General features: G+C 38.5%; 4 protein-coding genes across 4 annotated transcripts; 1 reads left to right on the forward strand and 3 right to left on the reverse strand.

Moving 5' to 3' along the window:
- The first annotated feature begins 25,851 nt into the window (after positions 1–25,851).
- LOC113299138 (leucine-rich repeat extensin-like protein 4) lies at positions 25,852–28,640 on the forward strand. Its single transcript, XM_026548100.1, has one exon. It carries the CDS (start codon positions 25,901–25,903, stop codon positions 28,115–28,117), a length of 2,217 nt encoding a protein of 738 aa, XP_026403885.1. The 5' UTR covers positions 25,852–25,900; the 3' UTR covers positions 28,118–28,640.
- An 881-nt stretch (positions 28,641–29,521) lies between these two features.
- LOC113299139 (probable protein phosphatase 2C 44) lies at positions 29,522–31,913 on the reverse strand. Its single transcript, XM_026548101.1, has 5 exons — positions 31,684–31,913; positions 31,205–31,462; positions 30,527–30,803; positions 30,260–30,414; positions 29,522–30,127 (listed from the first exon to the last, which is right to left on the reverse strand). Exons 1-5 carry the CDS (start codon positions 31,768–31,770, stop codon positions 29,987–29,989), a joined length of 918 nt encoding a protein of 305 aa, XP_026403886.1. The 5' UTR covers positions 31,771–31,913; the 3' UTR covers positions 29,522–29,986.
- Positions 31,914–39,196: 7,283 nt separating this feature from the next.
- LOC113299140 lies at positions 39,197–43,439 on the reverse strand. Its single transcript, XM_026548102.1, has 13 exons — positions 42,604–43,439; positions 42,223–42,435; positions 41,933–42,137; positions 41,768–41,843; positions 41,504–41,639; positions 41,297–41,401; positions 41,050–41,130; positions 40,527–40,616; positions 40,332–40,397; positions 40,056–40,112; positions 39,867–39,944; positions 39,742–39,789; positions 39,197–39,578 (listed from the first exon to the last, which is right to left on the reverse strand). The coding sequence occupies exons 1-13, from the start codon at positions 43,204–43,206 to the stop codon at positions 39,507–39,509; spliced, it is 1,830 nt and encodes a 609-aa protein (XP_026403887.1). The 5' UTR covers positions 43,207–43,439; the 3' UTR covers positions 39,197–39,506.
- An 18,647-nt stretch (positions 43,440–62,086) lies between these two features.
- Positions 62,087–63,242, reverse strand: LOC113295648 (QWRF motif-containing protein 7-like). The gene is made up of 2 exons (XM_026543980.1): positions 62,667–63,242; positions 62,087–62,555 (listed from the first exon to the last, which is right to left on the reverse strand). The coding sequence occupies exons 1-2, from the start codon at positions 63,240–63,242 to the stop codon at positions 62,277–62,279; spliced, it is 855 nt and encodes a 284-aa protein (XP_026399765.1). The 3' UTR covers positions 62,087–62,276.
- Positions 63,243–72,089: the final 8,847 nt, after the last annotated feature.

The following is a 72,089-nucleotide window of genomic DNA, read 5'->3' on the forward strand; positions in this document are numbered from 1 at the left end:
TTCAAAGGCTTTAGCCTAACATTCACACATCTAAGAATGACATGAACAACATGAGAACATTACAAGACAGAACAGAACATACACATTAAACAGGACAGGAACAGTAAGAACAGAACAGAATATGTTTTGAACAATAACAGAACTAAAACAGAACACACATGATAACAATGCTAACAGAATGGATGGAGAAACAGTGAACATACATAAATTCAGAACAAAAATTAACAGAACACAGTTCTGGACGCTGGCTATTCCAGCATATTCTCTCACACACACCCTCCAGTTCTATTTATACCCAAAACATCAAATTAGGGTTATCACCCATTTTCCCAAAATCCCAAAATAAAACAGTACAATTAGGTTTACTGTTTTTCTAATGTCATGGGTCTAATTGAGCCCATTTTCCTACTCTAATCCTCTCCTGGTACGGTCCCAACATGAATTAGGGTTTCTAGAGAAACCCCCAAATTACAGAGAAATTAGGGTTAGTGATACTCACCCAAATCGAGGAAATTTCTTCCATGTAGTCTCGACCCATGCTTCCTCTGACCTTCCTGCTCTTCTCGGCTGCTTCAATTTCTGTCTCTAACCTCACCTATTTCATCAACTTCTAAACTAGGGTTTTCGGGTTGAGAAGTTGATGTAATAGATGGCTAGAGAAGAAGGGGACGTGATGGTGGTATCTGCTACGGTCGGGGAAGAAGTGATGGTGGTGGAGAAGTCGAGGTAGTGACAGTTTGCAGAGACAGGGCATGGAGGTGGTGGTGGTTCTGCAACTGATTTTGGGAGAAGGGGAAGAAGCTCGACTGTTTTGGGAGAAAGGAAGTGTTTGTTTGGGTATAGGGTATCGGGTTCTACGGTGTGAAGCGGGGATAGCGCGGTTTGATGATCTGCGACAAGGAGCGATGGATGGGAAGATGGTAAGTGGATCCAACGGCGATACGGAGGTAAGCGTGGAGCGACCATAGGATGAATGGATGTAGCAAAACGGACGACCCAAGATGGATATGGGCGTTGCGATGTAAAGCGGGGGCTTCGTAGTTTGATGTGCGATGATGGAGCGACCGTAGGATGCTGAGATGCTTCGATCTGACGGCTGAAATCCGAGACGGGCTTGGATAGTGGAAATGTGTTTGAGTAAGGGTTTTGGGCCTTGGGTATGCCAAGCCCATATCTTCTTTAAGGACAATTCTTCTTCTTCAAGCCCACTTCTAGCCTTTTGGTCTTGTGCACAACATTCTTCGCGGCTTCCTTGTGTAATTCCTCCCGGCTTTTCACTACTCTTCAACTCTTTTCCGCTCCGCAAGTTATCCAGACTTTATTTATTACCTAAAAATACAAAATTAAGTAAGAAAAATATTTATTCTTGAAAACAATGAAAATACAGAATATGGGATAAAATGTAGAATTACTGCACAAAAGATGAGTTAAATGCCAACAAAAAGGGATAAATATATACAATATTTGGCACTCATCAAATACCCCCAAACCTGAATTTTACTTGTCCTCAAGTAAAACAAAACTAAGGAAATCCTAACTATACCACTGTCGCTGGTCTCTCGAATGCATTTAGCGTATGCACTAAGCCTTTTAAACCACTAAGTGTCCCTAGTGGACGAGTTGAAGTCGCGTGAAGGTTTGCTTAGAACGTACCTACAAAGTTCTAGGTCAAAATATAAGCTCAGATTCCATCAAATGTGACATGTGCAAAATAGTTTAAGCTCACAGCAAAATGGAGATGTCAATCTAGCTATCGAAGGCACAATCCTAGCACTGATAACAAAAAAAGACATGTGATAAGAGTGTAAAGTGTATCTACACATGTGTAAAGAAAGATCTGAAGTTATGACTACTAATCACCAAGAGATAGTTTCTCAGGCTAAGAACCAAGGTCGAAATCTAGCTAGCTGTCCGGACTTTACGAGAATTGTGAATGAGTTGGAGGTATTTCACAATTACTCGCGTTGTACATCAATGGCATACACCCTCCTTGCTTATTACAATGAAACAACAAAATGACTATTTACATGACTCTTATTTACATTGACTATTCTCTTTTTATTTTTGGAACAAGAGATGATGGAATTGATAAATACTTGATTTTTTTTTTGTATTTTTCTGATATATTTTTTTTCTCTTTTTTTTTTTTTGCAAAAGAAAACACTTTTGATACAAATACAAAAGGAAACAAAAGATTACATGACACTTTGCAAGAGGTAGCCCTTTTTGATGCACCCAGTTAAATTCGATGGTTGTCTTTCTTAATGTAACCTCCACCTTCTATCCCAACCAACCAAAGAACAAGCTAGTCAAGTTTCGTTCAGTATTCTAAAGTGATTGGCAATCGTAACTTCCTATCAAACACCTTGAAGATCGAGGCCATACATGTATTGGTAGATCGTGCGCGTGCAAATTTCTTATCACTATGTGAATTGTGCTAGAATCAGGGTGCCTAAATATCTAGACTAAGACTCCTAATAATTACATATTTGCACAAGAGTCAACATTTCAAGGTAAATGAGCTCCATTTTTTTATGATTTTTTAATTTTTTTAATTTTTTTATTTTGATTTTTCATTTTTTTCAAAAAGAAGGAGGAGTTCTTGTTTTCAATTATGGCATATTATCAAAGTATCTACTTTTCACCCCCAAACCTAAACTAAACATTGTCCTCAATGTTTCAAAATATGAACAAAATTATAATACAACATATGAAGAGGATCATGTTGAGTAGAGAAAAAGGAAAGAGAATACCCGATTTCGGCGAAAGTAATATTAGAACTCCGTTATTCAAGGCAAAAATCCATCATATGTCAGCCGAGATCATATTGGATTAGCAAAATATATACAAAAGGAACAAAAAGGGTTTTTTAAGAAATTTTATCTACTGGATTATATACAAAAAATTCACCATACACTAACAATCTAAAGAGTTGAGGATCAACCCAAAAGACAAAGTGTAGAGGTTTCAACAGCTTCACACAATAATAATATGGTAGGCATGCAAGTGAAGCTGTGAAACAAAATGAGCTACCCCCAAACCTGGATTTTACAGAAGATATAATTTTGAAAACAAAATCGCGCAGTTTCGGGGGTTCATCATGCACAAGGTCTAACTCAAAGTGAACTGTGCTAGGGACGGGCAAACATGCTAATTCCAACTGTGGTTCCTCAAATGTATTATACTTAGAAGCAAAATAGTCCAAGAGGACTTGGGAAGCACACATTTCCAAACCTAGATTAGGGACTCTCAGAAAAGTCGGTTTGACAATATGGGTACAAACCAAATCTAGGTTGGGTGGAGGGCCATCAGATTGTGACTTATGTAGAAGAATAGGCACATCATTATCAATCAAATCAAAATCTCCTAAATCATCTAACATGTCACATCATCAATCACATTAGCAAGATCACAATCAGAGTCATCAACATAATTAACAGATTTATCCTCGTGTATCGGCTCATCAGGGGAAACATCACATGGAATACTAGAAGACATATCATGCATTAAGGTCGGGGCAGAGACGCCTAATGTATTTGAACCCAAAGGTTCCATAACATTTTCAGTATAAACATGTTCTTCTAACATAACATCATAGTCATCATCATCATCATGATAGGGATTTTGCAATCTAGGATAATTTTCAATCCTAAGGTCGGAGCTATTACAAGAATAAAACTCTAATTCATGGGGGTGACTCATATCATGTGGTGTTGTTCCTATTTCCCTAACGGATTCCCATTGATGGGTTTTCTCTGCAATCTCGGCTAAAAAATTCCATGCATCATCCACAGATTTATCAATAAACTCACCATTACACATTGAATCAACCATGGTTTGAGATTTAAAGTCTAGTACCTCATAGAGGATGACGACAAGTCTCCACTTCTCAAATCCATGGTGCGGACATTCACTCAACAATTCATTAAAACGTTCAAAATAGTGAAAAACAGTTTCCTCATCCAACTGGACAAAACAATTGATACTTTGACGAATAACGATGGTCCTATGATGTGGAAAGAATTTTCTGAAAAATAGATATGTGAGTTGGTCCCAAGTGTTGATTGATTGTGGTCTCAAACCGTAAAACCATGTTTTGGCCCTTTCCTTTAGAGAAAATGTAAACAAACGCAATTTCAGAGAGTCTTCGGACATATGATCAGGTTGCATAGTCCGACAAATTTGTTCAAACTCTCTTACATGAGTATAGGGGTTCTCAGAATCGAACCCTCGAAATATAGGAAGTATTTGTATCATGCTTGCATTTATTTCAAAAAGGTCATTGGTTTGAGGTAAGACAATACATGATGATGGAATTTTTATTGTGGGATACATGTATTCATGGAGAGCACGAGGTTGGCCCATATTGAAAAGACACAAAGCCCACTATTTGGTTTTAAAGGGTTTTCAAAATTTGGTTTTTTATGGGAAAATTTTGGTTTTGATGGGAATGAAAAACATTTGGTTTTTAATGGGATAAGGAGAAAGAAGAAAAATTTGGTTGTTAATGTGGGAGCAAAATAAAATTTGGTTTTAGAATTTGGGAGCAAGTATTTTTTTTTTTTTTTTTTTTTTTTTAAAAGAAAATAAAATTTGGTTTTTTTGAATGGGAGCAAGCCCACTGTTTGTTTTGTGTTAGCTTTGGCGCCAAAAACTTGGTAGGCCTCAAAGATATTATATTTAAATGCAAAACAATCCCCGGCAGCGGCGCCAAAAACTTGGTGGGCCCGGGAAAGCGTATAAAATTGAGCGAAATGAAAACGGGCCTACAGTAATACCGCAAGTGCACGGTCGTCGGTTGTAGCTCGTGCAAGTACGGGTCGATCCACAGAGACTGGGTGTGTTTTGTAGTGTTTAGCTATTTTGGGCTTTAATTTGCTATTGGGCTTTGGTAACTTCTAGGCACAGTGGGCTTGGCTTTGGTTTTGGAATGGTCTTGGATTCAGTTGGCTTTGATGAATTTCTTTGGGTCAGCTGGTTTGAAAACGTTTGGTGAAACTGAGTCCAAAATCTCGGCCTAGAATTTGGGTACTCGGCCCACTAACGAGTTAATCTAGCGTGATCGGTTACAAGCTCAGCTGGGTTTAAAAACCCAGAATACAAAATACAAGTCCAAATTAAACAAGCTCACAAAAATTAAATACAAGCCCACAAATTAAACAAACAAGCCCACATAAATTAATTACAAACCCAACAGAAAATAAAAAGCCCAAAAATTTGCTTTAATATTACAAGCCCACAATTAAAAATTGGAAGCCCACAATTCGGGTTCTCTTAAATGGGTTACCTTTTAAGCACAGCCCAGCTGCTCTGATATTGTTGCAAAAACCCAGTTGGGCTTTGGTTCTTTTCCTTGGTGGCGTCCCAGCAGAGGAAAAACAGGTTCAGAACAGCAGGTCCAACAACAAATGAAGTGAAGCAGATGCAGATGCAAATGGTATGCAGTGAAATGCAAAAATAGCTAAGAAAAACACAGCACCAATCCCCGGCAACGGCGCCAAAAACTTGGTGGGCCCGGGAAAGCGTATAAAATTGAGCGAAATGAAAACGGGCCTACAGTAATACCGCAAGTGCACGGTCGTCGGTTGTAGCTCGTGCAAGTACGGGTCGATCCACAGAGACTGGGTGTGTTTTGTAGTGTTTAGCTATTTTGGGCTTTAATTTGCTATTGGGCTTTGGTAACTTCTAGGCACAGTGGGCTTGGCTTTGGTTTTGGAATGGTCTTGGATTCAGTTGGCTTTGATGAATTGCTTTGGGCCTTTGAGTTCTTTGGGAATGAACTGGGCCTTTGGCTTTTGAACCTTAAGAGTGAACTGGGTTTAGTTGGCTGGGCCTTAGGCTTGAACAGAAGAACAGTGGGCTTTTGTAATGACTGGACTGGGCTTGTGCTGTGGGCTTAGTGGGTTTTTGTAACAATGAAATGGGCCTTAGACCTTAACCTGAACTGTGGCTGGGCCTTGAACCTGGGATTTTATTAAGTCCACGGTGGGCTTTTGTTATGAATCTGGGCTTCAGCAGTAGCAGAAGCAGTGCACAGCAGCAGATGCTCAGCAGGGAAAGGGAGAGCAGCAGCAGTGCAAAGGGAAGGAAAGCAGCAGCAGCAGCAGGGTTGCAGGGCAGTGGCCAAGGCAGCTGAGTAGCAAGGCAAGGAGAAAAGAAGAGATGGCAGTGAAGTAATGGTGGCACTAAGCCAAGAACAGTGAAAATTGATATAGGAAAAATGGACAGTGGAAAATGAAGAAAAACAGTGGCCAATGGCCAAAGGCAGTGATGGTGTGGCAGTGACAGTGACAAAAAAAAAAAAGCAAAGCCAAGGCAATGGATTTAGGCATTCATCTAGAGTGGTAAGAGAACCAGCTTGCTCACAGTCACTAGTGAGCACTAGTTTCTCCCCACTGCTCAATCAACTCAATGCTCTAAGGCTCTAACCTAGCATTGACACACAACAGTAAACTAATCCTAACATTTGAGAAGCTAACAGTTGACAAAACAAGAGATTCAAAACAGTGACAAAACAGGAGAGCCTAGGCATACAACTAGAGTGGGAAGAGAACCAGTTTGCTCACAGTCACTAGTGAGCACTAGTTTCTCCCCACTGCTCAATCAATCCAATGCTTCAAAGGCTTTAGCCTAACATTCACACATCTAAGAATGACATGAACAACATGAGAACATTACAAGACAGAACAGAACATACACATTAAACAGGACAGGAACAGTAAGAACAGAACAGAATATGTTTTGAACAATAACAGAACTAAAACAGAACACACATGATAACAATGCTAACAGAATGGATGGAGAAACAGTGAACATACATAAATTCAGAACAAAAATTAACAGAACACAGTTCTGGACGCTGGCTATTCCAGCATATTCTCTCACACACACCCTCCAGTTCTATTTATACCCAAAACATCAAATTAGGGTTATCACCCATTTTCCCAAAATCCCAAAATAAAACAGTACAATTAGGTTTACTGTTTTTCTAATGTCATGGGTCTAATTGAGCCCATTTCCCTACTCTAATCCTCTCCTGGTACGGTCCCAACATGAATTAGGGTTTCTAGAGAAACCCCCAAATTACAGAGAAATTAGGGTTAGTGATACTCACCCAAATCGAGGAAATTTCTTCCATGTAGTCTCGACCCATGCTTCCTCTGACCTTCCTGCTCTTCTCGGCTGCTTCAATTTCTGTCTCTAACCTCACCTATTTCATCAACTTCTAAACTAGGGTTTTCGGGTTGAGAAGTTGATGTAATAGATGGCTAGAGAAGAAGGGGACGTGATGGTGGTATCTGCTACGGTCGGGGAAGAAGTGATGGTGGTGGAGAAGTCGAGGTAGTGACAGTTTGCAGAGACAGGGCATGGAGGTGGTGGTGGTTCTGCAACTGATTTTGGGAGAAGGGGAAGAAGCTCGACTGTTTTGGGAGAAAGGAAGTGTTTGTTTGGGTATAGGGTATCGGGTTCTACGGTGTGAAGCGGGGATAGCGCGGTTTGATGATCTGCGACAAGGAGCGATGGATGGGAAGATGGTAAGTGGATCCAACGGCGATACGGAGGTAAGCGTGGAGCGACCGTCGGATGAATGGATGCAGCAAAACGGACGACCCAAGATGGAGATGGGCGTTGCGATGTAAAGCGGGGGCTTCGGAGTTTGATGTGCGATGATGGAGCGACCGTAGGATGCTGAGATGCTTCGATCTGACGGCTGAAATCCGAGACGGGCTTGGATAGTGGAAATGTGTTTGAGTAAGGGTTTTGGGCCTTGGGTATGCCAAGCCCATATCTTCTTTAAGGACAATTCTTCTTCTTCAAGCCCACTTCTAGCCTTTTGGTCTTGTGCACAACATTCTTCGCGGCTTCCTTGTGTAATTCCTCCCGGCTTTTCACTATTTTTCTGCTCTTTTCCGCTCTGCTATTCATCCAAACTTTATTTATTACCTAAAAATGCAAAATTAAGTAAGAAAAATATTTATTCTTGAAAACAATGAAAATACAGAATATGGGATAAAATGTAGAATTACTGCACAAAAGATGAGTTAAATGCCAACAAAAAGGGATAAATATATACAATATTTGGCACTCATCATCTGTTTCCTCGAGTTTTGCGTGCATCTTCACCCCTGGCTGGTCTGGCACTTTCTAACAGCGCTGGTGCGGTTGTAGCCGACCGCTTAGTAGATTCATGGAGTTCAGAGAACGTCTGGAAATGCAGGTTTTCCAGTAAAGCACGATAGATAAGAACCATACCGTTGATGCATGACTCCACCAAATGCTGCTCGGTCACATTTGGGTCGTGACAATCTAAAGCTTGAATTCTGAATCTCTTGACCTAATGATTTGGATGCTCGTTGTGTCGTTGAAACATTCTTCCTAAGTTTGAGAAAATGATTTTCTCAGATACGAAGAAATATTTCTTATAGAAAGCGGTGACCATCTCACACCAGTTGGATATGCTGTTTGGTGCAATGTTGTTGTACCAAGTATACGCCCTTCCGGTAAGAGACTTTGAAAACTCTTTCAAGCGAAGGACATGATTGTATTCGTGTTCTCCCAAGTATTCCAAAAAACGAGAGATGTGTTCGCGAGCGTTACCAGTACCATCATAGAGAGAAAATTGAGGAGAGGAGTATCCTCTCGGGAGTGGAACTTTTTGAACGTCAGGAGGATACGGAGGTTGGTGCTGGTGCAGGTCCATTGGGTTTTCTTTGCCTCGATTTTGGAGAAGACGCTCCATATCCTCACGTGTGATGAAGTTGGACGGCTGATTCCTTTCTCGTGGGAAGCGTTCAGGGGCCACACGAACTTTTTCATCTATGAAGGCATACCCTGTTGAAGCACTCGTGCCAGGAGTGTTAAAAGTACCCCTTATTGGCTCCATGGGTTGACGCGGCTCTTGTGGTAGTTGCTCCATTAGCGTCTTGAGGAAAGTGAGTACCTCTTTCTGAGTTGTAACCATGTCTGTCTGAGCCTTAGCGAGAACTTCTTGTCTCTCCATTAAATCGACAATGGTAATATGGGGTTGGCCTCCTCTGTCTCCTCCAGTCTCTCGTCCTGATGGGGGAGTGGCAGTAGCTCTAGTAACGACCGGGGGCATTACGCTCGAAGAAACGTTGGTGGTGGTGGCAGCGACTCTGGCTCTGGTGATTGGAGGTGTCACGCCTAAGGTAATGTTTCATGCGCCGCTGGTATTGGTGGTTGAGGATGTAGTACCACGAGATGCGTTGATTATGCTGGTAGGCGGTACATTGGTGTCACCGGCAGGAACGTTGACACCAGGGGTGTTGTCAGCGCCAGTAGCATCGAGATTTGTCGTTGATCCAGACTTAAGATCCACCATCTTGAATTTGATAAAATTGAAATGAAATTGAAAATTGATCTTGCAACCGAGAGATTAATCTCCCACTGTGGTCGCCAGTTGTTTTGGGGTAAAAACTGATCTGTTGTTTTTGGTAAATTTGGGTGTGTTGATGAGAAACGAATTCAAACCCTAAACAAATGCACTGCACGAGAGTACTTTTAGATTCGAGAAATCAATATGTAAGACTCTGGCCTAAACCAAGAAATGGTCGTTCCAGATTCAATTCGGTCACAAAGTGAAGGAGAAGGGTTGATCTTAGGGAGGGAAGTGAATAAGTTGTTTGAGATCATAATGTTGGATTATGAAGGTGTGGATGTTTTATGACTTGTATCAGAATATGGTTTCTGGATACCTGTGTTGATAACACTTTTGCTTTCAAAGATAGGTTGAGAACATATTTATACAATTCGTTGAGCGCACCCCTGATATCGTAGAAAGTGGAGGCGATTAAGTAGTGGAGAAGTAGAGTTGTGAAAAAAGTGGTGATCACCACGTTACCATTACGTAGGAAGGCCGGTCACACTTTCACCCACTACTCTCATTACCGTTAACCGTCTGTGCTTTCCTGACACTTTATCGTAATGGGCGCGTTGCACGCCGCACGCTGTAAACCGCCAGACCAACACCCCAATGAGCATCCCCCAGTATGTGACATGTTTGATGTCTCGAGTAAATGGGTCAAGTCGTGAGACTTGCCGCTAAAAGCAGCATATAGTGCTTCTTAGGTTAAATAACTAAATTATTTGTGAAGCCAATATTCATAAAATATCATATGTATTTAATGCACGTAAAACATCGCTTTTAAGCAAGCAGCTCAAAATAATCGATGTGCATGGCGCATCGTTGTTTTAGAGCCTGTCTAAATTAGTCGCGAGTTGATCGTGTTAAAAAGAAGAGTGTGGCCAGATACTTTTGGGGGATCGTTTGTTAGTTCTAGGGACGAGCTATTGCTTTGTCGATCGCTCCACGTAGACGAGTGACGGATGGTAGTCATTCTAAAGTCCTACCAGTTGATCTAAATTAGACCTGGATCGCTCAAATCGGCTAGACAAGTTGAGTGACCGAGACGATTTGCGGCAGTTAATGACTGTTGTTGAAGCAGCGCGAAGGACTATCTTTGGGCGATCGTTTGAGGATCACATGGGCTAGCTGTAGCTCGGTCGATTGCTCCTCATGGAAGGGGGTGGCCGTTGATCACAACGTCGCCCTATCGATTATCTAATATATGATCTAAACCGTCCATCCAAGCTAGCGAAGTTGGATGGACGAGATGGTTTGCAGCAGATATTTGCTGGTGTTGATCCAAATTAGGGTTTGGAAGCCGTGTGGCCAACCCTAGTTTGGCTGATCGAATGAAAGCGCTGGGCGCTAGTTTGAGAAGGTTGATCGGCAACGTGCAAAAATGGGTCGCTGGTGTGCACGTTGACATCTCTTGGGCCATCTAAAAGTAGACCTAAGCTACTTGATTTAGCTGGCGAAGATGGGCGGTCATGACCGATTTGCGACAGTAACATATTGTCGCAAATACAAATTAGGGTTTCAAAGCAGCCGCGTCCTCCCTAGTTCGATCGAATGGTTTGATGCGTCATTGACTTTCCATAAGCAATTCGATCGACTGGGAAGAAAATTGGGCCGCCAGTGAACAAATTGGCACCTCTTTGATCGTTCGAGATGCGATCTAAACCGTCCAACTACGGATAAGTTGGACGGATGCGATGGGTTTTGAGACCGTTTTTCCCGATCTTAGCTCGTTTGAGCTTGTTTTCCAATAGCGTGATCACCCACATTAGGGTTAATCATTCAAAGCGCTGCGGATGTACTAGGTGGGATCCGCTCGGTCGGGATGTTAGTGGGCCCGCCGGCGGTCATCGTGATGATTGCCTAATTCTGCCAGGGGTAGGCTTGTTGAATGGTGTGGCCAAATTGTGTGGCCGTGATCATTTTTGAGACTGATATGGACAGTCTAGATTTTCCTTAAGGAATTTAAACGCGTTCGATCGCGCTATCTTTTAATTAAAAAGTGTGTAAACACGTTGATCTCTTTATCAGTGGGTGGTGTAGCCTATGTGAATGTTTTCATGCAGGTCTCAACACTGACACTTCAAGAGATTCATGTTACTCTGCTGCGAGTGAACATTAATCGTCATGTCGTGCCAATATTGAGAGTTCAGCTGAGAACATAGCATAGGAAAATACTAGGCAGGCCGCGCATTAGTGAATAATACGGTATGTTAAAATTTACAAAATATCTGGGATTGTTGCTTCACGCACCATTCTGGATAAATTTTGTAAATATGTTGAATTGCTCACTACATATGTGAGTGAAAAGGTTTATGCACTCATCACTTTCAAATGGCTTTTGTTTCTTGCAGGATGACAGCGTATTAAAATACAGGGTTTCACGATTTCAGCCCTAAACCGAAAACCACCATCAACAATTTTCATATTTCATATTTGATGGTGAATGGAATGGATGGCTGGGTGCCTGTATTCAGGTGCAGAAAATGAATGTGCAAGTGCAGGGAATTTTGATTTTGGGATTCCCAATTGAAAAACTAGGTTTTTTTTTTTTAAAAAAAGGTAATTTAATTTTGAGACGAACATAAATGTAGTGAACGAGGAGACGAATGTGTTGCATATAAAATAAGATACATATTATAGGCATCTCTTAATTAATTTATCCGTCATTTTAATTAACCGTCGCTAATTAATTTAAGAGACGCTTAAAGTGTGTCGCTTTAATTAACTAAGAGACACTTATAAGTGTCTCTTTATACGTCTCAAAGGATTCCAGATGCACGATTCGAGACACTTATGTGTGTCTCTTAAATTCATAGAAACAAATATAAATGTCTCAAAATGGTTGATTTGGTGTAGTGTGTGTTATTTCTTTTTCCGCATTATATTGTTTATCTTTATAATTGAAATATCACAGGTTGTGCGTTGATCAATCAAAGTAGATATATCCGACCTAGTTTGTTGGATACGACTTGATTGATCCTTGGACATTGGTCTTTGGCACCGTCAAAGAACTCTCTTTGTGATTAGGTTCACGGATTCAATTTTGTAAACGTTCTAATCACAAGAGAGATAGAGATATAACTCTAGATACTTTTCTTGATTGAGTTTTAACTCTCAGAGTTGTGTTGAGTTTGTCCATACATGTTTCCTACGAAAAAGTTGGTGGTGTATTTTGGTACCGCTAATGTTTTCAAAAACGACTTGAAAGATACGTTGGGAAAGGAAACGAGATCAAGTCAATATTACTAACCTCAAGAGGAAGGATGATGTTGTCGTTGGAGTCGTTACTTCTTCACTTTCTTCAAGTCTTCGGAGTAATACTTGTATGTCTCAACATTCCTAGACTTTCTAGTCCAACCTGACGAAGTTGACTCTAGTATTTAATCAAGCGACTCTAGATGAGTTTTGATACTAAAATATGACAACCAACCTTGACATACCAACGCTTGGTGGGTTCAACCGAGTTATGCTATAGCAGTGTATATACGGACCATGCACCAAGTAAGCTTCATAGATTATATCCGGAAGAGCATAAATGATGCTTAGGCTTCATTTGTAGTTGTGTAGCCTTGCCGACAGACCGAGTTATGTGCAATCTTTGCGCATTTTGATGGAACAACCTATACGGACTAGGCTATTATTATTATTGCTTGGCCACAACCTTGCAACACGAGTTGGTTTAAGTTGTTGTTCCTTCGAGGATGAAATACAATCTGTTCTTGACCCCTTTAGAGTAGGGAAGGGTACGTAAGACGGCGAAATGAGTTGCAGCATTTCCGGTCCAACACGTTGTTACTCATATCATCTGATTGAGAGATGATTGCAACATACTTGCCTCTTATATCATATGTCTCGGCATTGCGACGCAAGAGATGATTGTGTCCAAACTTGATGAGGCGGGTTGCATTTCATTCCATGGATGATCATATTACCTATCAAGGCGTTCGACATACGCATATACCAATGGCGCATTGGACATGGCCAGGTAAGTAAGTAAATGTCGATATGCAAGTTAGCAGAGATTGCATAAGCTTAAGGAAACTACGACATGAGATTGATTGATGCACCCTTGGCAAGACCAAGACAAGTGCATGCTCTCAGCAATGCCTAAACTAAGTAAAGGGGTGGAATTAGGCCGCTAGGGCCTATGTGTAAGTTTAAGGCAATTTATATGACTAGAAAGGACTTGAAAGCCAGTGATGCATGAAATAACGCATTGACATTAGCATCTATCGCTTTAAACCATTCGCAGAACAAGGGCTAAGTTGGAACGGTGTGGAAGCTAAGTTACCTGCATCATGCTTGCTGAGCATGCTTGCAAGCGAAAATAAACGTGCATTTGTCTAGTTTTAAGTCCCGGTAAATAGCATCAGAGTGACACGTAATTTTACGATCCATCACGCGCTACCTCAATTACGGATGGTTCTACGTCAATAACAGATATGTTCAAGATGGTGAATCTCTATTGACCTCTGTACAAAAACGTCATAATAGCCCATATCTCTTTGAATTCACTATTAAATCTTAAAAACATTGGCTAAGAACCAAGATGAGCTTTGGGAGACTTAAAATAATCTTTCAGAAACTCAGATTGACATCTTGACTCATCTGAAGAGACTTGCAGTATAATCAGTAGGGTTATACCTAATATTTGGATCAAGTACACATATTGAGACAAGCCTTACTAAGGCTTAACAAGCTCTCAAGGCTTGATACACTTGGAAGAATCTATATGCTTTCAAGTCTTGTCAAGCTTCCGGATAAGCTATTCCAAGGATTTTCAAGCTTCTAAAGATTACCAAGATGTCCGCCAAAGAAGGGATACTAAAACTTCTAAGAATAACATTGATAGATGCCACACTGTAATCATTTTTACTTGTGAAGACGATGTTCATGACGTGTGCAAGAAGCGAAGGAAAAACCATCCAACCGCTCTTATCACTTTGGATGACTAGATTAAATTGGGAACTTAAAGTTTTTTATGAAAAATTGTTCCAAAATTCGGCTAGGTAAAATTCTTCCTCACCTGATCGTAGGAGACTCAGGAACTTTACAACACCTTATTATTTCGCTCATAACTTCTTCACTTTTTATCCGATTAACCTTTTTCTTTTTCCATTGGATTCATATTTCATATTCTAGATGATACAGGTAGAAAACTCTCGGAAAGGCTCATAAAAATTCGTGACCCAAGAAAACATTGCGGATCCGCCCTATAGTTGCAGATCACTTTGTCCAATTGAGATACAACTTGTCACTTTTCCTGAAGAAACTAAATCATGGATGATCACAACCAGAATAAACAAAGTCTAAGACGATATTAAGCGCAAGGTAAAGCCAAACTTAATAGTAGATGATGCTTATCCAAAGCTCAACCTTATTTGAAGATGTAACTGAGCCTTATTGATAGACGCATTTATGTGTCTAATTTGTCCTCAATGTTTCGTATTGTTAGTACTTGATTTCGTATTTATTATGTTATTTTGTATGTTTGTAAGTATTTTTTGGAAATAAATATTGTTGGAAAATTCGGCTCGAAAAGTTGCTCGGGTACCCCGACGGACATTTGCTATACGGACCCCCATTTTTGCTAAGTGTCACCCACGGCTATATGTAGCCCATTTTTGTCCATATCACCCATTTTTCTCCACAGCACCCATCTTCTTCATTTCGAATTTTGTTTTTGGCGGGAAGAAGCGTTTCTCTCCTGGCAGATTTTTCGATCAGATTTTGAACGAGTTAGAGGTAGACTGAATCGCTGAAACTTCATGGGTGGACGTGATATAGCCTAAAAGGCTTGGTATGGGTCTTTGGTTCGATTGAATTTGGCTAAATAATCCTTGAGAAGAAAACAGGGCAACACATATGCTGGAAGAAATATTCACGGGATTACAGCGAGTTAGACGTGTGTTGCTCGTGTTTGGAAGGCCCTAACAACTATTTGGAGTACGAAGGAGTTAAATATGGCAATTTGGCAGCTTCAGAATGTGTGTAGAGATCAAAAATCTGAATTATTTCCTAAACTGGCCGTGAAGAATAATGCCGAGTAATGGAGAATTATATGAAGTAATTACGTGATATTTTGCTGCTGTTGGGTTATAAATAGGTGCTGGGTTGTCATAGAAGGGGAGGGAGTGTTAGGAGGAACAATAGAGCAGAGAATAGAGAGTTGCAGAGCTTGTCTTTGCTGCTGCCATTTAAGGAAGAACAAAGAACATAAGACCGCAGACAACAGTCGTTCATCAACAGTTACAACGATAATTAGCAGAGGGTCGCAGAGCTACAGTATCAGCAACAGTTACCTTTTATCGTTCTGTAACAGTAACACTTGTAACAATTATAACTGTTACGAATCTCTGTTTTCATATATTTTCATCCTTGTAAGCACCTTTTGAGAAATGAAAAATTCCTTTGAGTGTGTTTTCGACGTGATGAGCTAGAACCCATCACTGGGACAACGGAGGAAGCTGGATTTCATCCGTGGGGTAATTTAATTAATTCCTTATTTACTTTTTGCACTGATTTTAAATGATTTATGATTTCTATTAATCAATTGTTATCTTGTTAGATAGTGTATGCTTAGTCTTAGGTGCTTTATATACACTATGCTTGTAATTTAAAATTGATGTTTTACGAAATCTACTTTGGCAAAGAATAAAGTCATTGTTTCTTTTGTTTTGAGTTATAAATGTCTTGGATAAATTTATGAATCCCATGAACATGAAAAGCAGTGGAATCCCGAGTCCCGGTCTCTCTTCATCCTGTGACAATATTTGTAGATATATTTTCTTATTTTTGAGTACGTTTTATATTTAAGCCTAAATCAATTCCAACAAAGTCCGAGTGAACAACAACTCTACTTACCACTATATAAAATCACATCACTTATCCTAAGGCGAGACTCAAATTTAAGGATATCTGGTAGAGATCTGCATCAACGACATGCTTCTTATTTATAGAGATCTGTTAGAGCATTTCTCGGCTGAACCCGCCAAGCGTTGGTATGTCAAGGTTGGTTTTCATATTGTAGTTCCAAAACTCAAGGTCGATTAATTATATTACTAGATTCAACAACGTTAAGTTAGACTAGGAAGTCTAGAAATGTTGAGACATACAAGTATTACTCTGAAGACCTAGAGAATCTGAAGACGTATCGACATTGACAAACACATCATCCTTCTGCTCGAGGTTAGTAATACAAGGCTTGACTTGTTTCTGTTTCTATCTAAGTTACTTTCAAGTCATTTAGACTGAAAACATAACATGTGAAGTTATATATATGAAACTCTAGTATTAAAGACTTGATCACCTTATTTTGATCAAAGTTTCAAGGAAGAATATACAAGTTGTATCACAACTTATGTATATATATATATATATATATATATTAAATTACGAATTGTAATGCTTATCTTTTGAACTTCGTAATTGCGACACAGACACTATCTTTGTAACTTGTTACTAGATTGTGTAATGAACTTATGTGTGATTCCGTACCTAGAAAATTGTGTTTAACTACACGAGTTTAAGGAAGTAGACCTGCGAAATTATTTCGTAATTGAAAGGAATCAATGGGATTAGTGGTATGATTCCTATTGGGGGTCCATAGAAGGTTCTATCTGTAAACGCGGGGGTGTAACAACCACACCCAATAATTCGTTCGGAAATCTGTATGGACTAAACTCCAATATAATTCCGAGAGCACCAACTTAAAAGTGAGACTCAATCAAGAAAGATATCAAAGAGCTTTATCTCTTTCTCAATACAATCAGTAAATCAACTAGATAGAAATCCGTGAGACTGATTGATATGAGAATAACTTGAACGGTACCAAAGACCAATGCCCAAGTGTTAATCAAGTTTTATGCAATAATCAAGGTCGGATTTATCAACTGATTAAACTGCGCACAACCCGTGATATTTTAATTATATAAACAAATATAATACGGAAAAGAAATACCACAGACACCAGAGATTTTGTTAACGAGGAAACTGCATATGTAGAAAAACCCCGGGACCTAGTCCATATTTGAACACCATACTGTATTAAGCCGTGGCAGACTCTAGCATACTACAAGTAAACTTCAGACTGGAATGTAGTTGAGCCCTAACCAAGTCTCACACCGATTAAGGTACAGTCGCGTTCCTTACGCCTCTAGAACCACGCCAGATTCAGCCCACTTGATTCCCTTAGCTGATCTCACCCACAACTAAGAGTTGTTGCGACCCAAAGTCAAGGACTTATAAACAAATCTGTCTCACACATATATGTCTATCCTTAATTCTTTTTTTCCCGTATTTTGATATAAAGATCAAGGTGACCATGAACCACCTAATAATCCGGTCTTACACTTCCGAAGAGCAACCTAGAAATATTAGCCACCTCATAATAACCTAATTGATTAACAGAAGAAGTTATTGCAGAATCACAAGAGTCTGAGACGAAGAACTGTTGTGATTACATTTTATATCTTACCTATCGAAGATAAATCTCGAGTAAATCTTAGAGAATATAAAACTCAATACGATATAACAAGTAAGATCAGAATGCACAACTACAGAGAAAATAGTTGGATCTGGCTTCCGAATCCCAAATGAAGTCTTCATGTCGTTAACCTAATAACGGTTTTGGAAAACCTAGGTTAAAGGAGAATCGACTCTAGTTTGCAACTAGGACACACGTAAGTGTCGGGATTAAGTTTTCCAGTTGCTAGAGTTCTCTCTTATATAGCCTTTCAAATCAGGGTTTCTTACAATCAAAGCTAAGATAGCTTAGTAATAAAGCATTCAATATTCACCGTTAGATGAACTCCTGATTTAAGATTCAAGCTAAGTCTGCTTAGAAATTAACCGTTAGATGATCTTAGCTTATTACACACAAATGAAATATACTTATATTTAGATATGGGTAACCGTACCTAAACGTGTATATTGGGTTGGCTCAATAATAGTTAACCGAAGTTAGCCATATGAACAATTTTGACTTAGACATTTTCATCTAACACTTCTAGATCAAATATGATGATCAATCAACCATGATAGATGATCAAATGAATCTAATTTTGTTTCAGATAGAGTTGTTTAATTGTCCACTATCTCATATAAATATTCATGAACAATTTGAAACGAAATTGGTTTGATTCGTGATTGTACAAAGTACTTATACAAGAATCAATTCATGAACATTAAGCAACGGTTTGCAAAGTTAATTTGAATTCCTTAAATCACAAGTGTTTTAGTTCATGAGTATGAGAATCATACACTACCAATTTTAGAACTTAACCAATGTGTTCGCAAACTGGATACGCGAACAACAGCTCTAAACCTTGGCTTATTTAAGCCGTTCGCAAACCTGGTTCGCGAACAACCGTTTCGGACCCAACTCAGGTAAACCCATTCGCATACTAGGTACACAAACAAGATTTCCGGACCTTCTCAGGTAAATATGTTCGCATACTAGGTACGCAAACAAGAGTTCCTGACCTGAATCATCACAATACAGTTCGCATAATGGGTATGCATACCGTGTTGTACCCAGACATGGGTAATCATTCTAAACTCTTATTTCAATCATTGAAACATCCTTAAAAGACGACAATGGTAATCTTACACATACCATTAGCTTTAAGTAATTTTCAAGTGATCAAATGATCAATACGAAACTTCCCGAGTTAACATCAAATGACTGTCTCACACAAATCATATGAGATGTTCAAGGTAATTTTCACATGATCATCTTTTGACTTAATATTTAGTTTCCAAGAAATAAATTGTTTCCAACTAAACTCGTCAAGAATACGATGAACATAGATAAAAGCTTCCAACACGTATTTCGAGAAATAGATAAGCGAGATAAACTCGCCTCGAAATATCAAATGTGTATAATGTAAAAGTCTATATGGCTATACAACTTAGTCTCATTAGAAGATAGAATAAAATAGACTTCTGAGTGAAAGATAAGTTTTAGTCTCCACATAACTTTTGTTGATGAAGTTCCTCCAAGCTCCTCAGCAGATCTTCTTCTTCTTCAATTGGTGAACGCCGTGAAGTCTAAAGCTCAACTACACATTCTATCCTAATCCGAGACCTAGCTATAAGTAGACTAGAAATCAAGTATATAGTTTTGATCAACTAAACTTGACAAACAAGCATGAGATAGCAACACTTGCGAGTTCGACCGAGAAGTGCTCTAACACTATCCCTTCCTTGGGGATATATAGCAGGACTGATCCCTGTTGGGGATCTCTTGCAGGACCGGTCCCAATAACAAATTTATTATTTCCGGTTTTACATATACTTTAGGGTTTTGTGAATTTCGGAAATATGAGTTGCTATTAAGGAAAGTTCAAGATGTCGACATTGTGAGTAATTTGAATATAAGTTAAAATCTCATTTTTTTTATTGTTCAAAGATATTCCTTGATACCAAAGGTGAGATCCCAAATTAAAATATTTGACAATCTTCTTTTGAGATTTTTTAATATATATACCACAATGGGGCGGTGATGGATATGGTATAAAGTTATTTATATCATATAGTAAACTCGAATGGTAAATGTACTCTTCAGATCTAGCAACTCTCAAACTTAACTTATGACAAATGAAACCAGGGTCACAGTAACAATCTCCGCTCAAAACTCAAGAAAATTTTAAAACCCGCTCATATTTTGGATGGGTTTAAAACATCGCCTAGCAAATTAAAAATGTGACCCCTTGAGTTTTAGCCAAGTCTAAAAAAAACCCACCCAATAACTTGACAATATGTTTAGCCAAGTTTCAAACATTGCCAGTGCAAGGATGGGTTTTAACCCCGCGAGCTATTAACTTAGTTCTTGATTCATTGTGGGAAAATGGTGTATATGCCGAATTATTATGGTATATTTAGCTTTTATCATATCAAGATAGAATACACGGTTGTGGATGCTCTCAGTCCTCTTGTTTTTAGCCTATACACAAACTGTTCAAGCCTTTAAGGATCGAAAGTGTAAAAGCTATATATTGTTTGGCTGCTACATGAATTACCATAATCCACCAGAATTACGCACCAGCTCCCAGTCCCACCCTATTCAAGCATATAAATTTTTATTATAACGCTATATAAATTCTGACACAGAGGAAAATAATACTGCTCATTATGATTTAAACCAATATCCTAGACTAGATTTTGGTTTTATCTTAAAAATATGCACACTATAAGACTCTGAAAGTCTCATATATTTCTCTGTACTAACTATTTCGGATTTTGCAGGAAACCTCATTGGTACCAGAGGAAACCCAGGCCATTCTGGAGATTGGGGATCAACAGGAGGAGCAGACTTAGCTTTCAGCTGGGCCAAAGAAATGCAGCATACCAATATAGAAATACAGGCTGAATCCATGGAAATTCTGGTCAGATTTAAATTACTATACCATCATACGGTCAAAGAAAGATTTAACCTCAGTTATCATGAATCCTTAAGAAGTGAAGAAGAAGACACTGTCACAAGAACCAATCCGGTTACTTTTGTTTTAATTAGTCTTAAATTATCCATAAACTTCAAAACTTGGATACTCTTAGTGTTGCTATGTATTGTAAAAACAATGTTGGCAGGCTCGGTGGCCTTGCCAACACTATGTATGGCCCTTAGACTCTGGTCTAAGTTTTTCTATTAAAAAAAAAAAATAATAATCTCCTACAACAACCTCGATACATTGTGGTACCGCTTATGAAAATAAGAGAGAAAATTTTGAAATTTTCTTTTTCAAGGGAAAAGTAAAATAAGACTCAAATCAACAAATATTCGCAAGGAGCTGCTTAATAATAATAATAACAACATCATATCCCCTTTCCTTTTCTTCTTCTTTTGACAACTTTACAGAAGAGGAATGAGAATAACACGCACACACGTCTTGCTAGCTTGATCTTGCCAATCAACAAGTCATCCTAGAATTATATTGAAGAGTAGTAGTAGTCATGAGCACGAAACAACTCTCTATCTGTATAGTTGTTGAGCGGGTGACACATTTGAAATTGACCTGGTCTTTAAGCCTGTCTTCCTTTGTGCAACTAGTACGCGTTTTTGATACTATTGTTTTTTTTTATTACAATGAATTGAATATTGGTTTGGGGTTTTAAAGAGAAAGAAAGAGATGTGAATACAGAGAAGAAAGAGATCGTGCATCCCACAGAGTTTGTGTTTCTTTGTTCGTGGGATCCATGAATTGGCTGGCAATGGCGATGACATCTTCTTTTCTTTCTTTCTTTCTTTTGACAAAACATTTAAAACACATTTACTCGCATATATCTCTCTCTTTCTTAGTTACTACGGACTTTGTCTCTCTTCTCTATGATTTTACGAATAACCTTACATCTTCCCCACTCAGCTCATTTACTCACTCCCTGTGATGCGAGCAATTATGAGTAGGCTCTGTTGCAATGAGGTACAAATGTTTACAGCCCCTCCTCATTCATTTCGGCTTATTATAATACTAATACTACTGCTGCTAATTAGTCAATCTTTGATTCACTCAAAACTCATTAAAAGAATGTTTGAAAAAACAAACGGTCATTTTTCTCTTAAACCAATGGCTGTTAATGACAATGGTTACGGGCTGTTACCGTTTTGACTTTAAAAATGGTGGATTCATTTACCTTAAAGCAAAAACAAAAGGAAATATTCCTGAATGTTTGGGTATCAGAAGCAAAAAGTATTCCAGTTTTTCTAAAAGCGGAAACCAATCTTAAAATTTAAAAAAAAAAATAATTTATTAGTTTTAAAAAGTTAATTTTTATTGAATTTGTTTTAAAGTTTTCAAATTATTTTTTGACTTTTGGACTTAATTAAATAAAAAAATATCTTGTGAAATGGTATTTTTATGTTCTACCAGGTAATTTCGAGGCTGTTATCGAGAATTATAAAATCGCATATCAAAAGGTAAATTTTGCTTAATCGTGCCAAATAAGTCTGGTAATCAAAATACTAATTTGTTCGAGAATGTATTAAAATTCATATAAAATGAAGATACCTCCCATATGGATCCGTAAACCCCCAAGAAAATATGTAAATTTGGAACCCCATAAGCAGGGACCGCAGGGTTGGGTAACATTTTACAGCAGCCTTGGGTAATTTGGGTGCATGAAAAAGGAAGCAGAGACAAGTTGTGAGTGCACGAAAAAGCTAAAAGCTATTATTGGAGAACAAAGACATGACTAGACCTCTTTATCTCACCTATTTGAAAAGATGGTCCGTCAGTCCTTTTGATTCTTCTCATTGTCATGATGTAGGGCTTCTCTTATGCACTGTGGGGTGCCATGCTCAATATAGATTATATCAGATATGCTTATATTAGTCCAGTCCAGCTCCATGCATCATGAATGTGGTTGATTTGCATCCTTCTCTACGCTTGACTACAGTGATTACCACCGGCATCACCGCCTTTAATCAGACAATTAAGAAAACTAAAAGATCTTCAATCATTCAAACAATTATTTGCTTGAGAACCAAATTATTATGTCAAACGAATATAGCCATTTTCTAATAGACATGGACCTAAACTAAAGACAGTGGCTTTGGCAAACAAATCTTTGTACAAGGAAAAGAAAAATGGAGAAAAGAACCGCCAACGAACCAAACGAATTTGAAAGACTGGAAATTCTAGGCGACAAAACATAAATATGTTACCCTTACCAGGGAATATTTACTTTTTTACCATATTTTTCTTTGCCATCGATTGATGATTTTTTATTTTATCTTGATGGGTTAATCCATTGGTCAGCAAGTGGCCTCTAAATACTAGTACAAGAGATCAATCCCCCTATTTTCTTCGAGGCCCACTTTAGGATTCTCACCACCGTTGATGATCAAAAATATGATCAAAAAATACAATAAATAACAGGAGGTCATCCCACTTAAGAACGGGCACCTAGCTCAGCTGTTCATCCATATTTCCCAAAATTTCATGCGTTCCAGGAGGTCCCAGGTTCGAGCCCCCAATGGCGTAATATAGTAGAAATTAACATGGAAGGTAGAGTTAGTTTGTCCCCCTTGTGACACAATCTCAGCCCCCATCCGTTTCGGTTCCTTTGGCTAGGTTACCCATGAGGCTCGTTGATAGGCTAGCACAACAACTTGTTCAATTAATGTAGTAGTATGTCGTTGGAGCTTAGCTTGTTAGGCTTCCAACTAGTTCCATGTAATAATCATTATCCAATAATATAATAATATTATTAAAAAATAAATAATAATAATAAAAAAAAGTTTGGCAAACAAATAGAAAATAATTGTCATAATTCACTAGCAAAGAAATGTAAGTTTCACAGAGGCTTCTTTTTAGATTTTAACTGTCATTTTGAAACTCAAACTAATAATTGATATCAAAAAATTACTTCGATGTATGAAGTTATATCCAAACACTCTCAAAATAAACGAACAATTTCAAGTTCTTATTTCAATTATGGGGCACATGCCTCGGTGAATTAAACTATCAGATGCATATATATATAAAAATTTCTTTCACCTAAAAAACTCTCACTAACGAAACCCTAGTCGCCCGAGTTTTTCCGCTCAAATTTGCGTCATGGGAGCAGATCTGAGGAGGATGGCTTCGACCCTTTTTAACTCACACATTTTTCTCGTGTATTAGCTTTGTTTATGCTCTTTCCTTTCTGTTTTAGTCTTAGTCTTGAATCTGATTTGTTTACATTAAATTTGTTTTTTTCTTCTTTAATCTAGGTTTATCACTTAGCTTTCTAATCTCGTTTTTAAGGTCTGGATAGATTTCTACAAACTGGTTTTTGCAATCATTTTTATAAAGAAGATCAAGTTCACAACAACATCCATATCAAAAAGATTTGCAAAGTCAACATCAACAGTTTCAGCAGCAACAGTTTTTCTAAAGACAACAACAGTAACACTTACTACAAAGACACCAACATAAAAAAAAAAGTTACAAAAAACCGTTTCCGATGAAGACTTGGACTGATCTAGATGACCGATTTCGATCCAATATAACTGATTCTGGCTATCTGAGTTACATGTTTTACTATTTTTTTAGATAAAACCCTTGAGAAATTGTTGGATCTTTGGATCCTTACGTCTCTACTAATTGTGGAATTCTTAAATGGTTTGGATGTGTTGATTTTCATCTAAACACGTCCATTTAAACATGTCATGTTACTGTTCTTGTTACTTAAGAATCAATGAAATCGAAAAGGAATGGTTAGAACCCTTCATTGAATCAGCTTTTGTGATTGTCATGTAATTTGTTTTGATTGTACCTGTGGTGTGTTTGATTCACTAACAATTGTTGAAACTCATGCATTGTGGCAGTCTTGTAACTTCGCCCGATTCCGGTTCGGGTTGTTATTATCAATATCATTAAGGTTTTTCGGGAAAAAAATAGAAACATAATTCTTTTGAATCCTTAAAAATCATTTTGAAATTTTCTGACATGGAAAATTACTTCTTAAGGAATATCCAGACACCATAAATAATTACAAATTGACAAATGATTCAAGTTTTTATTTCAATTATTAGAATCATGCCCCAACGTACTGAATGACACATAGGTTTAGAGCATGTTTGGATACACATCCAGGGATAACTTCTCAACTTTTAACAGTCAAAAAATAATAATAGCTTGTTCGGATATAACTCAAGAAGTTGACTTCTGGAAACAAAAAAGTTAGAAATTAGTTCAGGTACACAATTTTGGAATGACTTCTAAAAACAAAAAAAATCAACTTTGGTGAAGCAAAAACATTCAACTTCTGACTTTTACTTCTGGAGAAGTGAAAACGCAACTGCTTCTAGTATCCGAACATGCTATAAGTTAGCTTAGGTATACAATTTTAGATCGACTTCTAGAGGAAAAATAATCACCTTCTTATGAAACGAAATATTTTTGCTTATGACTTCAGTTTCTGGAGAAGAAGAAACAATTTGACTTCTATAGGGTGTTTGGATGTACATTTAGAAATTGCTTTTCGCCTTCTCAAAGTTAAAAAGTCAGAAATTAACTTGACAAAGAAAATTCAAAACTACTTTTACATGCAAAAAAATCAGCTTGTTACGGAGCAAAGTAATTCTGTTTCCGACTTCCAAACACACTACTAACATCCAATCGCCCGTATAAAGTGCAGGTTGGCACAAATTTTTGAAAAATAGTAGAGGGAGGCACATTCATGGTACAAACATTTGAAATTTGAAAACTCAAAACATAAAATAATATTTAGACAGATTTGACAGAATAATCTCATTAAAAAATCAACTAAAAAAATAAACAAATTATTTTATTTTATTAATTAAAGAAGCAGAGGGTAGTAAAAGACCCTGAGACGGTGGTGGAACCCGCCAAAATGCAAATGCTCCTGCTGAGTAGGCCCCACGGATTTTTACAGAAAGAAAGAGAGAAAGAGCTGCTGCGGGGTCCACCCTCCTTAAGTCGACCAACTGGTAGAGATGAGAAAATAAAGAACGAAGGAAAGAAAAAGGCTCTCACAGAAAGTTATAAAACAAAAGGACATCGGGCATAGTATATGATAGCACATGTAGAGTGCATTTTCCCATACCACCACCACAAAAAAATGCCTGTACCACCACCACCACCACCGCTTCTCAAGATCTCCTTCTTCTGCTTGTCTCTTCTCCTCTCTTTCTCACTTCAGATCTCTTCAGCTCAAGATGACGGCGAAGATGTTATGGGTCTCGGTGCTTCAATGGCTGTAGCTGATCCAAATGCACTCACATTTGAGAATCCCAGACTTAAACAAGCCTACATTGCTCTCCAAGCATGGAAATCAACCGCAATCTTCTCCGATCCATCCAACATCACTTCGAACTGGGTCGGTCCCGATGTATGTTCATACGGCGGTGTCTTTTGCGCGCCTTCTCTGTCCAAGCCATCGGTTAGGGTCGTCGCCGGTATCGATCTCAACCACGCTGACATCGCAGGTTACCTCGCGCCGGAGCTCGGGTTACTCACTGATCTTGCGCTGTTTCATATCAACTCTAACCGGTTCTGCGGTATCGTACCTCACACTTTTAGAAATCTAAAGCTTCTTTTCGAGTTCGATATTAGTAATAACCGATTCGTGGGTGGCTTCCCTAAGGTGCTTCTAACTTTGCCTTTGCTCAAGTATTTGGATGTTAGATTCAATGAGTTTGAAGGCGCCATTCCTCCTAAGCTCTTCGACCGGAACCTCGATGCGATCTTCTTGAATGACAATCGGTTCCGCCATGGAATCCCTGAAAACTTTGGTAACTCTCCTGTCTCTGTTGTTGTTCTAGCCAACAATGATCTTGGTGGTTGTATTCCTGGAAGTATTGGTAAGATGGCTTACACATTAAATGAGATCATTCTGCTTAACGATAACTTGACCGGATGTATTCCACCGGAGGTTGGTCTGTTGAAGGAAGTGACTGTATTCGATGTGAGCTTCAACAACTTGCAAGGATCGCTTCCGGCAAGCATTTCGCAGATGAAGAGCGTTGAACAGCTTAATGTTGCTCATAATAAACTTACCGGTTTTATTCCGGCCGGTATTTGTACTCTGCCAAGGCTGGAGAACTTTACTTACTCGTTCAATTATTTCACCGGTGAGGCGCCTCAATGCGCGTCTTTGCCCGGAGGAGTGGTTTCTGACGGCAGTGCCAATTGCATTCCTTGGAAGGCTGATAAAAGAAGTGCAAAGATGTGTGCCTCTGATGATGCCACGCCTTATGATTGTACCAAGTCGTCTTGTTATCGTGCTCCACCAGTAGTCCGACACCCACCACCTACCAAGTCGTCGCCTGAGGTGAAGAGACGTAGTCCCCCACCTCCACAAATCATTTACCATTCTCCACCACCACCAGCCCATAAATCCTCACCTGTAATTAGGCACCGTTCTCCACCACCTCCAGTATACAGTTCTCCACCAACTCCAGTATACACTTCTCCACCTCCTCCTACACACAAATCCTCCCCCACCATTTTCCACCGTCCTCCACCACCACCTTCACACGAATACACCTACAAATCCCCACCACCACCTTCACACGAGTATACCTACAAATCCCCACCACCACCTTCACCTGAATACTCTTACAAATCCCCACCACCACCATCACATGAATACACCTACAAGTCCCCACCACCACCTTCCCCTGTAGTCTACCATCCTCCTACACCAACATCATATGCATCACCACCCCCTCCAACTCATCACGAGTCTCCTAAAACATATCCAGCATCTCCTCCTCCACCTGCTGTGGTCACCCCACCAATCTATCATCAGACACCACCAACGCACCCCATTTACACACCACCTCCACCTAAAGAGGAAGGAAAGGTTTGCCCTCCCCCAACTGGTGAACCAAGCAAGCCCCCTACCTATCCATCATCACCACCACCAACTGATTACTCATCTCCACCACCCCCACCAACTGAATACACATATTCATCTCCACCACCACCAACTGCACATGTTTACCCATCTCCACCAGTATACACTTCTCCCCCTGCTCCAGTATACGAATCACCACCTCCAGTCTACAGTTCTCCCCCACCTCCAGTCTACAGTTCTCCACCTCCTCCAGTCTACAGTTCCCCACCACCACCAGTATACAGCTCTCCACCACCTCCAGTATACAGCTCTCCACCTCCACCAGTTTACAGCTCCCCGCCACCTCCACTATTCGATAACATACCCCTGCCACCAATTGTAGGCGTGTCATACGCTTCACCACCTCCTCCTGTAATTCCTTACTATTGATAAATCTTTCCTAAACCAACCTTTTACCTCTCTGTAATTTTTTTGTTCTATTTGTTATTTGAGAAAACAAAAAGAAAAAGACATTATTATTTGATTGCAAATTTTTACTACTCGAATACACACACACACGAAAGAACTGAATGATGGCGCATTCGTAGGCAGAATTATGTGTATGTGATGATAATGTGTTTTTTCTACTAGAGAATTATTATGTTTATACGTATAGTGTAATTTAGCGGTGAACGGTGGTGGTAATGGTGGTGGTGTCGATGGTGCAGCTGTATTAACGAGGCGGCAGGCCGGTCGGGCAAATAATGTTGTCATTAGTTGTAATAATTACTTGGGTTGTGGCATTTTTGTAAGGTTCTTTTGTGAGGGATGGGTCTAAACACTGTAATCAATCGTCAATTGATCCTTGATGTTTTTCATTGATTCTTTGTGCTTTTATTTTCTTTTATACTAAGCAGCAGCATTGCAGCTGAAATGCATTGTATCCAAACTTTTGCTTTTGCAATTTTCTTTACTTGTGTATATAATTGTCCCACTCTTGATTTGTATACCAAAAAACCTTCCAACTTGTGTATATAATTGTCCCATACTATACTAGCTTGAAGCTGCATAAATTTGCTGATGCTGACCCCAAATGTCCTAACTGGACTGTCTTAAAGATTGTGGTTGGAAAATTTGTTGTTGCTATTAACTAGTAGCAAGCAAGGACATCCTAAAGGAAAAAAAGACTCCGCGCTTTGTGGGACTCACATGGGATACTACCTGGCTTGTCCTCTTTCCAGAGAACAAAGCTTCACGGGCATTTTTGCTGCTTCCTTTGGAATAAGAATCGTTGTACATGTGTGTGCAAACTGTAAACATGTATTCATCCTCAACCCTTGCATTCATATGAACCCCATTTGCTGTTCAACAGAGTAGGGAACGAGGAAGGAGCTTCACTGAACATATATAGATTCCTCAGAGAAGATTTGACAGATATTTTGCGGCAGTGACTACTCACGCAGATTTTTTCCCGACAGACCTTCGTGGGTTTTGCTCCCTTGGTAAAGCAGATTTTTGTATATGAGCTCCAGTCCTATGCGCTTCTCAACCAGAAATTCATAAGAACCCCGACATAATAGTACTATAGTATCATGCCTTAGATTCGTAAGAACCCCCGACAGCACATCTGGTATCTGGAAGAGTGATTTTTAACCAAGGAGTTGAGCTAAATAAGTGAAGTCAGAGAGGGTACGGGGTGGTGCATTTTACAGTGCAGCAGCCTGGAGCTGAACATGTTCTCGGATGCTAAGTATGCTGGGAAAGGAAATACTAAATAGGCATAACAGGAGTAATCCGGTAACATATATAATCGGATACTGAATTCAGGTTTTCAACTACTGATTGTGGATCAAGTAAAACAAGAAAAATGTGCGTATAGCAGGTATAGTTTGATCAACATAATATACACAAAATACACGTTTAAGTTCAAGCAAAAAAGAAAAAGAACAAAAAAAGTACACGAAATCACTACCGGTTCTCTTAATAGCTAATAAGAGCATTACTATCTCACATCTAACAAGAGAAAGAAAAAGAGATGGTTCCATTTTGCTGCCTCTGTTTTGCTAGCTAACAATGAGCTAGCTTGCTAGAGTAGTTATATACATAGACCTCTCACTGCTATGTGCTTGCTTCATCACTATTACGCTACTGCTAGTCCATGAACAAAGATGATGATTCTACTATAGATTGACCACTCTCATTTTCGCTCTTTGTATCTGCAGTAGAAGCTCAGCTCCTGTTCAGAGAAGGAACATCCACCCGGAGAAAAAAAATACGAATACAACAAACACGTATGCTAGCTTGGCCGTCCCGATTGTTTCAGCCTCCAAAACGGATGACTATACATGATATGTCATCTTTACTCTTCCTTTCCAACGCTTCCATTGTCAATTTTTTTGCTGCCACTTGTGGGTCTTTCACTGATTTCACTAATTCAACAGCCTCTTGATTGTTCATGACCTATACACAAAAGAAATGCTCATAGTTAATTTGATAGGTGAAGTAACAGGATTTGCATATTGTACTGGGTTTCACTATGGAAGTAAACTATGACAATTTTCAAAGCACCAAGGGGTAATGCAGTCTACTAACCTTCCATAAGCCATCGCTTGCTAATATAACAAACTCTATAGTGGGATCTATTGGCACATGCCTGATATCCGGCTCTGAACTTAAGTGTGCCTTAAGGTTTTGATCGCCAAATGCACGCGCAACTGCAAGTTGGCCATTCACACGGGGCACATCTCCTGGAATTGTTACAATGAACTAACATGTAAGGATAATGCAAAATTTTAAATTTCTCAGCTATTAGATGGGACAATTTCAAAGCAAAATATGAAAAGAATGGTCGAAGAATACCAGGCAGAGTAATTACAAAGCCACCCTGCTTCTCGATTCTCTTACGTTCAGTGTGTGGTTCATGGTCCACGCTCAGCTGATTAGCACAGCCCCTCTCACACAATACTGCCCGCGAATCACCAATATTTGCCACCCACAAGTCTTTACCATCAATAACAATTGCAGTAACAGCTGTTGAGCCGCCTGGACCCAATCTTGAGGCATTTTCGAGAATAAATTTATCCGTGGAACTGTATGCACTTTTTATTGCCCCCTCAGGGTCATTCCAGAAGTTTGGCTGTAAACATATGTAGATAGCAACAAAATGAGTGGAAAAGGCCAAATAATCAAATAACTGGTGCGGCTGAAATTGCTTAACATTCAGAATGATCTCAATCAGTCATCCAATTTCTCAACAGCTTAAGTTTAGTGTTTGTTGCAAGTGTCAGTATCGGATGTGCACAGGCTAACATCTTATCATTTCTGGCAGAATGTCACCAAAACCATGTCTTCGCTTAAAATTCTACAATTGTACATCTTCGGGATAATCCCCCGGAAAACTCGAATTAAGGACAGGCTAGTTAAAGCTGAACATCTTTCATTGAAGGTCTACTACTTAATAATCATTTTAAACGGCGAACAAGGAAAAAAACAAATATGAAGGCAGAGTTAGGAGAAGAAAAGATAAGTTTTAATTACCTCATCAAGTATGTTTTTGAAGAGATTTTCTTTCAAATAACTAGGCACACGGTCACCAAGGTGCCCATCAAAGATAGCAAACAACCCAAGCTCACGGTTCTTTTTAGTTTTGTATTCTGCAACATGGTAGTCCTCCATGTCATGACCTGCTTTACCTTCCACCAAGTGGAACCCATGAGCTACTCTGCTACTCGATGACTTGCTCCGCCCTTTCCCGGTATCCGCGGAAGACGAGGATGATCTAAGAAATTTCCCAGTCTGCACAAAACATCAAATCCTCAATTGTAACAACCACAAACAAAAGAAAAACACCATACAAAAATTTCACTCCAACCCAATCAATAACTAGAAAACAATAAATTTCATAGGCATATTCAACATACTTGAACCACAAACAGCATAGGAATTCTGAAGCCGCATAATAGCAAACAATTCATCTCCAAATCAAGCAAGTCAATGAAACAGAAAAATATAAGTACCTTGATGATGTTAAAGAAGTCAGACTTCTTCTTCCGGTTGGTGGAGGTGGAAGATGACGATGAGGTATCCATGGAAGTCCCAAACATAAGAAAAAAACCTTCTGCTTCCTATCTCAAATTAATGATTGTTATTGTTTCCAAAACCAATCTTGAAAGTATGCAGTTCTTTTAACGAAGTAGATGAAGAAGACTTATGTCTTCACTTTGAATTGGTCTTACAAGGTTATGAATGAACGAAGGCAAAGTTTTCTTTTAACGTGTGGACCCGTAATTTAACTAAGTCCCAATCCGCTGCATGCCCAACAACAACTAGAGATATGCACTCATTTTGTCATTGCATTTGAGCTGTTAAGTGGTGGTGGTATACGGGTGCAGACTTCAAGAGGTTGTTCCTATTCTGTTGACTCCGTATCCCGACGACCCGACCACGGCTTGACTTTCTCTGGAGTTCAATTATTGGACCGCCCTGTTTTCCGGTTCAGACTATCAATGACTTCAAATATGAGAGTCAGTCTTCACAAATCTGATTCATATGTTGTTCATCTTAGTTTTAGCACTGTATTACAGTGACATCGGCTTGACATTAATTTTATTTTATTTCTTATATTCTCAATTTCATTTACTATCTGATTCGTATGTTGTTCATCTTAGTTTTAACATTATATTACAGTGACATCGGCTTAACATTAATTTTATTTAATTTCTTATTCTCACATTTCATTTACTATCAATTTTCTACTTACAAGCTTACAACTACTCCTCTCTCACATTTAATAAATAATCTCCCTTTCTCATTTTTCTTGTTTGGTCATAGACGTCTTATATGGACCTCACTTTCTTGGATCCTTCGTTCTTCCTACCTAGTTCCTACTTCCACTCCAATAATCTATAATAATAATAATAATAATAATAAGTACCAAGCACAGAAATCTCTACAAAATCAATAATAAAAATAATATCACAAAATTGGTCAAAAAACCAAAACAGAAATTTCCTGAGTGAAATAGATTCTTAGCTTTAGATACTGTTTATATAGCCAAAAAACAGAAAAATACTGTTCATTTAGCCAAAATAGATATTTCACCCAGAATCTTTTTTATTTATTAACCTGAAGAGACAAATATGTCCCTATCTTTCTACAAATGTTTACTGGGTTGGGTTAGTAAAGGTTGGAAAAAACAACAGAGTACTCTGCAATCTCAGAAAAAAAAACAGAGTACTTTGTTTCATGAGTTAGAGAAAAAAAAACACCAACTTCTACTTGAACTCGATCTCTGCAAAAAAGAAAATATGAAGTAACATAAAACAGAGTTCCAACTTCTTCTACTCCTTCCTCTGGAAGAGCAAAAATTAAAAAAAAAAACAAAAAAAAGCAAAAACAGAGCAAATTCAACCATTTGCAAAACGTCTAACAATTCTTTTATGGACGTTAGCATAAACACAAACACTATACTTATGACAACAGATATTTTGACCAGACACCAAGCTGATATTGCTAAATGGATTTCACCCACACACCACCTCATATCCCTTCTGAAACAGACATAATATTGTTGAATGGATTCTCTTATTCACTTTAAAGTACACGGTTTGCAAACAGAAATTATATTAAACTTAACGAAGCCACAGCCAAACTGGCCAACAGAAGGGATTGCATGGTTGTTGCAACAGAAGGGATTCCAACAGGTATAGTTTCACAACGCACAGTAGGATTTATTTTTGCGAGTATCAAATCATCATAGTGCAGAAAAACAAGAAAGACAAAACCAACCTTCTTGAAAATTTGAACTTTTTTGAGGTCGACTATCTTAGCTTCTGTTGTAGCTACTCCTAGTAGATAATAGAGATAAAATACAACTTCAGCTTTGTTTGCTTCCTTAACACGAATCTCCAAGCCATGTTCATCAAGTTAAGATTATTGACTTTGAACTCCAGACCATGCATGCTGGTATTCTAAATCTCTAGCGTCAATGGCATCCTTGCATAACCAGAAAAGATTACGCTCAAACAAACATATCACCCTTCTGAAACCCATATTTGCACTTGACCAATCACTAACAAAGAAACTGCAACAGGGTTAAGGCATCAATCAACCTCAATGTATGAATTATGAAGATCATCACAAAAGATATTCACCAAGTACATGCTCTTTTCTATAGGACATAAACAACAGAAATACTAAAAAAGTCAAATGAAAGAAAAAATATTCCACCAAGACTTTGAAAATGTGAAAACAACGGTTTGTTATAAACTTATACCGAGAATTAAGGCAGATAAGAGTATAGAAAGTCAGTCAATAAAACATGATGAAACTGGTTTCATCCCAGCCTAAATATCAATGAAACCGAATTTAACCAAATTTAAAACAGGATGTAACTGGTTTCATCCAAGTTTAAACATGGGTGAAAACAAATTCAAAAAATTTTAAAACATGATGAAACTGGTTTCATCCCAGCCTAAATATTGATGAAACCAAATTCAACTAAATTTAAAACATGATGTAACTGGTTTCATCCTAGTTTAAAATGGGTGAAAGCAAATTCGACCCAATTTAGTATAGGATTTGCAGTGAGTGATACCTAGTTCAAAAATCATAGTTTCATCCTACCTATAGATGAAACCGGTTTCATCCTAGTTTAAAATGGGTGGAAGCATATTCGACCCACTTTAGTATAGGATGAAACCCAGTTTCATCCTTGTTTACAGTGAGTGATATCTAGTTCAAAATTCATAGTTTCATCTTACCTATAGATAAAACCGGTTTCATCCTAGTTTAAAATGGGTGAAAGCAAATTCAACCCAATTTAGTATAGGATGAAACCAGTTGCATCCTAGTTTAAACTTGGTTTCATCCTTGTTTAAAGTGAGTGAAAACAGAGCAAAAATATCATACCCAAGAGATGTTGATAGTAGAGTCAACCTTTTTTCCATGCATTCCATCCTTTGGTTCTTTACATCTATCTCTGTGGTTAGTCTATACACAAGATTCTGCAGTCTCTTTACCTCTTCATGTAAACAAGTTTCCATCAAACTCAAATCAGCGATAATCTATACGGCAAACAAGAAAAATGAGATGAAAATTAAGTTACCCATCAAATGAAACTAACAAATAAGAAATATCACAGGTAATGAGATTTCAATGTTGGTATTGCCAATTCAAATTTTAAATTGGATTAGAACAACCAATAAAGTTCTGATTCTAGTTTTTAATTTGATTCAATATGAAACAATCAATACAGTTCCATTCCAATTTTTATATTTGATTCACATATAACAATAAAATGGATCGATCTAGCAATCCAGACTGATTGGGATTGAAAACAATACAAAAGGATCTGTGAGTTTCAAATTAAGAGATGAAAAGTGTTATAGACTATGAATCCAATCAAAGTTTATACCTTTTTGAGCAATTGATGAAGAAATATAAAGGAGCCGCCTTTTGGAATGTTTTGAGAGATGTAGAGAAGGCTACAAATCCAAATTGACATTAAGAAAACCAGTGATATAGATCGGAGAAGATGAATTTCGATCAAAGGAGGAACCTTTATGAGGAAGGTGGTGGTGTTGGTTGTAGTTTCTGTAGATGCTGATGGCGGTGGTAGTAGTATTTTCGATGGGTGCGGTGGTGGAGGAAGGTGGTGATGTTGTTTGTAGTTTGTCGTAGATGTTGATGGTGGTGGTTGTAGTATTGTCGATGGTGGTGGTGGCAGATGCGGTTATAGTTGATGATGGTGGTGGTGGAGAAAGGGAAGATCGACAGCATCAGAAGAAAGCAATGGAAACTGGTGAAGAAATCAGATCTGGTTTCTCGAGAGCTCGTATCTATGAAGAAGACGAGGAGAAACGAGGGCAGTAACGTCTTTCCTCATTAAAAGATTCTTTTTGGTCATTTGACCCAGACTGAAACCTTACCCGTCCATTTGACCCAGGAAACACTCAATTTTGGCTATATAGCCCATTTTCTGAAATAATATTTTGTTTGACTTTCCAACGTGGTGTGATGGCGATGAAACTAGAATTGGTCAGTACACATTCCATCACCTTTCCCTTCCCACTACCCCACCCAAAAATTACCATCAATTTAATAACATTTTAACTGATGTTTGGAAGACGGTAAAAAGCTTTTTCGATACCAAACACTTACTTAAAGAGATGAACCATACTTTTCTGTCTCTAATCCCAAAAATCAACAACCCATCTTCACATGTTGATTTTAGGCTTATTTCTATGTGCAATGCTAATTACAAAATCATTTCTAAGATTATTGTAAATAGAATGAAACCACTCCTGAGCAAAATAATACTCCCTCCGTCCCTAATCAGATGACCTACTTGGTTTTAAGTTTTGTCCCATAAATAGAAGACCTATTTTTGTTACTATAAGAAATATTTATAATTTGATAGTTATGTTTACATTCGTTACGGAAGTGTTTTAAAATGCTTTTCAACGGTATAAAGTTTACGAAAAACCGTGATATAGTTTAAGAGATAAATCATTTCTAAGTTTTACTAACATCCTTGTCTTAAAAATTGTGCAAACTGCAACTAGGTCATCTAATTAGGGACGGAGGGAGTAAGTCCTTTCCAGGAAGCGTATGTTCCTAATAGACATATCCATGATAATGTTATAATTGCTCATGAGTTGGTGCACTCCATGAAGAGGAAAAGGAAAAAGGACAGGCAAGGTGTTATGGGTTTAAAACTTGATATGTCCAAAGCTTTCGATAGAGTGAAATGACCATTCCTCATTGATGTGTTAAAATCTTTTGTCTTTTCTGATCATTGGTGTGCGCTTATTTACCAGTGCATAAGTACTACTAGAATTTCCATAATGTTAAATGGATCTCCTTGCATGGCCTATAGACCAACTAGGGGTCTGAGACAGGGTGATCCCATGTCTCCATACCTTTTTATAATCTGCATGGAGTCTTTCTCTAGATATCTAATCCATGTCGAGAATTGCCAGCTTCTCCATGGATTCAAGGTCACTAAAGATGCACCTAGCATCAGTCATCTGCTCTTCGCAGATGACTGTCTTGTTTTCGCCAAAGCTTCTCATGCTGATGCTGAGAATCTTATGGCCTTAATAAAAGACTTTAGCATTGTATCTGGACAGGTCATAAATTTTGATAAATCTGGTTGTTTCTTCAGTCATAATGTTGATCCTAGCCTTGTTGTTTCTCTCATTAGGACACTTAATGTTAGGAAGATTCCCCTAAATGAAAAATACTTGGGTATTCCTCTTTTCATCACTAAGTCCAAAACGGATTCTTTTATCCATCTTACTAGTCAATTTGACAAGAGAATAGCAAAATGGGCAGGTAAAAACATTAACCAAGCTGGGAGGTCTGTTCTTGTTAATCATGTGCTTAAGGCTTCTCCAGTCTACCACATGAATACCTTCTATACTCCTGATAAAGTTATTTACCAGATAGAACAATCCCAAAGGGATTTCTGGTGGGGGAAAAACAGACCTGGTGGCTTATACTTGAGAGAATGGGGCAAGATTTGTACCCATAAATTTCAAGGGGGTCTTGTTTTTAAAAATCTTCGTCATGTTAATGTCGCTTTACTAGCTAAAACTGCGTGGAATTTAATTCATTCTCCGAATGATCTTTGCTTTAGGATTTTAAAATGTAAGTATTTCAAAGATTGCTCTCCATTGCATTATGATTTGACAGGGGACTGCTCTTGGGTTTGGAAAAGCATCTTTATAGGTTTCGATTTCATTCTCCATAATGCTGTTTGAGACCTTAGAGATGGCAATATAGCATTTTGGCTTTTAGAGATAATTGGATTCCCAATGCTGCTCAGCCTTTATGTAATGCTTATCCAAATCCTAATCTTCTAGTTTCTGATCTGATAGATAAATACACTAATAGCTGGAATCTAGATCTAGTTAATGCTTACTTCACTCCTCAGAACGCTCAACTCATTCAGAGTACTAGAATCCCTCTTTCTAGTCACGACAGACTAATTTGGCCTTTCACTAAAAACGGACAATTTTCTGTCAAATCTGCATATAAAGTCTTGTCTGGTCAATTCGAGTACATTCATAATCCTCAGAATGTTAATCCTGTTTATAAGTCCCTTTGGAAGCTGCCAATCCTTCCTAAAGTCCAGATTTTCGTATGGAAATGTTATGAGAATATCTTGCCTGTAATATCTATCATTTATAGATTTAATTCTCATGATATGAATTGTAATATGTGTTGTGCCTGAAACTGCAGAGCATCTAATCTTACATTGTCCTTTTGCTCAAGATGTTTGGTCACTGACTTCTTTTTATAACTTAGTCTCTAATGTTAGGGATTCTACACAGAACTTAAAAGAGTGGGTTGCTCAATGGTTAACTTCTGTTAACCTTAAAGACAAAGTTGTTGATGTTTTTTCCATTTCTTGGAGTATATGGAAAGACAGATGCTCTTTCATCTTTCAGGGGAAAAATATAAATTATTTCACTACTGCGAGACTAGCTCTCAAATTTGTGAATGATTCAGAAAAGTATCTTAGATCTGATCCTGCTGCAAACTTGTCTGCTAACATTTTATCTGTTGAAAATGATTTACATTCTGTAGTAGTCTCCTTGCCAGAAGACTGCATTATTGTATACAGTGATGCATCATTTGACATAAATACTAATCTTTCTGGCATTGATTTGATTATGAATGACAAAACAGGTAACTACATTGGCTGCAAGGTCGTCCCAGGACTAGCTCGGAACGCTGAAAAAGCTGAATGTTTGGCCCTGCTAGAATCTAGTCTTTGGGCAAAAGAAAGAAATTACAGCAAAGTTTGCTTCATCAGTGATGCTCAATTAGTAGTAGGATGTTTCAATTCAAATAATAACCGGCTGTTCTGGTATAACAAAACAATTATGGATGACTGCAAGTTGATTCACAATAGTTTTTCTTTCTCTAGAGTAGAATTTTTAAAAAGAAATTTTAACAATCATGCTGATGCTGCAGCTAAGTATTGTAATAACTTAAGAATTCAGGGAGAATGGTTGGGTATACTCCCACCATTCCTGCCACAACTCTTGTAAGTTTTAGCTGGTTTTAATAGAACTTCTTTATTTCTTAGCAAAAAATAATATTTAATAACATTTTGACTAGATTAGGCTAGAGTCACTAAGGCAAATTTTTGCTGGTTCCGTATTTTTACTCGTTCCGTTTCAGGAAGGGTGATATTTTCGCTTTTTCAGTTTGATTTATTTTCTGGTAAAACAGAAAAAGTAAAACTGTCGGTATTAATTTGAGCTTCGAACCTTGGAAGCACTTTACGCAGACACAACATGATGCTGATACAAAGACACAGCAGTTAATACAAAAAATACGCGGACACATTACGACTTGCAATTTGGTTCTTTCTTGTTAGCTAGTTAGACACCCCTCGCCCTCTGCCTCTCACACATCCCCATGTTCCTATGGAGAGGTGCAGTCCATTGTGACAATCAGTACAACAGTACCACTTGCCAAAGTTCCAGGTTCTTTAGTTTCACCCTAGAACCTTCATTAGAGTCAGAATGCAAGAAAAATATATAGAACAAGATTTACCCATTTACAGATCCACCATTTTGGTATAAGTTGTATATATAGGAAAGAAAGAAAAAATCATGCTTGTACATACATTTAATACTTCCCACAGATGGACGATGAACATACGTATAGACGGGAGGGAAAAAAAATGATACCTGTGTCTCATTTCATCTCATCTAGCTAATATACAAATGAGCTAGCTAGATTACTCATATGAATAGCAACCAATTGATATTTTGGACAACAAGAGTTGAGGGTAATTGTTGTATCGAGATTTTTACAGCAGTCAGGTGTTCTTCTCAAGAGCCGACAAGGCCGGTGTCAAATAGTTATTGGCTTTATCAGGCAAATGTGCCACCTGCAGCACATCAAGAAAGACATCCCTTCTCATCAGGATTTTTGTTTGTTAAGTTGGTCGTTCCAACTTCCAACCATAAGAGGTGCATTACTATGATTCTAGCTGTTAATGGGAATATCTAGTCATTTGCCAATGAAAATTGTAGACTGGAGACATTTCTTACCAGCTCATAGAGTTCGTTCCCTTGCTCAGCCATGTATTCGTAGCAAACCTGGACACAGTCAAAAGTGAACGCGTTGGTACTGCAATTCACTAAATTCGAACCAAAGAGATTAGTAAAACACTCACATCAAAGCTCTTATTTCTTGCTGTTGAGTCATGCAATGCCTTCACACAGATATCAGCCACATCTGCGCAGCTTATTCCCTACAGCCATTTATTATCCACAGATTAATTGGTCAGGTGTTGTCCATGTAACTATGAAGGATTGGATGGATTCTGGAGAAGTTCTGAAATTGGAATTGTGAATCAATTTACCTGAGAAATCCGATTTCCTTGATCAAAGATAAGCGCACGTTGGCCCCCAGGTTCTTCCTGAAAAAACAAGTTCTCAAAATAAGACTCCAAAATATGAGTAGCTCACTAGTATGAGTTTCTTCCCTAGCCCTTTTTTGATTAACATCACTACTCGAGCAACATCTAGGTGTAGTAACTTAGGAATTTTATAGCAGCACATGTTGGAGTTACTACAACATTTCAAACCCTAATTCAAGCAATATCAAATAAGACAAAGAGTTCGAACAGATAGATTACCTGTAAAGGACCAGGGCGTACAATTGTGTACCCAAGACCAGATCTTCTCAACGAATCCTCTCCAGCCTACAAAACTCGACATTGAAAGCTAACTAAAAAACATATGAAAATTCTTCCATGCAAAAATGATCTCAAGCTGTCGAACCAATTGACCAAGATATGTTATGAAGAGAAAGACTGATAGAGAGGTTCAACCTTCTTTGCTTTAAGAACTTGTTCCCGTCTACCAGGCTCAATGCCTAGTCCTGTACATGAAACCAGAATAAAATCTGTTTCCTCCCCAGTCTGCACATATTCGGCATTTATATCAAATAAGGACATGATACATTTTTTTAGAACCCTCTTTGGAGTTGTTTGGAGCAAAATTAAAAAGCATATACATGTAATAGTGATAGCTTGAAGGAACATGAAAGGTTAAAAGTCGATATCAAAAACAAAATGCATTGAACCCAAGACATTGTTTAGCAAAACTGTCCAAATAGGTGCTAAATAAGAGTTTAATTCAGAGCCAGAAAACGGTTAGAAGCTCCCATAGCATACTTGGTCAATTCTCATGGTGCCAATAGGGACATGTGTACCCAGGAACTGGACTTAGACATTATAGTTTCCAGTTTTGGATCTACCTTTGTTTACTCAGTTGTGTAGTAAGTTCATCATTGTACTGAGAGATGTATAAAACCTAAAAAAAAAATCACAAACAAGAGAGTGTGGCACTTACAGGCAATGCCTTTATGTATTCGATTATCAAGTTGAAGCTTCTTAGGTCTTGCTTGCCTCCTGCAAGTCCTTCTATAGGCCTCTGCATCCACAATAGAAGCCTTTGGATCAAGAAAGTGACACATATCTCTATTATTAGTCATAGATGTCAAGTTTTGACGTGGCTGCTAGTTATCTCATCATCCTTCATAAATGAATGAAAAGATTTAGAGAAGTGAATTATTGCAGATTTAAGAACATTGGCAAACCTGTTTTCTTGGTTCAAAACGTATTGTTAAAGTATGTACAAGGAATGGGTCCAAAGGTGGATCCTCCGGATTCACTGCTCTAAAGGATGTAAACGGCACCCTGACCTGGCTAATGCAGATAAGAACAAAAGATCAAAAGTTAGAATGGAATTACAGCTTTGGAATACATTGACTAGTATGCAACAAAGAGGAGGAAGTGCTCCTTACCCTGCAAAAGCCTACTTTTGTGCTCATTCGTGCGAAGTAAATTTTGCTCTGAGATGTATCTGCTGAAGGACCAGCTTCAAGAATCAAAATAAATGATCTTCCATTTCCACCAACTGAGAGAATCAAACCATCATACCTAGATTTGCAAGAAAGATAAGGCTTCATTAAGTGCATCAAAAATTATGAGTAAATTTGCTAGTAACTGTCACAGATAAAAACTTTAAGTAAACTGAAGTGGAGAGATTAAGTTTAATGGACTAGTACCTGTCAAGAGTACTTCCCAGTGGAAGTGAAAGCCTTTTTGACAGTTCCACATATCCCCCTCTTGTAAACACATACCCTGCAGAAATTAACAAAGACTAGAATGGTAAGAAAACAGCATATCTTGGAAGTGATGTGAGTCAAACCAGATATTACTTTTTTTTTTACCTGAGAAAACAGCATTTCCTGTCTCCGTGAACTCAAACGAGGCGTCCAGTCCTCCGTCGTATTTGGTTGCAATCATATCTTGGAAGTATGTTCCCTGTCTAACTTCCCACCCATTCAACGATTCTTCTGACTTGAACTTGGCAATCAAGAGCTTGCTTTTACTGCTCTTTCCAGCTCGTAGCTGCGCTAGTTTATTGTTGTAATCCTGCAAATTAACCAGGAGTAATTAGATTTGGATTGTGCCAGGCCCTGAGCTAGTTTAAATTTTTAAAATTGTAGTATTGTGTTACCTGAAAGGCTTTGGAGACATTGTAGACTCCTTGGTAGTCTACTCTATTTAGATCTCCAGTGATAGTTGAACGAGCAGTGGCGCAATATATGATCTTGTTGCAACCCTCCATTGCAGCATTGATCGTTGAAGATTCTCCTACATCCCCAACCACGATTTCTACAGACCTCGGAAGCATGTCTATGACTTCTTGATCCGCTCTTCGCACTAGAGCCTAATGATGATAGCAATTTCATTTATTCAATACACATGAAATCGCATACATATATTCTAATTTGCACATTCTTTTGTTCTCAATCAAAATTTGCATATATCCTAAACTATTGCTCATTAAATGCAATTGTGTGGCACATCAAAAACTGAACTCTATAACTAGTATTACCTTGACACTGTAGCCTCTGAGCATGAGTTTACGGACAACGATCCGGCCGATACGGCTAGTGGCACCAACGACAAGCACCTTTGTATTCTGTGCACCAGGAACAGAGAATTCACACATAGGAACCTCTCTAATAAGAACAGTGTCAAGATTTTCATCCGGTACGGTTCTTGAGAATTGACCCAAACCCGAGAACTTTCTCCAAACCTCATCAAAGATCTGACGAGATTTACGACCAAGACCCACTGGATTAACATCATCAAGATTTATTAATGGATTATTATTGCTATCATCATCAACTGATGACGACGGCGAAGACTCTTCCGGTTTGACAATAGTAGTGGTATCAGTATTACTGCTGGTGCTAATCCTTTTTTTCTTTTTACTTTTAGTCTTCTCCTCCGCCACAACAACCTCAACCTTACTATTGTCACAGCATCTTGTTGTTGTTGTTGGTGGTGGTAATTGGAGATTCAGGCCGCGATGAGTCCGTCGACATGTCGATATTCTTGTTGATGATGTATTTGCATTAGCACTGCTGAACACAGAAAATCCGAGAAATTCCGATGCAGATAACGAAGACGAAGGAGAAGACGGCGGCAACATAATATGTTAACTCTGAAACTGATATGGAGGATTGAATCCAAGGAATTGAGAAGAGATTCGATACAGTTGGAAATGGAAACTAGTTAACTAGGAAAGGGCGGGTAATTTTAGTGAATGAGCAATGTATACGTGGAATTTGGTTGTCCAATTATCCAAACTCTTTTTGATTTCGAATTGGGTTTTGTATGGTTGTGAATATGTGGCTCTTCATGATCTTAGTTTTGGATAACATTCAGAGCTTTTTCCACTGTACTGGATGTATATGAAGAAGATAAAGAGTATGTATGCACAAGTGTACATGTAGAGAGAGTCTACGGCCAATTTAAATTTTGTGGACAGAAAAAAGAGAGGTGCCATTAATGAGAGCGGTAAATAGCATTTTTTAACGAAGAAAATTATACCACCGTAAGAAAATTCCAGAAGTAAAACCGTGTGAGAGAGGGAATGGGACCTGACAACCATCAAGACCACTGTACTGGTTTTCAAGCTTCTTCTCATGTGGGAGGTTAAGGATCGAACTTGTAATAGCATAAATTCTAGGTAAATGTCCTTAGATTAGGTGTAGTTCTAGAGAGCATTTTCCTTTCTTATCAACAAGAAAAAAGAAAAGAAAAAACGAAACCCATATTATCCATTCCCCCATTCCCAATCAAAATGTTAGAGTATTGAAATAATGTCATGAATTTCTTCATGGGATTTTTCTCGGATTTTTTTGGGCGTCAATGTAGAATCATTGTTTTTATTTAAGTTAAAAACCACCAATTTATTCTAAGTCTGCCTGTCCTTGTAGCTGGATTTGTCTCTTGATTAAGTGGAACAACTAGAAGTCGCAGTTTCTTCAAGTGTATCAGGATTAAGCATGTGCCACATTGGTCTGATGTTTGCTTCACCTGCATTCAATCTATCTGCATCCGGATCCAACAACCGACAGGTTGGATACAGATGGTTCAATGAATTGCTTTTATAATAAAATACATAAAAAAATATTTAAAATATATAAGAAAAATTTATTCAAATAGACATAACCTTTACTAATATATCCTTTACTCACCCGTCAAATACTTGTAAAGAAACTCATCAATTTCATCTAATAATAAAATTTCTAATTCTATTTAATACTCTCTCTGTCTCTCAAAAGTTGAACAAATAAAATAATCTTATTTCTAATGTGGAATATAATAACATTATGAAATTTATATACTAGTACTTCAACTAAGCAACTAATGTCAATATTAATGAACAAGATAAGAATACCAGTAAAGAATAACTATGAACTTAGGATGTAGATGTCCAACAATTTTTTAATTCCGCATACACATCCAATCCATTAGTGTACATGCCGGACATCCGCTTGCAAAAAAAAAAAAAACGGATGGGGAGGGTCGAATCCGCGGATTCGACCCCAAATGCTCACCCCTAACCGCACTACACACTAAAACTTCTTAGTGGGCCCGAAATGATGAAAGTACCAAGTGCGCCACAATCTTTTCGATATCAACCTGTAAGTACGATACCTTGTGTAATCTAATATAGACAGAGACGGCCAAGAAAATGATAACAACAAGGTATACACTTGGTATATGGTATAAGTTCGAAATCGTACCTAACAAAAGGGATCAAACCAAGTGTCTGGATTAATGTACATTGTATTTACTTTTAATTATAACTAAAAAAGTAATTATAATTGCCAAAGGTAAAAGTAAAGACACAACAAGGTTTTGTTAACGAGAAAACCGCAAATGCAAATGCAAATGCAAAAAAAGCAAAAAAAAAAAACCATGACTTAGTCTAGTTTTGAATACTCTCAAAATTAAGCCGCTATACAAAGAATACTAGCAACTTCGTATAGTTGAGACCAAGTAAACTACCCTTGGTTACCTAGTTTCTTCAGTATCATTGCGCCTATAACCATTCTTGCCAACCCGCGCGAATCCTTAGATATAGTTCATTATCTTAAGTTGCTTCGGCCGATGTGAAGACTTCAGACACCCAACTCCTTTGGATCGTCTTTCGAAACAACTAATCGGTTCCTTAACTGCACTATCAATCTCAAGAACTAAACCAAAGATCTATGTCGAGTTCACAAAGGCTCTTTCATTTAATCTAATAAACTCCTATGTTTGGAAAGATCAATTAAGATCTAGATTACCGGAATAATCAGATCTAAATTTGCAATTAATCTAATATATCTCAAAGAAAACTATAGAGATGTCGATCTATAACGACTAGCAATATGATGTCGATCAAAGATAAACAAAGCTTATCCGGATCTCAGCCGATTAAATGTGTGCATGAAGTATATCACAAAGATTATAAATAAATAAGAAATCTTTTTGTCTTCAAAAATCGTCAATGTCTTCAAATTACCTTCACAAACAAACTTGACTCCAACTTATGATCGATCATGCACAGAACGAAGTCTGTTAACAATGGATGATAACAAGTCACCGTCAGATCTAAAGACATCTGAACTACCGATAATCCTTTAATCTAGTTTGAGTAACCTTATGTTAGAAGGGAAGGATCTCAAGAATAACCAAACCAGGTGCAATATGTTTACCAACCGTAAGTCAATCAAATCAATAATCGAAAACTAAAATAACAATGTAAATTATAGTTTCCCATCAACGGTACTAGCAGATGCTTCTTGATACCACAAAAGTCTTTAAACTAGAGGATGTAGGAGACTTCGCCTAATTATGTTACTTTCCTCTCCAATATAGTAATACAAGTGATACTGTTAGCCGGATACAACATTGACTACAAAATGAAAGGTCTGCCTCAAGATTAGTTTGTAAGAAGAACAAAATTCACTATTTATAGTCCAAGGTAGTTTGGACACTAAGAAACTTCTATAACCGAAAATATTCATAAGATATGCAATATACACCTATTTTTCGGTTTTGTCTAATTCCAACCATATCCAACTGTCATACCGAAATCCCTATTGGATTACAAAATATAAAAAAAAAATGTAAGACACATAACTAATATATCTTCCAGAGATATGTTTTTCTTAATGGAAAGCATGTCTCTGGAAAATATATTAGCATGCTAGTTAATATTAAGTTGTAATCTAAGAGGAAAAACAACTCATATATATTCGAAGATGTTAATAAAAAGATTCTCACACATTTCTGTTTGGAATTTTACTTTGAGTATCAAGGAATATCTTTAAAAAATAAAATATAATATTTGTACACATGTTCAAATCATAATATCGATATCTTGAGCTTTCCTATTTTGTAAACCCAACTTCCAAAATCACACAAACCCTAAAGTGAACGTGATATTGAAAATCGATTTTGCTATCCGCATAGGTCCTACTATGGATCCCCAAATAGGTAGGGATCGGTTCTGCAAGAGATCCCCAAAAGCTTCCGTAAATATTATTAGGGATACTCAGTTTCCGTAAAGTAGAAAATCACACGGAAACTGAGTTTCCGTGTCATTCCCCTTCTCTACTACCCAGATCAGATGTGATCCACTTTTAAATGTAGCTAAGGAATATCGCTACGTTTAAGCTATACTGAAGACCATAGTGGTTGGATTTCGCTACAAATAGGGGATAGATAAGGGAAATCCCTCACCATAGTGCTTGGCCTAAGGGTCACGACCAACGGTGTTTTCCGATCACGTTTTTCTATATGAGCTGTAATTCATTTTTTAAACCTTTCCATCAAATACCTAGTAATATTTTTTTTCAAGAATCCCTGAAAAACAGTTAACAAAGATATAAGGATTGATTAGTCAATTTGACTAGGTCCAAGTTTCTAACACTTAGAACTAGGAAAAATAAAATGGAATTTTATTATTTAATGGGATGATTTACATTGAGAACTCATAGGGTATATATAGATGTTGATGGTTAAAACGATATGCTGGTTTTTGAGGAAAAGTGGAGGGCTGTGCAACTGACGGATCCTCAATTGAGAAAATTGCCTAAACCTTTAACAAACATATGCACTGCACAGAGTGCTTTGAATTCGAGAGATCAACCTGTATGACTCAGGCCTAACCAAGACAATGGTCGTTCCAGAGTCAATTCAGTCACAAAGAGGGGTGAGGGCCGATATGTAGCAGGGAGCTGGGAATTGTGTGATGATTGAAGGATTGTGGATGTGTTGGAGACTTCTGCAAGTTTGATGAACCGTCAGTGAACTTTGATCAGATTGATTGAGTTTTGTTTATATAAGTTTGACTGAGTAGGTTGTGTTTAGAAAGATTCTGTTAATTTCAATAAGTTAGGTTCGGTTATGAAATCATAGGTTGATGCATAAGTAGTTGTTGATGGTGGTTTTTAGCTTAGGGTTAAAATCGTAAAACCTTGCATCAGATGTGACGTCACTCTGCAAGGAAACGGTGCTGCGAGTACTAACCTCTCCACCGACACATTTATTGAGCCGCTCAATACACTTTTATCCATAACTTAAATTCTGGCACCTCGCCGATACTAGACTCACTGAATGCTTTCTTGTGCTATGTTTCCCAGCAGAACTAGACTCACTGAGTACTTTCTTGTAAATTCTGGCACCTCGCTGATACTAGACTCACTGAGTACTTTCTTGTGCTATGTTTCCCAGCAGAACAATTAAATCGGTATGGCATGACGGATTTATTTTCACTCGCAGCGGAGTAGCATGAACCTCCAAGTACCAAAGTTAAGGCCATTGCACGAAATGCTCAGACAGAAAGCACACTGCATTCTGTAGATAAAGATTTTGTGCGACAGCATACAAAATCCAGCCAATTACTGTGATAACTCACAAAGAACTCATAAACCCGACTAATTTGCAAAATTAGGGATTCGCGCCCGCGCAGTATACTAGACCCCGTTGGTCGAAACCATGCTTATCCAAGCTAGGCAACCAAATCCGCCACAGCGCACCAAAAGTACGGCCACGCCCTAGCACGCCGGCCCTCTTTCCATCGACCAATCAGGTCGCTTCAAATCCGCCACCGCGCGTTAAAAGTGTGGCAGTGCCCTAAGCTTGCCGGCCCCCTACTTTCATTGACCAATCAGGTTGCTCAAACCTGCCACGGTCTCAAAAGAGGTCGCTAGCTTCCCAAAACACGCTAGCGTCCCAAAAAACGTTAGCTTCCTAAAACACGCTAGCGTCCCAAAACTCGCCAGCGTCCCAAAACACGCTAGCTTCCTAAAAAACGCTACCGTCCCAAAACTCGCCAGCGTCCCAAAACACGCTAGCTTCCAAAAACACGCTAGCCTCCCAAAAACGCGCCAACTTCCAAAACGCGCAAAAATGCCGCACGCGCATACTACACGCACTAATTAGGGTTTCAACACGCCAAACCCTAATTTGGGCAAGTTGCTACCAACATCCCTCCTGAATTCTTCACGAGTTTTACTTTTGGGTTGTTTTCACCTCCCGAACGAGCTCAAAACCTAAATATTCCCGCGAGGGGAGATAGGAAATTCTTTCCGTGCAGAATGGAGGGACGGACCATCAAAATCCGAGTCCGTACGAGAATTCTACAACGATTCTAGTAAAGGGCGCTAATTAGGGTTTCGGCATACCAAACCCTAATTTAGAAAAAGCCGCAAGCGCTTCCCTTCCAAGCCGCAAGCGCTTCCCTCCGTGCCGCTGGCTGCCAAACGAAAGGTTGCAACAATCAACGGCTATGCTTCCTCCTGATATGCAAATCTCAGCCATACAAGTTCGTCACCGAACCGGCAAGCCTCTCAATTTTAACTTGCCAAACAATATCAACATGCTACACGTTTTCCATGAAAACACTCTAGACATCAAAATATGTCACAAACTGGGGGATGCTCATCAGGGTATTGGTCTGGCGGTTTACAGCGTGCGGCGTGCAATACGCCCATTACAGGAAAGTGTCATAAGAGTGAGGCGGTTAGTAAATACAAGAAGTAATGGTGAAACGTTTCCTTCATTATGGAAACATCAATTCCAGGCGTTACCCGTTACCGCTTTCTTCCATTACTCAACCGTTTCCACTTCTTACGAGGCTAGGGTACGTTTCGTTGCGACTTGTGTAAATAGGTCTCACCTATTTCCACCGAAAACAAGTTTTGGTCAGGAGAACAATACACATCCAGAAATCACCTGGTGGCTTTCCATTCAGCTTGCCAGTTCAACTTTCGGATACAAGTCGCAAAACACCCACACTTCCAGAATCAACTATTCTGGCCTCAACACTTTCTTCGCTTCCCTCCCTAAGACCAACCCTTCTCCTTCACTTTGTGACCGAAGCAAGCCCGGAACGGCCATTTCTTGGTTTAGTCCAGGATTGTAAAGATTGATCTCTCGAATCAAAAGTAATCCCGTGCAGTACATTGTTTTGGGTTTAGATTTTTTTCTCACCCGCACTCACACGAAATTGCCGAAATCAGCAGAAACGGTTTTCACCTACAAACAATAGTTAACACATTGATCTTCAGTAAGTGTGACGGTTGCAGAGGAGTAGAATAATGGGGAAGTGGGAAATCATGGTTGAACCAGTTCCAATTTGCGTGGAAGACTTGGTTGATTGTCCATCCACTACTTTGCTAACTCCTTCAACTTCTAGCACGACTTACTCACATTTCTCACCGTGGATCTACTGTTATATCGCACGTGTTGTAGGCCGCCAGACCGAAACCCTAATGAATATCCCCTCATGTGACATGATTGATGTCTCATGAATGTGGAGTCTGCAAGGCAGACGTGTATTTAATTGGTCAAACCATGCCGACGTGCGTCCATTCTTGAGAACTTTTGGTATTTTTGTTGGGCGTTTGTGCAATATTTTGTATTTTCAGAAGAATTTGATCTTGACTGAAACTCTCAATTTTTGCATGAATGAGCAAGTAGGACTTTGCTCACATGTCCAATATTTTTAGAATATTAAATAATGATATTTTAATATTTATTGGTGAAAAGCCCTGACGGTCATGAGACCATTTGATTTGTAGGTTTTTTTTGGAGAATTGAGCAATATTTGAAGAAATATGGAAAACTAAGAGTTTGCACGAATGTGGGAGTTTCAAGAGATGTATAATAATAAATATAAAAAAAGAATGGAGAGGTGTGGAACCTACTACGGCCGCGGCAAGGTCGGCCAGCCGGTGGGCCCGGTCCGCGTGCCTTTTTCTTTCTTTTTTATTTTCCTTTCCTATTTTTCATAGGTCTCCATAAATCCTCATTCGTCTGTATTTTTGGGTGCTCGTTCGTGCATTATTGCTAAGTACACTTGCACTATTTTTTCGGGGCTTACTAGGTGGTGGCCCATATGCCCTAAAGTGAATATTTATTACTAATCCATGGAATTATGCTAGGAAAATCCATGAATTGAAGTAATAAAATATTGTGATGAAAATAAAATATTTTTTAGGAATTTAATTGATGAATACTGCATTAGAATTAATTAATTGATGGATCTACACTAGCAGGCAATATGTCTAGGAGCATTATATTTATTTGAGAATCGAGGTATGAGATAGTTAAAGCATCATACTCGTTCTGAATATTTATTCTTTATAGTCATGGAAAATTATTGCGTCCTGAAGACGTTATCGTTCTATACTAGCAGGCAATCTGTCTAGGAGCCGTTCAATCATTTTCAATTATATGCAGAAGTATGTACTGAAATTGCTCAGTATTTATGATGAAATACACAGAATATTGAAAGCTCAACTGAGAGGATTTAGTAGTTGCATATCCACGGATGCTCTGAAGAGGCTGCACACCAAGTCACAGATCCTCGGACATGAGATTTCATGTCAAGATCATAAAATATGAATTTCGCATATTTGCCTGAATCTAGGCCAGAAATACTTAAAATTATGATTTTACAATTTTAGCCTTCGTCAAAAATTCACCATCAGCATTAAGTTTCACGCTTAGTGAGGGACAGTCATGTTCAGCAGTAAGCACTGGATGGTGATTTTTCTAATAATAAACGAAATAAATAATTGAACTTAGTCGTTTAGAGATGTTACCAGAATTCTCGATTTGCTCCAATGGCTGTCACGTACGAGCAATGATTTGAGTGATGATCCTGGCAGTATGATAGAGCATCGCCTGGTGAGCGTAAATTGATAAAGCACCGCTGATTTGGGTGGTGGAATTTCCAACTTGGTGGGTTTAGCACTGATGGTCCCGCGATCCAAGAAAGGAAATCCTTGTCTAATTAGGTTTAGGAAATAAAATTAGTATAAAAGCGGTGGAACACCTTTTTTTCTTCTTATTTCTTCCCACCGACCAAAACACCTCCATCTTCCTCTAACTCCACTTTCGAGAAGCGAAGGGAGAATTTTTTGTTCCCCGGTGTCGTCACCGACCATCGCCGACGACTTTCCAGACGGATTCTGGCACCGACCAGGTAAAAAAAAAATCGATGGACGTGCGTCCAGTAATAGTAAAAAAAAATTACACGTGAGCTTTCACGATTATTTTTTTTGTTTTAAGAATGGATGTTTGTCCGATTTTGAAAACTGGACGATTGTCCATAATAAATGATTCTTTTCATTTATATAAGTTGCTCACGTATTTTGAATGGATGTTTGCCCAACTTTTAAAAAAATTGGATGGCCGTCCATATCAAAGAAAATTATGCGTGAGTTGCTCACGGTTATTTTTGAAAAAATAAAGTTTTGATTTTCAAAGCTAACTTTGCTCGTCTTTGCAGGTATTCAAAAAAAATTATGAAGAAACGAGTGAGTTTACAGAGCACCAAATTTTGTGTTATAGTCACTAATTGCTAGTGAAATTGTAAACAAGTAAGAGTTTAGATTGTACCGTTTAGCACGTGTCGTGTTTGTTATTGACGTGTTTTGACTCCACGCTTTTTGTAACAGATAATGGTGACTCCTGGTTATAATCGTATCTCTAATTCTCCTGAGAAATAATCTGGAAGCACCAAATCAAAGATGAGGACTTTTGATGAATTCAAATAATTTTTATTTTATTTCATTAATTACGGATTGTTACACAAGATATTTCGTTGATACGATATACAAGTGCAATAATAGCCTAAGTCACTGTCGCAGTCACCGCGGTTGCACTTAGTACCTTCAACAAGCCTTTAAACGGGTAGGTGTCCCTAGCGGCTGATTGGTGTCTCGGAAGGGTTTACAAGAGGTATACCCACAAAATCAATAAAAGCGGTGTTGTTACATTATGGTGCGCACTTATCCAACCTCCTTGGATTGTACTCGTCGAAGGCGCCCTTCATAAGGACGTAGCATTCATAAAACCTGAAAGGGCGTTCATTTTTTTCAAGGAAATATGCTTTGGTCATTGTTTCCTACATGAGGTGAACAAATAATCAAATGATAGAGCTTGAAACAAAAATATGTTTTTTAAAAAACAATATTTATAACTATAATTACTTACGATATCCATATCCGCTATAATGAGTGTTGGTGGAACGTCTCTAATTAGTCTGGCTTGTAGGCTAACATACAATTTCACCTCTCTTTGTATACTACCAACCCTGATTCTTATGGCTTGTTTCGATCTACGGTTGGGATTCGAAATTTTTACTACAAAATGGTTATGGACCAGATGCCATATATTTGGGGGGGGGGGGGGGGGGGGGGGGGGGGGGGGGGGGGGGGGGGGGGGGGGGGGGGGGGGGGGGGGGGGGGGGGGGGGGCTGTCAATACACTAACCCATCCAACAACATGTTGATGGTGGATTTTCATTTAAGGCTAAAATTGTAAAAGCCGAAATTATGCGCTAACATCCTACAAAGGATAAAGCCACTGATAAAATAGAGAATACTTATCCATTGAAAACTTATAGCATTATCAATTAATGCATGACCATCCTTGTATTTCCTGTACTACTCCATTCTCGTTATTGGTGAGGCATGACGACTGAGTGATCGCTCTCAGCAGAGCAACACAACATAAGGAGGCATGTATGAAATACCCATATAGGCTATAACTCTCGGAGTGTTATACTAGCCCGATCGAGCATCTGGACTGTCCATATCAGTCTCAGAAACAATCATGACCATCCAACTTCACCAGCATGATTGGATGGCTTAGTTGGATCCATAACCCTCAAGCAGGTATTGGAGCATTCAACACTGGACCAATGCGGACCCCGCATGGTCGGCCCCCCAAAAAGGGAAGCATAGATTACTAAAACGTCCAGCCAAAGCAATATGGACGTGAAACCCTAAATTAGGGTTTGCGGCACATTACATGAGTCGCAAATCAGTCTCAACCATCCATCTTCGCATGCATAGATGGACGGTGTAGATTTAGATTCAAAGGGCCCAGAGCATGTCAACACAATCACCACGGGCCCGCCTACAACCACGACCAATCGGTCAAGATCAACCACAGTTGGTCGTTCCAAACCGTACGCCCAAAGTGGGCATGCCGCACGGCCGGAAAAAACCCTAATTAGGGTTTACATTGATCGTGAGCGTCCGTTTTCTCCTGATAGAATGGAGGGTCTAGGAGTCGATTAAGCAGGTCCAGTAAGTATCAACACGATCACTATGGGCCCACATATCTCCACACCCGATCTTCCAAGGCATGCTATGCCTGGTCGCGTCGATTCGTACGCCCAAACTGGCGTGGTCACACCTTCCAATCACGAACTGATCTCGACCACTCAACTTCACCGGACAAATTGAGTGTCTTAGATCATGTTTCCATGGGACAGTCAGGTATAGACGTGAACAACATCCTATCACCTACACGCCGAACCAATCGTCCGGGACCGACCAAGCTTGGTGGTACGAAACACGCGCCTGAAGAAGGAATGGAGCACGGCGTTTGCGGCACCACACTTCTGTCGTAAATCAATCCTGACCGCTCCTCTTTGTCGGAAAAATTGAGCGGTCCAGATTACACTTTCACGGGACAACAAGGTATGGGCATGTACACCGGCATGCCGTCTACATACATACCTAATCGGCCATGCCAAAATCGTGTCCCAAGCTTGGATTCGGCCAAGCTGAAAAGTGGTGCTTGTGCACCTCTTCTAAAAACCTAATTCCACTAATGGTCCCAGATGAGTGTCTCAAAGATCATCTCATCCGTCCAACTTCACCGGCTTGGCTATACAGCCCTGGTCAGGAGTTAATTGGTCAATGAGGCGTCATGGTGATCACCACCCGTCACTCTACCACACCATGTGGTCGGCCAAGGGAGGACTTGCTTGCGCAACCTCCAAACCATCACATGAAGTAGGCTGGACATGAAGTTATTTTGAGACGCTCAGACAGCGATGCTTCATACATGCTGAATATACTCGATGCGGTACCTACATAAAATACACACGATACTTCACAAGTATCAACTTCCTAAACACTTAGTTATCTAATCTAGCATTACATGCTACTTTCTGTTGGTCCCACGATCCACACATTCGAGACATCAATCATGTCACAAACTGGGGGATGCATACTGGGGTATTGGTCTGGAGGTTTACGACGTGCAGTGTGCAACGCGCCATCACAAGAACGTGTCAGGAAGTCATGGACGGTTAGTGATGATGGGAGAAGTGGGCAAGACTAATCGTGCGACACTAACACACAACTTCACTACCCCATCACTCCACTTTCTCCACTTCCCACGAGATACGAGGTTCAGGATCAAAGACTTGTATAAATAGGTTCTCCGCCCAATTTTCCAAAGAAAACAAGACAACAGAAACCAAGTGTTGATACAATCGTATTCAAACACCAGAACTGATAGCTTACACTCTACAAGCCAGTTCGGTCTTTTGATACAAGTCATACATAGCCAACACCTTCACAATCTCAACACCTTCTTCGCTTCCCTCCCTAAGATCAACCCCATCTCCTTCACTTTGTGACCGAAGCTGGAACGACCATTTCCTGGTTTAGGCCAGAATTGTACAGATTGATTTCTCGAATCAAAAAGCACTCCCATGCAGTGCATTTGTTTAGGGTTTAGATTCATTCCACATCCACACACCCCAAATTACCAAATTCGTCAAGAATAGTTTTCACCCATAAATACAACAATTGCAATATCTTCCTGAACGGTGAATCCAACATCCATTTGGAAAAAAATATTATAAAATAATAGAAGCACAAAGTAAATAAGATGTTCAAGATTATGTATTCCATTTTGGTACAAGGGACTCTATTTATAAGAAAAAATAAGAGATGTGTTGTCCATACGAGTCACTTATCATATGTATGCAATCTCATTCAATGTTAGTGTTGTAAAAAAGGTGCTACATGTCTCCCCACAAGATGAGTGTCATCGACCTGTCTTTCGGAATATGAACTCTTTTGTCCATATAAAATTAAATTATTATTTTGAATTGGTGGATCACACTTTACCACTGGTACTAATCCAAGTGATTTTATAAGGGATTCAGTGTGACAGGTCGATTCAAATTCAAGAGATAAGAATAATAAATGTTGTGTCCATATGTGTTCGGGGATGATTAAAAGATATATCCTTTCGTACTAATTAAACCAACCTCATAAATGCGCACACTGATACAAATACATGCCAAAGGACCAACAAAAACAAAAGCATAAGATATTGTTTAAGAAAATCTCGGTTGAACTCACCAAGCGTTGGTATGTCAAGTTTGGTTGTCATATTTTAGTGAATCAAAACTCATTTAAAGAGTCGCTTGATTATTTACTAGAGTCAACTTCGTATAGGTTATCTAAAAATTTACTAAGATATGAGACTTACAAGTATTACGTGAAGACTTGAAGAATGTGAAGAAGTAAAGAGATACAACAACGACATCATCCTTCCACTTGAGGTTAGTAATATTTGACTTGAATTGTTTCATTCCTAACGTATCTTTCAAGTCGTGCATATTGAAAACATAATTGCGAAGCTGTGAATGATTATACTCTAGTTAGACACAATATTAAGGAATTACAATACGAAGTATAACATTTATCTTTTGAATTTCGTATATAAGACATCGACATAATCGTATGAATGCTATTGTGATTATGTATGGGTATGGGTGAAGATTTCGTCCTAGGAAACAATGTTTTACATTCGTTTAAAGGAAGTACAATTCATAAACTTGTTTTATGAATCGAAAGGGAAATCACTAGGCTTATTGGTATTGTTATTAATTGCAAATCTTTGGATTACCAATATGTGTGTTTAGTATAACCGCTCATAACTTGTTTATGTATCTTGGTAAAACTATTCACAAGGCCTGACTTTTGTATTGGTATGACTTTTAATAGTGAAACCGATCCTAGTACCTAGTCAACCAAATTTTTGGAAAGCTAGTGTGACTAATCTTAGTACCCACATGGAGGTAGAACCGAAACTTGTTTTGGTAGAATCGTGAAACCAATTAATGGTGATTTGATAGGATAATCAATCACATAGTTCTTGTAAGTCAGATGAACCAATTCTAAACTTGTTTGGAAGTGTGGCAAATCGGTTCCAAGATTGTAAATATGAAAAAGGATTTACAAAGTAAAGATGTCGACATACTTTGAACATGTGCAGTAACTCTTATCTTTTATTGTTCAAAGATATTCCTTAATAGATAAAGGAGAATCCCGGATCGAAATAAATTGAGAATCTTTTAATTAAGGTTTTTAGTTTTATATGCTTTTAATTTCCAGCAATTAAAATGTATATCTTTAAAAAATAAAAATTGGTAATGTGCATTTACTAATTGAAGATTTTCTACTGAGATTTCGGTCAATATTTGGACAAAGCATTTCCAGGAATTATGGAAACCGAAGTTGGAAATATATTGCATATCTTGAGAATATTATCGGTTTTGGAAATTCCTTGGTGTCCAAACTTCCTTGGTCTATAAATATTGAAGTTTGCATTTCGAGCAAATTAATCCTCAGAGCCAGCAAAACTACCTAGTTGTGTTGTTACTGGTGAAGCCGTCTATTCGGAGAGGAAATTACCCTAATTAGGCGAAATCTCTTACGACCGCTCGTTTTAAAGACTTCTTTGGGATTGGGAAGCTCTACGAGTACCGTTAGCGGGAAACTAGATAATTGCAGTGTATTATTAGTTTTCGATTTATTTGATTGACTAACGGTTGCTGAACTTTGATTGCACCTAGTTTGTTTATTCTTGAGAATCTTCTCTTCTGATATAAGATTCACTCAAACTAGATGGAAGCATCGACGGGGATCTTTAAACTGTTTGTAGATCTAAAGACGTCTTATGATAATCCATCGTTAAGAGACTCCGTTATGTGTGTCATTGATCACATGAGATTCAAGTTGATTGTGTGCAGGTGTTTATTGAAGATCTAAGAAGATTTGAATACGAAGAAGATTTCTGATTTGGGTTCATAATCTTTGGTATGCACAAAACTTGATTGGCTGGGGATCCAACTATAATCGGCTTATCTTTGTGATAATCTTGATTGATTAGTTGAATAGATCGACATCAATACGTTTCTTTGTGATTCGAAGTATTGATTAGGTAGTCTAAACAATTACTTTGGTAATTTCTGAAAGATAGATCTAAGAACCTGACTAAGGAGTTTATTGGGATAAACGGAAGAGACTTTTGTCAAACTCATATCACTTGTTCCAAAAGAGTTGTTACCGGAAAAATTTGTTGTTCCTTTACTGTTTGCAATACGAACCAAAGGAATTGTTCCAAGTGCGTGACTTATTGCAAGTTGGAGGTGCATGGATACATACGGAACTAGGTGAACTATAGGTTTAGTTGCTTGGTGAAAAAGTGGGGGTACAACAACCACACCCAATATGGCAAACTCCAATATACTTTCTAGAGAATCAACTAGACAGTCAGACTCAATCTATATAAAATGTATATCAACGAGTTTATATCTCAATATCTCGATTTGATATATACTCAAGCAAATAGAAATATGCGAGTCTTTATCAAATACTAGAGAGATAACTTGGATGGTACCAAAGACCAATATCCAAGTGTCAATCAATTTAAATCAACAACCAAAAGGTCGGATATTCTAATTGATTGAACAATGCACAACCTGTGATATTTCAATTATATAACAAAATATAATGCGGAAAAGAAATAACACAGACACCAGAATTTTGTTAACGAGGAAACCGCAAATGCAGAAAAACCCCGGGAGCTAGTCCAGATTGAACACACACTGTATTAAGCCGCTACAGACACTAGCCTACTCCAAATTAACTTCGGTCTGGACTGTAGTTGAACCCCAATCAATCTCACACTAATTCAAGGTACAGTTGCGCTTTTTACATTTCCGATCCCAGCAAGATACTATGCACTTGATTCCCTTAGCTGATCTCACCCACAACTAAGAGTTGCTACGACCCAAAGTCGAAGACTTTAATAAACAAATCTGTATCACACAGAAAAGTCTACAGAATAGATAAATCTGTCTCCCACAGATAAACCTACAAGTTTTTGTTCCGTCTTTTGATAAATCAAGGTGAACAAGAACTAATTGATAACCCGGACTTATATTCCCGAAGAACAACCTAGTATTATCAATCACCTCAGAATATTCCTAATCGACGCAGCGAAAAAGATATTGTGGAATCACAAACGATGAGACGAAGTGTTTGTGATTTCTTTTTATATCTTGCCTATCGGAGATATCAATCTCAAGCCAATTATTACAATTGTACTCGTACGATAGAAACAACAAGATCAGATCACACAACTACGAGAAAGTAGTATCGGTCTGGCTTCACAATCCCAATGAAATCTTTAAGTCGTTAACCTGGTTTAGAAGAAGAAACCAAAGGTTAAAGGAGAATCGACTCTAGCTTAGCACAACTAGTATCACACAGAAGGTGTGGGGATTAGGTTTCCCAGTTGCTAGAGCTCTCCCTTATATAGTCTTTCAAATATGGGTTTGCAATCAATGTTAGATTGGTAACAAAACATTCAATATTCACCGTTAGATGAAAACCTGATTTAGATTCAAGCTAATATCTTTCAACCGTTAGATCGAAAACTAACTTGTTACACACAAATGAAATGCACGTTTCTAGGCTTGTGTAACCGTACCCAAACTTGTGCATTTGTTGGTTCAAAAATAGTCAACCAAATGGTTAGTCATATGATCACTTTCATATCAACCATATTCTTCTTCACCATAACTAGTTCAAGTGACTCAAATGAACTAGTTAGAGAGTTATTCAATTGAAAGGAAATGTTATGTAACTACACAAGACACAATCGAAGCAAAAACGATTTGATTCACTCGAATCGGTTCATGAACTATATAGCCACGATTTTCATTTGCATTCCTTAGTTTATATAAGAATAAGTTCACAAACATCGTTTTTAGATATAACCTACTCAAGTTCGCGGACTGGGTACGTGGACGGAGTTCACAAACTCCAGCGGAAATTCTCGGGACAAGAACTTCCGCCAGTTCGCGGACTGAGTTCGCGGACTTGGCTCATGCCACCATGCCGGTTCTCTTGATCAACAAAGTTCGCAAACTTCGGTTCAAGGAATAAGGACTTATACATATATGTGTTTCCACAACAATGCTTATATCCTCCAATGGTTATATAATCTAAACATTCATTTCAATCATTGGAATATTCTTAGAGGACGTTGATATTCTATAGTTGTTATTCACAAACTATTTTTCATCAAAGTAAGCAATTTCCAAAGTTATTGAAACTTGTCAGGACTTTCGTTACTAGGTAAAGATGAACTTGGTTAAAGCGAAAGCTTACCAACACATATTTCGAGAAATAGATAGGCGAGATAAACTCGGCTCAAAGTAGCAAATGTGAATAATCTAAGTCTATATAGCAAAACGACTTTTGTCTCCACATACCTTTTAGTCGATGAAGATCCACCGGTTCCTTGAGTAGTCCATCGTCTTGTATGATGATTTTCATGGAGTTCTTGAGCTCAACTACACTTTCTATCCTAGTCCGAGACCTTAGCTTTAGTAGACTAGAAATCAAGACTTATAGTTTTGATCACTAACATTGACAAACATGCTTGAGATAGCAACGCATGCGAGTTCGACCGAGCAAATCTCTAACAATCTCCCCCTTTGTAAATTTTAGTGACAAAAATATCAATACATATGGAATACAAAAAATAAATAAATAAACTTTTGTAGCTCCTATTCCATACGTCTAATCTTCAACATTACTTGAAATCTTCGTCCTGTCTTCATCTTAGATTCAAAATCATGTATCAAACCCATGTTCTTCTATGAGCAACAGAAATTTCATTATAGACTCACATCAATTCTTCATCTCCTACTCAAACAAATCCAACCAGTTCTTCTCTCTTCTTCCAATTCTAAAACCCTCCATGGCAATTCAATCTACAGAAACTCAATCCTTCACAATTCTCGATCTGAAGCTTCACAATTCACACAGCTCCAACAAACAAACAAATGTATTTCAATTATAGATTTTCTTATAAAAAAATAGAAATCACAATTAATTAATTTAGCCATTACACGAAATCATGAAACCCCTCTTTCTGATTTTACAACCTTCCGATTAAACCTCTTATGTAATAAACCCTAACATCATCTTCCCCATTTATTCCCAAAACAATCTGATTAGAAACAACTTTACCACTTTCCAAAGAAATTGAAGTAATCAGTGATTTATGGTGATTCTGCTGGTGGTCGTGGCCGTAAGAAGAAGAAGAAAAAAAGGGAAAGAGAGGCGAGAGAGTGAAGCAGAGAAGAAGAAGAAAAGGGAAAGAGAAGCGAGTGTCTCTTAGTTTAGGGTTAGGTTATAATAGAGTGGGATTAATTTTTTTTATCAGATCAATGGTTAATAACATACCCGGTTTTTCGGGTCGACTCAGTCGGTCGGTTAGTCCTGTGCAACCCTAGTTGTTAGGAAATTGAGAAGGCTAGTTTGGTAATAATGCCACATGTTTTAGACTTTTCAGCAACAGTTGACTAATCAAGTGGGCCTTAACAGAAAACTTAACGTTTATGGCATTTTATAAATTCTGAAAAAAAATGGTGGCACTTTATTAAACCGGAAAACCAAAGTGTGGCATTTTGTTAAAATTCCCTACAGTTAATTGAAGTATACATTTTCAAAGATAGCTTACTTGATTACAATAGTCCTATTGTTGAAATTAGGGGTGTTTGTGTTTTGTTATTAGCGATATTATGAAAATTTGGCTATTGTCGCCGAGGTTTTAATTTATTCACATCCTTTTGGTCTAGAATAAGGTGGGAATTCCTCAAGTACCAATTTTTCCTTTCTATTTGTTTAGACTTTAGTGAAAATATCAGTTTGGCTTCATCTTGATAGATATATTTAGAGAGAAACTCATAAAATTATTCAGATTACATGTTATCATTTGACAACCGATTTTTATTTACAAAATGATCATACATGTATATCGAATGGCCCCAGAAACTATTTTTTTAACATAATTATACATAATTTATATAATATAATGGCACCCGTTAAATCCTAGTTACTGTACATTATAAACCTTGGTTGTCTCATTACCATATACGTTAATAGCACTGACCAGGCCTTTTTACCCAAAAGTGTGTTATGTCTTGTCGTACGAGTTAGCTTACTAGAATTGTCTTGTTTGCTGCTTGGATGAGATGCACTCTAAGACTTTCCTCTTGGGCCTGTTCATACAGATGGAAGTTAGTTGGCATACCATGTGTTGCGATTACTTTAATTGCATGCATGATTAGCATTTTCTTAAATTTCTATTTAAAGAGACATTTTAAGGATAAAAAATGGTTGCAATCAATGTAGTTAATTCCGGATTTTGGTTCGTCTCGATCAAGACTGAGACACTGAGACAATTTTATCTTGGGTAGATTCACGATAAAATCTCGGAATAAAAATCGAAGAAATCTTTTCGAATATGCATATCAAATATTATTTAAACGTTTTCACACATAAATTTTTAAAAATGGAAATAAGTGACAGAAAACTCTAGATCCATACAAATTTCAAAAACTTCAACCAAGTTTCCGATCAATTCCAGCTAACTCCGGCAGAGTCACCTGAGATTCGACCAAAACTTCCAATTGATTCCGGCCAAATTCCGTCTAGGCGGAATTAGACATTCCGCTACCTTGAGAGCAGAAACCGAAATTTCCGGCGAGATTTCGGCCATCCCGGCCGAAATTGACTACATTGATTGCAATCTAGGGACGGAGCCACATGGAAGGGTGGGTGTGCACTTTCCCATCCCGACCATTTATTAAAGGTACTCTGATGGATAACGATGACAAATTTCCTGCTAATGTTGTTAAGGCTTCTGAATTTTTTTTTTCTATTTTTGACCATTTATTGAGCAGATTGAGTTGAGGATTAATAATTTGAAGCAGCTTGACTTCCTGCCTTGGCTTTTCTACTTGAATTCTCTTCTCTACCATAAGTTTCCTCATTTGATATATCCTCAACCAAACATTGAACAACTTCATCTGGTGAAAACCAAAGGATACACAAATTATGAGTTGTCTTATGCCAACTAAGTTTTGATAGATGTTATTTGGGAAATAGAGGAGGATACGGTGTAGTGTTCTTAATCTTACCACTGCAATAGAATTTCGTTTGGCCATCAACATCTCAGCACAAGCATTTACCAATCTCCATTGTACCAGTCTCGTATGAAAAATCCTTAGCCTATGAGAGCCTTCTTCTTTGGCACACGACACCTTACGAAAGTACCTAAAAACTCCTCCGGTACTCCCGCGATGTCCTCCGCCATCAGTATCACTACCACATGATGATGATTTTGTGACCATCTTCTTACGATTAGGATTAGCAGGTTCAGAAATATTATTTGGAGACTTGAGCAATACCGCCGAAGCTGTAGATGAGGATGGCGAGGATCTTCCCGGATATAAGGCCCAAGCAGATGGACAGTTCTTGGAAACAGATTTTGCTCTCCGTATCTTTGCCATCTCAATTGCTTTATCATCTGCAACAGAATTTCGGGTTTTATAATTGATCTTGTTGGTGGTATTATTGGGTGTTAATGGAGGTAAATTAGGTGGTACTGAAACTCGGTCATCGTTCCTATTTAAGAACAAATTAGGAGATGGAGAACGTTTTATTACGCTAGCCGGATATCGACGGGAACGACTTCGGCTACTGCTGTTCTCCATTATTAAAGAGATGGTTTCAATGTTCAAAATTCCGATCTACTTATAGTCATACTTGCTGAAATGTAACATAAAAAGCACAACAAGCCAACGTGTAGAGAATGTCTGTATTAGCTACCTAACTAACCTTATTCTGATTTCAGCAAAAGAATAAAACTTTAGCCAACTAACTAACCTGATGGCACGTCTTTATAAAATAGCAACCGAACATCTATTTCGGCCCTTTCCATTTTTAAGATAACAAAAATATGTTTCAACGCTTTCAAAGTTTCACCAGCTCTTGTTTACCTTGCTTTTTTTAATTCAATTTATTGGAAAAGTCTTCTTTCGACAACATAAAATTTCAAGGTTGTTTCTATGGGAGTGTTCCAGTCCCAATTTCTTTTCTTGTTTCAGCAAAAGAGGTGTTTTTGGTGAAGCCTTCTTTTTGGTTGGTCACGAGACAAAATAGTTTGGTGTCACCCTGATATTACTAATATGATCTTAAATATTAACCACTGCTAGTATAGTGAAATGTACATTGAATTAATGTTTGTATATTCACAAGAATGTCATTGTTTTAAAAATAGATCAAAGAAATGAAAACTTAAATATCTTTCAAAATACATTGGGTTTTTGCAAAAAATAGTATGTTTGGAAAGCTCTTTGAATTACCTATGCAGTGATTACAAATAAGAATATTAAACAAATGCCATAGGGACTTGGGAGAGAACGCTCTGCTAAATCAGCATGACGTAAGCAAGTTCTTGATCCCCAATTTTGTAACTTTGTTTCAGATGCAATTCCTAGTTCCTCTTAGTAAATCTAGTTATATCCAAATTATTTACCTATTAGTGTCTATCACTGGATTTCTAAGTTATTTTATCAAGATTGTCATTAATTCATGCACTTACATTACAATATTCATTAATACTGAAATCAACAGAAGAAAAAATATCAACCACCACATTCAAGATTATCAAACTAGTGCCATTCATAACATTAACATTACTATCATCCAAACCAAACAAGCAAATCAGAGTAAACACCATCAAGAACTCCAGTTCATTGATTTTTTTTAGAGGTTCACAGCCCTCAAAAACAAGAAAATACTACTTTTCCTATTAAACACTTCATCACTTCTTCCACAAGTACTACCACTTATAACATCAAAAAACTGGGAAACTTCTAAGAAAAGCCGGCCGAAAAGAGAAAAAGCAAAAGATCATCTTTACCAACATCTACAGCAAGATCAAGAAGACTAGGAGCAAGTACCAAGATAGTCATTTTGAAAAAAAACTTGTTAATCATCTTCAGACTCTTCTCAACGCATGAGACTTTGGATGCTCTCGCTACCCTAAGAGAGGCTTCTAAAAGCCTCTCCATCGTAGCTCCAATTTTCGTCTTCCTCATACTGTGCACTGTAATCACTGCCTGAAAATGCAGGAGATACACTTTCTTCATCGGAAGAATCACTGTCATCACTGTCCTCATCCTCTTCAGTCTCCTCCTCCAATAATTCTACATCATCATCACTTGACTCTTGTTGATAGGGTAAAAGTGGGAAGGAGGAATTAGTCCTAATCATAACAAGTACCCCCAAGGTAATGAGAGGTTAGGAGATATAAGGTGAATTAATTGTGTCCTCTAAGTATGCCTTCTTTCCTTTTTATAATAATCTTTCCTTCCCCTCTTATGGATAAGTACCCATAAGACTAATATATTACAGAACTACCATTTTCCTCTTTTCCGAGTTATTATGGAACTAAGAAAAGGCTTTCCTCTCTTTGTTTAGGATGAAGCCCAACTACTTCAAGGTCTCCCTTCTTAGGCTAGGACCACCTATTATCCCATGGGTTGGACCTAGTCCCCTAACTCCTTAAAGGAGAATCCTTAATAAGCTAAGGGGATACCTATTTTGGGGCTCATTAGTTTCATGTATCAACATTAGTCCCTTGACTGTTGACTGGTCATAGGCCAGGTCAACAGTCACATGTTGATGCGTCAGTTGGAGATTACGACTGATGAAATTCATAACATGTTGACTGGTCATAGACCCTTGGGATGCATCAGTTACTTAACCTTTTACCCCTCTATAAATAGGGGAGGTCCCGCTTCTTATCTTTTCATCTATTTTCTCTTTCTGCCCTTCTCTTTTGTTTTTCCTTCTTCTCTGATGAAACAAACACCATGGATGATGAATTGCTTGAACGAGACCCACCTAAAAAACTTGTTTCTTATACACTCGACGAGATAAGAAGTAATCACCATCTCAAGGATTTCCTGCGGTCGCCCAAAACAGTGGATGGTTCGGTTCTTTTTCCGACGAATGACGTCTAGGTTCCTCGTATGTTAAATCCTCATATATTCTCTCTGTCCTCATCTGATAGTTGGCTCATTCGTCTCCAAGCGGATGTATCTCCAATTTCCGCTTCATAGGAAATGCCTTGCCTAGCAGCCCATAGGGGAGACTATATTTTTCCTTCTATCACTCTTCGTTCGTCCGCTGAATCGCCTCCTGCTTGGGATCCATGGGTAGAATATATTTATTCCAATCCTGATGATAAAAGGATCATCCGCTCTTTAGGAATATAGGCCGCCATAAAAGCTTCCAGGTACAGGACTATTCGACGAGATCACGATAGCTTGGCGCGTTTGTTTGCTCGTTGGATGATTGATCCGCATACGTTCTTGTTTTCTTGGGGTGAGGCGACTCCAATCCTAGAGGATGTGGTCGCGCTTAATGGACTTCCCATCCATGGTGATACCAGCTTTGCTGAGTCTTGTACTTTTAAGTCTATGAATAAGAGCGATATGGCCCTTCGCGACAACCTGATTTTGGCCAAGACATAGTCAATAAATTTTCAATTCCCGGGCGAGATTAAGGTCGAGGCTCTGGAGGAAGGGGAAGATAAAGAGGCGTCGGGAGCCAAGAGAAAAGGAAAGGCTGTTATGACTGCGGTGCATAGTCCTACGACCAATGTTTCGTCCTCACCCAAGCTTATGGCATCCGCCATCAAATCTCACCAAAAGGCGGTTATCGCCGAGAAATCTGATGATGTGCAAGAAATGGAAGGAGAGAAGAGTAGTCAAAAATCTAGGTCCGGACAACGCCGTGCTTCGTTTTCATGTTAGATAAAATATTGGGCTCCTATGATCTCTGGCGGTCGAAAGGGTGTTCCCTCACGTGAAGGGGAATCAGATCGGGCGGAGTTGTCAGCTTTTCTCCTTTTCTGGTTATGTTATGATGTATTTGAGCATAGTCCTAGGGACACTATCAAGAATGAGTTGATTCCTTTAGCAGTATTAATGTCTCGTGGTATCTCGTTTCCTCTCGCCCCTATGTGCCTGGGTGGTTTGTACCGTCATTTGGATTTGTTGGCGCGTGATATTCGTCGTGTGGACGGTGCTCATGAGGTAGAAACTTTTGTTCCCGCTAACTTCATTCAAGAGTGGGTTTGGGAGCGTTTTCCTTTATATAGGCCTCCATAAAATCCTCTTCAACTCGTGAAAAAGGAAGAGGTGACTCGAGATGACAACACCAAATAACCGGTGGAAGTACCCCGTTCGCATCCCCGAATGGCTTTGTATCACAAGAAGGGCTCTCCTCCCAAGAATAAGCTTAAGGATTATATGGATAAAGGCAGCGACGTTAACCCTTTATCTTATCGGGACGTCCGCTCGGGTCCTTTGCATTCCAATTTTGTTATCCAGTCCCAAGGAGGCTTAGTTCAGGGGATGTGATTGATTCTGAGGATTTTGATATTATTTTGTCTATCTTGCCGGGTCGTCTTCCTGGCTTTCACGGTGGAAAATTTTCATCTGAGGCGTACAATACTATTCGCGTCGCCTGTCAGCTTGGTTTTGATCTAGGAGTTCCTTACGATCCTCCGGAAGCTTCTTCAGACGAAGAATTACAAATTCGCAAGAGTTTCAACCGTTTTGTCTTCAAGGAAGGTCTCCAAATGAGTGATCGAAAATCTCATTTTGATTTTTATCAGCCTCTTCATCAGCGGAAGGTAGGTGTTACAATGAGTGGCGCGTGTATCGTGATGGTGTTAACCGAAACATGCTGAACCTCCTTCTTGGAGATGTGAATCCTCCTCCGGCTCTGTCCCGTACGGATTTCAAGGAGCTTCATACATCGGGTGAGGTTGAGTTATGAGATTTCCAAACAATATATATTTTCTTCGGGTACGAAGGGTCGCCCTCTTCAACCTTTAGTTACCAGCTGGGACCCCCTTCCGGATGATGAATCTCCCCATACAACTAAAAAGGGAAGCTTTTTGCCTCCTTTATCTGGCTCCAAAAAGAGGGGGCGTCCTTCCGCACTGAAACTGTTGGAAATTCCTACCAATTTTCCGCCTGCCAAGTTATTTATCCTTGCATTATATTCTTCCGTGTTCATTTTGGCTAGTTTCTATATTGGTTCTCTTTTTATTAGTTTGTGTTATATTCTTTTTAGAGTTCTCTGCCTATTGGCTGCAAGCCAAGGTCTCTTTTTATTGAAGAATATATTAATCTACCTACATACAAGTGAAGGACTGATCGTCTAGCTAAGAAGATGAAACTGGATGCTGACATACTACCTATCCCACGACTTCCTTCTATTTGCTCTGCTAATACTTCCCCTGCGCTTTCTTCACAGGCTCCAAAAATGGGGTCACCCTCTTCTAGCTCATTTATTGATCTTGTTGAGCGCCAACTGGGTCGGACTATCAATGGGAGTGGTTCTGAGGTGATTTCTCCCCGCATGACCCTATACTCTACTAGTCCCTTGGTTGTAGAAACAGTTCTGGATCCTAAGCATCCTTTTCACACTCCTTCTGATATGTTGGGAGCAATGAGCATGTCCGGTTCGGATCATTCTGTGCATGATTACTCTCCAGGCGGCAGCGATGCTGATCTTAGGGATGAAGCTGAGAACCAAAGTTCCTCTTCCTCGGAATCTCGTAAGTACTTTGTGCTTTATTCTTTTTACTTCTTTGTTTCGGTCGTTTGGGTTTTCTGTTGTACCTTTGTTGTTTTAACTGACACGTGCCAGTCAAAATATTATGTTGTAGTTATTAATACGTTTTGGGATCTATTTATATGTCTGTATTTCTTATGAGTTTCACGTTCTTTGATATATTATTTTACTTCTCCTTTTTCTTCTCATTCTTTCATCTGTTTTAGGTCATCCTGAACCTGCTGCGTCGAGCTCCTCTTCATCCTCGCATCGTTCGGTTCATTCTCCTGTTAATTGCCCATCTAATTCTAATCCAGTCTTGTCTCTCCTTCTTTTTTTTTTTGGAAGTTGAGTGTTTGTTCATCGCGTTTTTTTTCCAGGATATGGGTAAACGAAAAAATGTGCATACCAAAGGGAGCGACTCGAACGTGCATGCCAAGGGCAGCGAATCGGGAGTGCTAATGGAAAGCGGTAGAAAATGACTACAAATGTGACTCCTAAAGTATCCGCGTAGCGCGGATGACGATGCCGTGTTGATGGATACTCGAGAGGATCCTAAGTTTCAATATCCTCGTATCGTGGATGCTAAGGAGGCTGGTGTTGACGGTCACTTTGTCCTAGTGCATGGGTATTGGGTCTCTTCCGCCAAAGCTTTCTAACTATGTATGTGAACGAGGGGATGGATGCTAGTGCTTTGGTTGTGACGAATGAAGATTTGCTGGATATCGCGGATGGCCTTGCCCGTGCGGTGGAAGTCCCCATTGAGCCAGTTGTATTGAGGCGGTGGGAAAGTACTGTTCAGACATCTTTGCTTCTTAAATGCCCTATTCAATGGTTAAAGGATTTGCTGAACATGGTGAAGACGAGCAACAATGTGCGTTATGTTCTTCCCAAAGAGATCGGCGAGTTGGAGCAAGAATATGCACGTCTTCTCAAGATATCACATGCAAAAAAAGAGACGTATGATCAATTAGTGGTGGGTGTTGGCCATGCTACCGCTGAACTAAAGGCTGCCCGGGTTGCTGACGAGGAGGTTCGTGCGCGCCTTGACAAGAAGAAGGCGGAGTTTGCTGCTTATGACACTTAATTGTTATTTCTTATGTGTTTGTTTCATTCGGGGGTGGTTTGAACAGTAACTTTTAAATTTGTGTTTGTTATAACTTCTTGGATTATCTTGTCATTATTTGTTACCTCCCTTATTATTATTATTATTATTATTATTTATTATTATGGCTAGGTGACAATTAGTGAGCAGTTGATGCTCTTTTGTTCTATAAATAGTAATGTGTAGGGTATCTTGGTTGGTACTTTCCATTTTCTCCCATTGCTTTTTCTACTGTGTTTGTTGTTCTGCATATGGCTCGCCGCTTACATGGTTATGTATTGTGGTTGGCTCATATGCCTACACTGGTTACTCCTTTTGGGAAGGAATTTTAGTTAACTCGTTTATTGCTCGTGAAAGATGAAGTGGGGATCCTTAGGGAGATCAGGACGACGAATAGGGCAACCACTCATGCGCAATTTGATGAACAATATGAAACGTATTCATGGGCCGAAAAGCGCAGGCGTCCAGGTGAGTAACATTTGAGGTTCAACGTGTGATGGATTAGAGAATTTGGACTTCCATCGAACCGGGTTTCAGCCTGCTTGGCAAGCTCCGACTCTCCGATACGCCACTCAAGTAACCGGACCTTCAAATTCTTCTGAGCAACTCGAATTCGAATTACCCAAACAACATTACAAGCAAGCACACTTAGCGTTCATTCAACAATTATGAGCGACGACCAGTTGTCAAAATGAGAGACGGCAAGTTGCCAAATATAATAGTTTATATGGCCAGTTGCCAATTCTAACAATTAATACGACAGTTGCCGATTTTAACACGGGCCAATTTCCCAAAAATAACACACGGCCAGTTGCCAAAATTTACACGACCAATTGCCCAAAATAACAGACGGCCAGTTGCCAAAATTAACACGGGCCAGTTGCCCAAAAATAACATACGGGCCAGTTGCCCAAAATTAACACGGGCCAGTTGCCCAAAAATAACATACGGCCAGTTGCCCAAAAATAACATACGGCCAGTTGCCAAAATTAACACGGTACAGTTGCCCAAAAATAACATACGACTAGTTGCCAAAATTAACACGGGCCAGTTGCCCAAAATAACGTACTTGTCAAGGTTGCGATAATCTCTGAATAAATGGTATGAACTGCAAAGCAATAACCAAGACTTTCAGATGATACGAACAACCTTGTAGAAAACGACTAATTTACATATTCGCTTCCCGGCATGACGAAACCCCAAATTTTCAAAATTCAAGATGATGAATCATGAATCCTAGGTGTTAAGTACTTACCCAATTCATCAACGGAAAGAATATTAGCCATAATGAAACCCCTATCATTATTTGAAATGAGTATGGAAAACAAGAAGAACTTTACCTCTACTTCTTTAAGGACTTGTCTCAAATACTTCAAATGCATTTTTGCTGGTGTAGAGAGGTACCTTTGATGTGTTTTACTAAGCTCCTCCCACAGCTTCTACACCTGCAAATTGGATTTCTAAGAAGAACCCATGCTTCCTTGTCATACCACCATTCTCAAAAACTCAAACACTTTACACCAAACCGTTAACACAATTGTACTACCAAACTAGATGGTGTGAACCATTTGTAAACAATTAAGTTGTTAAAAGAAGACTTACACATTCCATTTATTTTCTCAAGTGTCTTTATACCAAATCTAATATGCTCCATCCTAATCAACAGGACTAGAAATCCAAGTGTAAGCGCATACATTTTGCTTCATAATCCAACAATTTTGTTAGAATCATATAAGACTTAAACAAAATACAATTAAGTAATCAATCTCTTTTAGACTCTTCTCAATAACATAGAAGTGTGAATTTCCTAGTTAAGTAAACAAAATGATTTTCAAGTTTGACTAATGATCATTTAGAACACCAATACAAAGATATAATTGATTATCGACCACCACTACATGTAGTATGATTATGTATTTTGTACCGTTTCTCAATCATCAACTTAATTGGAATTGCATCTAGAAAAACCCATTACTAAACAAGAGTTTCATCTGAGGTGATCTATACCACACCTTTATCCACAGCGTCTAAAGTAGAACACAAAATGTCAATGCAACAACAAAGTCCACATCTACGTAACCAATAACCATACCTAAACCCCATCCATACAATTCATTGAACCAATGAAAGATGCAGCTTAACACAACTATAAAATTCAAAATTTAAGAACATGCTTTGCGCAAAATCATTCAAGCATCAATCATAAATCTATTTATAAACATATTTTGGGAAGAGTCCCAATTTCGTTTACATGGAGAACCCTAGTCTTGCAATTTATAAACATTAACTTATCAAATTACTAATTCAAGTCGATAATCCTAAATTATACAAATTATAGCAAACCCAAGCTTTAGTATCATCTACATTGAAGTCTGGTCATTCAGTTCTATAAGAAAAAGAACCAAAATTGGCATAAACCATAAATTCTCTATTTCACGACAACTTTAAACTACAGGAAGGAATCATATCCATGTACTAAACCCCAACATGCATCAGTTGTGATACCGCAGACCTACCAGTTGATGAGAATCATTTTGTTCAGCTGAGTAAAGAAACCATCACCTCAAACAGTTCCATAATTGAACATGAAGATGAAATTTCCGTACACCATTGTAAAACCAATGAAATGAACAACACCAGTAACTCAACACAATCCGTATATCACAGATCTCTCTCGAGTATAATTTCAGTTCAATTTTTCCTTGAATTTTTCATCAACGGAGGAAGAAATTATGGGAAAGGAAACGAAGAAAAAGAATAATCCATCTCGTTTTCTCCGATTTCATTTTATTTTATTTTTCCCAAAGCAGGACACGTA

The sequence above is a fragment of the Papaver somniferum genome, chromosome 7 (assembly GCF_003573695.1).
Source record: "Papaver somniferum cultivar HN1 chromosome 7, ASM357369v1, whole genome shotgun sequence".
NCBI lineage: Eukaryota > Viridiplantae > Streptophyta > Magnoliopsida > Ranunculales > Papaveraceae > Papaver > Papaver somniferum.

Bases quoted from the DNA above. Each gene is read 5' to 3' on its own strand.
- LOC113299138 (XM_026548100.1), top strand. From the start codon at position 25,901: ATGATAGCACATGTAGAGTGCATTTTCCCATACCACCACCACAAAAAA.
- LOC113299139 (XM_026548101.1), bottom strand. From the start codon at position 31,770: ATGTTTGGGACTTCCATGGATACCTCATCGTCATCTTCCACCTCCACC. The intron at 30,415-30,526 runs GTATTCTTCGAC...TAACAATTCCAG, and splicing joins CTTTGTAATTACTCTGCCTG to GAGATGTGCCCCGTGTGAAT. The intron at 30,128-30,259 runs GTTAGTAGACTG...TTTTGTGTATAG, and splicing joins CAAGCGATGGCTTATGGAAG to GTCATGAACAATCAAGAGGC.
- LOC113299140 (XM_026548102.1), bottom strand. From the start codon at position 43,206: ATGTTGCCGCCGTCTTCTCCTTCGTCTTCGTTATCTGCATCGGAATTT. The intron at 42,436-42,603 runs GTAATACTAGTT...TATCATCATTAG, and splicing joins TCAGAGGCTACAGTGTCAAG to GCTCTAGTGCGAAGAGCGGA. The intron at 40,617-41,049 runs GTAAGTGCCACA...GAATATGTGCAG, and splicing joins AATACATAAAGGCATTGCCT to ACTGGGGAGGAAACAGATTT.
- LOC113295648 (XM_026543980.1), bottom strand. From the start codon at position 63,242: ATGGAGAACAGCAGTAGCCGAAGTCGTTCCCGTCGATATCCGGCTAGC. The intron at 62,556-62,666 runs GTAAGATTAAGA...GGTTTTCACCAG, and splicing joins AACGAAATTCTATTGCAGTG to ATGAAGTTGTTCAATGTTTG.